General features: G+C 37.8%; 1 long non-coding RNA gene across 1 annotated transcript; it reads left to right on the forward strand.

The window, feature by feature from the left end:
• The first annotated feature begins 20017 nt into the window (after positions 1 to 20017).
• Positions 20018 to 40943, forward strand: LOC122791578. The gene is made up of 3 exons (XR_006363170.1): positions 20018 to 20067; positions 20147 to 20262; positions 40730 to 40943. It is a non-coding gene; the product is annotated as an uncharacterized LOC122791578 (long non-coding RNA).
• Positions 40944 to 72089: the final 31146 nt, after the last annotated feature.

Below are 72089 nucleotides of genomic sequence, written 5' to 3' on the forward strand. Positions count from 1 at the left end.
TTCACAGATAAATGGTTTCTCCTTTTTGCCCAGCCTCTAATCTAAGGTTAACTTTGCATCATGTGTTTTTTTTTTTATTTCAGGTTATCAGGCTGTGGCCCAAAATAATGTTATTGCATAGCTGGGCAGGATAGTTACAGGAGTTACTATCAGCTGCATTGTTAACTTTTTGAAGAAAATGGTTAGGCTATGGCATACTTCTTAGTTATATGAGAAAGCTATTTTTCTTATTTATGATGGTTATTGGGCCCCTAAAATGAGTATTGAGAAGAGGATGGCTCGTGTCATAAGATGTACTGGTTGTGGTTTTAATAACTCTGCAGAAGAACAGAAATTCTGGGATTGCCTGCTGGTATTTCAGTTGTAGGAACCCTCAGTCAGGTGGGTTGAACAGACTATAGGACTATCCTTGTCATGCTCCAAGGCCACTTTCTGGGCAGAGTACAGGGAGCCATGGAGTTCCTGGTGCTTACTACTCTTAGAACTGACAACAGTGTATGTCACTTCAGCCTGGAACTAGGCTTATACCCTTCACTTGTTAAGTATGGCAGCTTAATGTCTGAGAAGATGTGAGTCTGTCCCATGGATGATAACATGTTGATGGATTTTACATTAATTAACCACAGTAAAACAGCCAGATTAGCATTTATAGCTGGTTTGAATCATATATCAGTTTCAAGTTAATTTTTTTTTATGTCGGAGATAATTTATTCTCAAATTCTGCACCAAGGAATGTATATAACAATGTTTATAGTTAAGTTAGTGTGTAAATTCCTGCTATGGTCACAAAGATTAATTTTTGATTATGTCATTATTTTAAATTAATGGTTTATTATTTCATATTTTGACCTTTGTTCTGTTTTTTTGATTTTTTTAAATAAATTTCAATTAAAAAATATGCAGTTAGGTAGCAGAAAAGTCTCTCCCAGTCAGAACCCATATTCAATGATATTCTATATCGGTGTCAATACAGTGTTATACTCCCTCTCTGCATCCATCTACGGTCAACATTTGGTGGTCATCATCCACAGCTCTTTGGTATTTGCAGAATTACTTGTAACACATAACAACAAAAACAATTATGAGCAGTCTAGTATGCATTACCATGTCATTACATTGTCATAGGCTCTGGTCTGCTGTGTATCACCATGTCACTAAACTACCATGGGCTGTGGATGAATAATGTATGCACCTACCAGACAGATGACCCAGTGGACAGTCCTGTGGGAAACATGGATATAAACTGCCTGTGTGCCAGAAATGGGATAATGGAAATGGCCTGCATGGTATAAAGACACTTTGCACAGAATAGCTGATGCACTGCCACTGACCTAGGAGGGGTCCCCTTCGAATGGTCAACATTTCAAAATGTCGACATTCATATGACCATATGATTGACATTTGAAATGTCGACCATGGGGAACCAGCATCATGCTACAGTGTGGAATGGAAAGATTTCCACTTCCGCACTGTATTTTGATCTCGGAGTTGGTATATTCAAGTTCCAGGGGGTGTGGGGGGCTGAGGCCCCAACGGGAGGTGCAGGTGCTGCAAAGCCCCCCTGCTAGCAGTGTTAAGGTAAGGTTTTTATGTGTTTTTGTGTTTTACTTGTATGGTCGAGATTTCAAATACCGATCATGTGGTCTCGGCCATATGAATTTTGACATTTTGATATTTCGGCCATATCTAGAAGACCCCCTAGGAGTTGATGTACTGGAAACTGTTCCAGCTGATATACTGGATGTCATGTGGACTAGGTGAGGCCCTTGATGGCATTGTAGGTGCATTCAGTACTTCCCAGAACTACAGGAAAACAGGCTCTTATCGAATGATGTGGTTCTCTCCTCTGCTGTACAAGGGAACACAGCTGATCCTTCACATACATTTTGAAATAGCACAGACTTCATAAGGCTGTGGCCAATGAAACTCCTAGTAAGTTCCCATCTGCATTCTGAAAGATCCCTATAGCAAGAACGGCTTCATGTCCACAGGGATAGACATTCCCTGCATCCTCTTTGATCCTATGTGAGGATGGCACTAGTTGACTGGCTTAATTATATATCTGTCTACAGGATAGTAGTCAACCATGTCCCTGTCGTGGATGTGATAGTATGTCAGCTGCTGATAGACCCTTCTGAAATGCATGGGGTTGTGACATACAACACCACAGACACTGACAATAAAACTAGCAGCTACTACGTTTTGAGGGGCTAATGTAGCTTCTACTCCTGGTATCATAGTGAAAGTGATAGTCCTGTTCACTAGGAAATGTTGGCGCACAAAGTAGTTGATCACTGCAGCTCACTAAGCTATTTATAAATTTTTGAGTCACAGCTCCTTGTTTGTTGTCCACATTAACATATGCAGTAGATCTCAATAACATGCATCAATAGTTGCATGCCGTTATGCACTCATTTGCATGCAATGCATACCAAGCTGTTTTTTATAATAGCTCAGTCCGTGTGTGTGTTTGTGTGTGTGTGTGTGTGTGTGTGTGTGTGTGTGTGTGTGTGTGTGTGTGTGTGTGTGTGTGTGTGTGTGTGTGTGTGTCTCTGAACTGGACTCTTCTTGTCTGCATCCACCTCACATGTGGGTCTTCCTGTTGGAAAAATGCAAAACATGCTGAAACAATAATGCATTACTTAGCTGCAAGTATAATTTTTACCAGTACTGGAAATGGAGGTTAACATTGTAATATTAGCAAAATAAGCAACAGCTCATGATGAGCTGAAGGAGGTAAATACATAAATAAACAGATGAACAAATAAAGTGCCCTAGTACATGCACCCCCCCCCCCCTCCACCTCTACCAGCCATTGGTCAAGCCCCATAACATAGACTGCTACCTTCTTGGTACATTCTAGTCACATAACTTGTTCTTCTACCCAGTTAGTTAATAACTACTGTTTCATAACAGTGCAGTGCATTTTTACTAATACTAAAGTAGAAAGAAAGAAAGAGCCTAAGAGAAGTAGCTTCCGCTGTTCTATGCACATTCTCTGCACATTAAAGTTTTAACTGACCATTCAAAGAAAAGGGTTATGAGGCTATGATAGCCCTGCTACGTGTATGTTGGGTAGCAAAGTGGTTCAGTCAATAAAATTTCTACCCAAAAGTTCTACAGACTAGAGTTTATTCTTTATTTATGTCCTCTTTTGTGTGACATATGCATATTCTCCTTGTGACTGTGTGTGTGTGTGTGTGTGTGTGTGTGTGTGTGTGTGTGTGTGTGTGTGTGTGTGTGTGTGTGTGTGTGTGTGTGTGTGTGTGTGCCTGTGCATGTTTTCCAGGTGCTCTGGTTTCCTCTCAAGCCCATCTTGTTTTGATTGGCCACATTAAACTGTGTATACTGCATTTAGCCTTACCCTTGTGACCCAGTTCTTAACTGAAAAGAACCTGAAATGATCAATGAACTTCAGAGATGTAACTAGGGTAGAGTAAAGTGGAGGGGAGTGGTTGCTACATATGCAAGGTGTTTGGAGATGTGATCAGCATGTGCCGCTGGTGGAGGAATGAAGTACATGCAATAAGAAATTAATGCAGATACTGCATTTTCAGTCATGGCTGAGGAGTTCTAGAGCTTAGTGCAGGAGTTTAATTGTTGCAAGTCACTCATTATATTTGTATTAAGCAGTTTGATACAGTTTCAAAGCAGAAGAGCTTTTTTTTTGTCCATCAACATTGAATTAAGGGTGCCAGTTTAGGAACTGTTGAGAACATCAGATAACCTAGCTGCAGTACAGGTAAACTTGAAAAGTTAGCAAAACCAAAATCATTAAAAGAGTTCATTTTCATAGAAAATAGTACAGATATGCTCGCCTAGTCCAGTTTAGTGGATGTAGGTGCAGCATACTGGGACTGCAGCATGCAGCACAGGTCCCTTGGTAATCTAAGATTCATTACCATGGTGTACATAATTACTGCTATGTATTATTATGGTATGCAGCTAAAAGTTACATCAGCCAAACAGCTACTCTTCTTCATAGGTTCATAGGTGTGTACTAGGCTAATTGCCCTGGAGCCTTTACAAGCCTAGCCCATAGGATTACCCTGGCATCATGCCACCTGACCTTAGTTCTCAGTGCCTCTGTCAAGTAGAGCCACTGGAGTGATCCCTGGGGTGAATTTTCTATTTCCCATCCACCCATCAAGATTTCTCTTAAAAAGGGCCAGTGAGGTACTCTGCTTGACATATATGGGAAGTTTATTACATAGCATGGGCAGTCTCTGGGTTATGAACCTGTCCCTCTAGCATGTTCTGTTGATTGTGGTAATGAGGTTGAGGTCTCTGGAGCATGTGGTGTGGAGGGATTGGGATTTCTTCAGGTATAACATTTCTCACATTGCTGGGTCAGACATGGCTTTGTAAGTCAAGAATAGATCATCTCTTAATAGACGATATGAGAGAGAGAAAAGCTGGAGTTTTTTGAGTCTGTCCATGTAGGGCATGTGTTTAAGGCCTAGGATCCTCTTCATGAGGTACTTTTGTGGTCTTTCCAGCTGTTGCAGGTGTTTAGTGAGGTGCATGCCAAATGGGGCATTATACTCAATGATTGGTCTAATGAGGGAAGAGTAGAAAGAGATGATGACCTCTTTCTTCCTGGATGCAAAACTATTGGTAATGAGATGTGCCACATAGATGGACTTTCTGACCACAGTGGCAATGTGATGGTCGAAGGAGAGATTGCTGTCAACCTGTGTGCCCAGATCTCTTATAACACCTTCAGTGTTCAGTGGGCTACCATCAATGTGGTAATTAGTGGGAACTGAGTTTTTCCCAAAGGGAATGATGAGGCATTTTTTGGCATTAAGTGTAAGGCCATGGTTTTGACACCAGTCTTTGGTTTCAGTGAGGCCTTTCTGGAGGATATCTACATCACTTGGGGTGTTAATAATGGCTCCCAGCTTACAATCGTTGGTGAACTTGGTCAGCTAGAGTCCCTTCGTGTTGGCCTGGACTTCTGAGAAGTAGATGCCAAACAGGAGAGGACCCAGGACCAATCCCTGTGGGACACCACTCATGACTGATCGGCAATCTGACTTGGAGTTTGCTACTTTCACACTATGGGTTCTATCTGTCAGACAGTTTGCAACTCACCTAGTGATATAAGGGTTGACGCCTAGTTTGGTGAGTCTCCTGAGTGGGGAATGGTATTAAAGGCCTTGGTCAGATCAAGGTAGGCTGTATGAACTGCCTTGCCCTCAACCACAGCTCTGGTGACTGACTCAAAGAAGTCAACAAGGTTGGGCAGGCATTATCTACCCTTCACATAACCAAATTGCATGGAATCCAGAGTTTGGAGATTCCCTATGTCCTTGTTAATTAGGTCCATGATAATGAGCTCCATAGCCTTACATATCAGACTCCTCAGGCTAATGGGGCAATAATTCCCAGTGTCTGAAGTCACTCCCCCTTTATGGAGAGGGATGATTGTAGCAGTGCACCATTCTGTAGGAACAAAGACTGAGGTGAGGCTGTGATAGAACAGGGCACACAGGTGTGGTGCCAGTTCACTTTGTAGTTCATGTAGAACACAGCCAGGTATATTTTCGGGTCCCATGGAAGCTGCATTCTTGGCCTTGGATAATGCTGCCTGTGTTGCAGTAATGTTGGATGCCTGGCATTCTTCCAGTATTGTGATTGGTCCTTGGGGGGGGGGGGTAAAGTTGGCCATGAATCTGTCGGCCAGTATGTTGACAATATCTGTTAGCTCAGTATAGGAGGTATCATTGTGCAGTAACTCAGAGCAAATCTGGGTATTGCTATGGAAATTCTTGCTGTAATTGTAAAAAGCTTTGTGGTTGTTTTTAGTGTCTGCCACAATTCTGCCTTCATAGCTAGCTTTAGAGGCTTTGATGAGCGATCTCAACTTTTTGTTGAGGCTAATAAGGGAGTTTTTCCAGTCTTGGGACTTTAACTTTTTCTGCAACAGTTTCTTCCTTCTGTTGAAGAGTTGTTAATGGGAGGAGACCACCAGATTGGCTTCCTTTTTTTGGAGAAGAGTGTCTTTGTTCTTTTGGGTATGGCTAGTTCCATGCATTTATGTATGTGTTCGTACAGTGCATTGGTGTATGATTCAGTGGTCATGCACCTATTTTCCATTTGCATGGGTGCTGTGAATTTGTTAGCCACCTCTGTTTTTAGGATCCCAAAGTCAACTTTGGAGAAGTTTTTCATGTTGGTTACCTTTGCTGGTGGTGTGGGTGAGATGTGGATTTCCATGTAATTAGTTTGTGGTTGGATCTAACAAGGGAGGAATTGACTATTGGTGTTGAGAAATGGTTGCCCATTTTAGTAATAACCAGGTCAACGATGTTGCTTCCTCTACTGAGGGTAAGAATGAGCCGGTCCAGTGCATTGGAATTAATGAATTTCAGGAAGTGTTGGGCAAGTGTACTGGTGCATGAGTAGTTTTGCCAGTTGATGGAGGGTAGTTAAAGTCACTCAGTATGAGAGTGTTGAGTTGGACCCTAATAGTTTCCAGGGTGCTTAGGAGTGAGAGTCTTGGGACATGGTTGAGAACCTATAGCAGGCTATGACCTGAATTGCCATCTTACCCACTGTTAGTTGTACCTGAAGTATCTCCGATGCTTTATGCTGGGCTACTAGCCAGGAGGTGTGCATATCCTTTATGAGTATGGAGACCCCACCACCTTTGGAGCTTTGGTCCATGTTCTGGGGCCGAAAGTTGTCGAATGAGTAATAGCCTGGAAGCACAGGGGTGCTTTCTGCTGCTTTAAACCAGGTCTCCATTACAGCATAAATGTCAATTTTCTCCATTTTGAGGAGTGCTTCGAGTGAGTGCATCTTGAGATTTAGACTTCTAGCTTTGAGCAGCAGAACCCTCAGATTGCATTTATTTATAGCTGTTATGGTGGTAATTTGATCTTTGGACACTGCCTAAAAAAGGCACTACAGGGGTGGCAAGAGCTTTAGCCAATATCCAGAAACCTAGGGGTGACAGATGCCATCTCTGGCAAAGCACTGAGGTCTGTCAATCATGATATTCTCAAGCTGACAGATACTGGACCTTTAGAATGACACCAGAAGCTTAGCCAATTGTTGAAGACAATCATTTTCTGCTTGTACTGCGGTATCATTCTGAGTGAAGGTAGGATGTTGCTCAGGGCTAAGGTCATACCTGCCTGGGCCACATAATCCGAGAGCTCCTCCATGTCTCTTTTCATGTAGGCCAGGGAGGTGCGTCTCAGGTCATTCACACCCACATGGACAATGACAGAGTCATACTTGTACATGTTGTGGAGTGATCTGAGTGCATGTGTTATGTATCAGATCCTGGCACCCAACACACAGCTGACTGTTACCTTCTTTTTATTCAACCTAGTGAGTGGGACATCAGTGTGCCTCACTATTGAGTCAGCTATGATTAGTGTATTGGGCAACCTGTTTTGCCTTATGGGCTTAGGTTGAGGGGCACACTGTGTAGGTGAGCTATGTGTCTTGTGATTTGTACTGTGTTGTGGTGGTTGAGTGAGTTTCTGTTTTGGAGGTCTCTGCTGTTGGGTAGATTTCTACTGAGAGCCTCCACGAAGGTGGGCGTGTGGTTTGTGTTTTTATGCGTATGGGTGTTCTGGAGGGCTATGTGCTCCATGTGGTGTGGTGCAGGTTTTGACCTTCTCCTCTTGACCAGCTATTCCAAGCTTGGCTGGAGAGGGCATGTCTTTCAGTTTGGATATATAAGTCCATCTCTCACAAGTCTGAGTGTTGGGAGGTAAGAGGAAAGGGTTGTCTGTGTACATGAGGCAGTTGCTACACTGCCTCAGAATGCCCAAGTTCACCAGGTTAATAGGAGAAAGCACAGGGAACTGACCTTTAGACATGCCAGGAGGCATAATGCTGCCCTTGAAGCTGCTCTGTAGACAAAAGAATGGCCCAAAATCCACAACACCTTCTTCCCTGTTTTCCAATGCAAGAAAGGAAAGCATCAGAAATTCATCTACCTATCCTCTTTAGGACTTAAGTTGAGTGCTCCTCAAGTGCAAGGTCTGAAGTCTTGCTTGCTTGGAAGAAATGTGAGGAATAATCCTTGCTGGGAATGCCCTGCTGTAACAGGGCCTTGTGTAAAATGATATTGACTTCATAGGAAGTAATCTATTGAAATGACTTTAAGCAGAAAATAGGACAAGAAAAATAGCATTAGGTAGTTTGTGTAGCACTGTGGCCCAATAAATAAGACAAGTGAAATGGACTTGGACCTCTCTAGGTAAGCTCGGTGCTCCCAACTGGTCTGATCTGTCTCGGACTTCCTCAACCAAACCAGTACAGACTCTTTGGTTAAAACACATAATCCCAATGCATGGGGATCAACCCATTTACTCTAAAAGCCCCAGTGTACAGCCAAGTAAACAATGTGATGCAGAGAATGAATGAATGGAAGTCATCCATTGAGTAATAGATTCCCATGACAACATTACCCAAAAAAGTGAAAGGCTATCCATTTTCCAGAATATTGTGATGTTTCTCTAAGTTTTTACCTGCCCCATACTAATCAAGCAACTAGCCAGTGACTAGAAGTTGCAGAGATAGTTTGATAACTAGCTTAAGGCTGCCGCATGTTTGCGTGAGGTACTGAGTGCCTCCATCAATAAACATCTCTGAATTAGAAACTGGATCAATACTGGAACAGCCCAATGTCTGGAGTGCTGGGGTAAACTCTTGTTAACATTTTTAAAGACTTGGAATGACAATGAATAAGCCTTTTTTGTACCCAAGGCCCAAGACTTGGATAGAAGTGTGTTAGCTAGTCTTTGCCAAACAGCCAAATTTCTGGAGGAATAGATGTCCCAAAAGGAGCTGCATTTGGATCCAACTGCAAACCTGGAACTGGGAAAACTTTCAGCTATGCCATTGTCCCTAACTGACATGTGATGACTAGAAAAGTTCAAATTGATCTGCAAGCTTAACAAGACCAATAATCTTATGACTGAGTTAAGCCATCTGCACTTTTAAGATGTTTTGATTATGAGAGTAAAATATAACCCTCTTTTTATAAAAATGCTCTTTCCAAAGAAACATAGCCATACAAATAGGCAGGACTTCTAAGAAGGTGACATCTTTCTTCCTTTCATTGGACCATGAAAAGGGCCATTTTGCTGAGAACTACCTCCCTTGGATGTATCCACTCATCCCTATCCCTGCCTTTGCTTCAGTGATGAGCAGGAATTCATGGCAGGAAATCCAAGGGCCCTGCCAAAGTGTGATTCCATTGTAGTGGTTCAAAAAAGTCTTCTACAATCTAAGATCTTCTCTGAGCTTAGAAGTAATATGTACCAAATTTTTTTTTATTTGTCACATTTTAACTAATTGGATAAATATCCGAGAAAGGTCCTGCCTGGGGAAATAGCCCTAAAAGCAAAATTAAGGAGCCCGTGCAGGTGCATAACTTTGCTGACTCTAACTTTGTTAATTGTGTGAAACCTGAAAATGGTGGAATTGAGATGCTGCAACTTGTCATCAGAGAGTTTAAAGGCAGTCACTGGGAAATCAATCAGCAAACCCAATAAGCTGATGTCTTGGCTGGGGTCATCAAATTTGCTGAGAGCCATAGACATTCCCAAATCACTGCATAGCTCCATGAACATTTGTGTGCCTTCTTTTTCCCCGTCTTCCTTTTAGCAATTCTCAGGAGGTCATCTAAGTAATGGATGGCTGCTCCTGAGTAAGGGGGACCAGTCTGATGTTGGAAATTTTTAAGGAGGCCCACGGGTGTGTGTGTGTAAAAGAGCTGATGATCCTCCCCACTCTCAGTTAACTTGTGACCTTCAACTTCCATCTCTTTGACTATGGATGCATTTTTCACTGTTTTGGAAACCAAAGAAACAGAAGACCAAATGGTAAAACCTAACAATGAGCTTCCTCCTTGTTGGGTTAATTGAATAGCTACTCCACTAGTTTAATGACCCTAATCAGGGAATGCAATGCCTTTAGTGTGAAACTCTCCCTAAGAAGAGATTCCTATTTGTCCATAAAAAAGATGTCTGCCTCTGGGTAAGGTATCCTACCTCAGATTGGAAGCCTTTTCACTTAGCTCTGTGTTAGAGCTTGATACTGCCTGATCTTCATCCAATTCCTGATCACAGAATGAGTTTTCCCAGATGGGCCAACCTGCAAGAAGGCCACAGACATTCCCCATTATTGAATGCCCAGCAGTAGTTAATGTTAAATTGGTTATCAGTATGGTTAGCATCTCCCAAGTCATTAGGCTTGTCCTGCATCACACTAAGCTAAATGTCAGGGTGCCATTGATTCTATCAAAATGACTTTTCTGTTCCTTTAAACATTCTAGTTTGCTGATCACATCAGGAACACAAAGACTCTACTACTATGTGATGTGCTTCCCTAATTCAGAGGAAATAGATTAATAAGAGGAGGGCCTGATTCAAATATTTTTTTTCAGTTAGGACGGCTATGCAGATAGTAAGTCCTAGTATCTAATTAGGCCAACTTCTAACAACAGTTTTGGGGGAAGCTTTTTTTACCTAGGGCTGCAAGAGCTTCAGCACGGTCCTTAGATCCTGAATTCTCAAACTCTTGAATCCCTTGGAAGTCCTCATTATCAATTAAGTCAAAACATAATATCTCCTGAAAACTTTCTCTTTAATATTCATGGGAACATGTGCCATAATGTGGGAACCAAGAAGTGTAGCCTCTCACCATTACCTACTGCCACAGGAGCCAAAACTGGGCTATAGTATAATCTTATGTCAGCTGCTGAGACCTCTTAAGAAGTCGAAGGTGGAGCATTTTGAACCTGCCTGGCCATCAATGTGGTTGAATTTTCAAGGACTGACAGATAGGACCCTTGAGGAGCAATGTTAACTGTGCAAAGTTTGGATCCAAAGTTCTTCTCTGAAACCATATCAAAAATACTTGCTGTCCCCTCCTCTGGGAAGGAATCTAAAAACTCTTATAAATATTCATCAATAGCTATGCCCTCTTCTGGCAAAGGTAGCCCTGTACTAGTATCTTCCTCAATACCTTCAATTTCTTGATTCACTTCCAAACTACAAGATGGAGTTTCTGAAACAGGCCCGGTTGAATTGGGTGCACCCTTTCAATTATGTTCCCTTGACTTTTAAGTTAGTGTTTCAGTTGCCAGGAGGTCAGACTCAGTGGTTTGCTAAATTCTCTTTTTTGCTGTATAAACTCCTGCCATGATTGTGTACAGCTTCTAATTCTTAAAGAATGCCCTGGGTCTCGAGGGTTAAACATTGCCATCTATCCCTCAGCACTTGCAGAGAGGCAGATTCTACAGATTCAGTGAAACAGTTATGTTAATTACAAGACCAGTAAGAAAATTTATAATAACCCCTCATATCAAGACAGCCCTTTGTCAGTGCCCATGATACAAAAAAAACAAAACAATAAAGAGCATACAAATGGTATTTAGTCATATATTTAGCAAAATACCCCAATATAAATAACAACCACAAAGTAGAAACCTAAAGGGAAGTATTAGGTTATAATTTGTAAGAAATCTAATCTACTGGTAAAGTTTAACTACCGAAATTGAGAGGGAGAGAGGTAAATATGTGGAATTATTTATTTGGGAATTGTACTGCTATAACATTTAGCCTCTTAGTACAAGAAAACTGGAGAAAGCCTACATTAAAGGGGGAACAAAGACCCAAAACTATGGACAAATTTGAATATTGCTCCTATTAACCTGAAACATTACTAGAATAATAAAACTTAAGTTAGCAAGAATTACTGAAGTGTATGTGAGCTGCAATTCAATTGTATTTTATTATTTAGCAAATATAATCTTTAAGATTTGGCAAAAAACATTTTTAGAAGCAACAGAACAAAATATAAAACAAAAATCTGAATTTGCTCCGACAATCCATTTAGTAATGGGGAGGATTTTTGGGCATAATTAAATAAACTTGCAATAGCTCTTTACTGTTGGTTAAAACATCACAAAAGAAAACTGAACCTGAGTACTCCAATGGAGGTCATTGAACCACACACACACACACACACACACACACACATACACACACACACACATATTCCAGTACCTTTGTTGAATGGTGCTTTGATTGACATCTGTTTAGTCAACATAAATTGGTCATCTAAACAGATGATTGACAACTGTTGACAAATGTAGCAGATCAGACTATTCTTGGGACTGGGAAATTGGCCCTTTCACTGAGAAATGTGCAATCTCAGACTTAGAAGCCACCAAAATATGACAAGATTTAATACTTTAACAAAAAAAAAGCAACCTCAGGATTTGAGCCACTGATCGTCCAGATACAAGTCTGTAATCCTACCAGCCAAGCCAAACCAATTACTGAATTTACATGTGTAAAATCTAAGCTAAAATTCTTGTAAACTTTTTTTTTTTTCACTTATCGTTATCAGAACGACCAATACACTTAAAAAATGTCTCTTGAAGAAAACGAACAAGCACTGTAACTTCATTTGTTCCTGCAAGCCAGCCAACAAAATGATATAATCACTTGGTGCAGGGTTATATAAATCCCTTCACAGCTCTATTCTTGCAAGGGACTCACTTGCAATGGACATGTAAACAAGCCACCTTTGTCTGGTGATTTAGCTGATCACATTAGTTTAGACTCTGCAAACAAAATAAAAAGGGCCTCCTTTAGCATTATTTATATAGTGGTGCTGCGGTAGCGTTGTCGCCTCACAGCAAGATGTTGTCATGCTCGATTCTCAGCTAGAGCGTCTTCTGTGTGGAGGCATGCGTGAATGAGCGTGCCTTCACTGAAGGTTGTGCGTCAGGGCTGGTAACTCGGCACGTAAAAATCCACTACCAAACATTAGCGGACCGGAGTTCCGATGTGGCGACCCCTAACCGGGATAAGCCGAAAGACACACACACACACTTACCCCACAGTTTCAAATAAACTTTGGTACTAAGAAGCCTTTTGTGGCTTGTGCACCTTCACCTGTTTTATGATCCTGCTGGGGTCTTGTCTCTGAATTTTGTTTGTGGTTTTACAAGCTTTCCAGTAGGGCACTGGGAGTAAATACTAAGTTTATAAGCCTCACTTAATGTATGTGTTATTTATCTACAAGCTTGGTTTAAAAAGTGCTAAAGATAACATTTTTGAACAGTTTTATAGATCATATTTTATCCATTTGTGAGAAGATGCAATTATAGTGAGCACGAAGTGATCTGTGACAATGACATAGTAGTTGTCAGCACGGCTGCCTGACTGCTTTGCTCTCCATTTCATTTCTGTTGCAGATGCCTATTCTGCGGAGTGTGCATATCATCCTTGTGGCTACTTGCATTTCTGCTGGATGCTTTGCTTTCTTCCCACATCTCAAAGATGTGACATAGGTGAACTGGTTACCCTCTGAGTTTTGTGTGTGTGTGTGTGTGTGTGTGTGTGTGTGTGTGTGTGTGTGTGTGTGTGTGTGTGTGTGTGTGTGTGTGTGTGCGTGTGTGTGTGTCTGTGTGTCTGTGTGTGTGTGCGTGTTGATGGCTGTGTGTGGTTTCTATCTGTGTGCTCATGAACATCCTAAAATGGGCTGGCAACCATTCTGGAAGATTTTTCTCTGCCATGCATTCACTGAGTGCTGGAATTGGCTCTGACTCCCCTCCATGAATTGGATTAAACAGCTAGTCCAGGAATTGTTGAATTCATTTTGTGTGTAAGCAAACATTCTAAATCAACTGCAAAAAATAAATAGAACGAAGTACAATAAGGTTAGTTCATTTAACAGTTTTTTCCCTATTATATCACATTTCATTTTACAAATGAACATGGGAAGACTGCGAGTTTTCAAATTTCTTTTGCATTTTTTATAATAATGTTCATTGTTAGTTACTTAGAGAAAGTAATCTGTTTTCCAAACACCTGCTTGTGGTTTTAGATTACTGGTATTGTATGACTGGAAATTCTTGTGTCTCATTCGCCCTACAATGCTAAAGCAACACCTTTTTTTTCTAAAGTTTATGCAGTTTATGAATGAACCAAATAAACAGTATTTGTGATTCAGTTTATCTGAATATTCAGCAGGTGGGAACGTAAAGGATATTTAAGGACTTATCAGTCATAAAGACAAACAGCTGATACAGTATCAGGATGAATTCCAGATTTACTGCAGTTCTTTTTGTGGCAGGCAAGTATACTAAATAATTTCTCCATTTGTATTTCTGTAAACTTCTACTGTTAGAAATGCAGAATGTGACACTCTCCATATGTACAGTAATATATGCATTTTCCAGCTATCAATGTTTCTGTATATATATTTAGACATATGCAATACTAGAAAAAAGATTATGTAAAAAGGTATACTTTATTATAAATAATGTGAGATTATTGCAATTACTGATTGTAATTGTTAAATTTTTGTTTTAACCCAGGTTGAGCATGTTACTGATCATGTTTTCTACCTTGGTAACCAAAATATAAATAAAACAAAATATTTATTTAGCCATATAGCACAGTGTCAGCATTTACTGGCATAACATTTAATCAATAATAGGCATAAATGTGTGTCATGGTTATTAACTGCTCAATGTAAGAGATTGTAGATAATTGTATCTTATCAGATAATGGCTGTCTAATGGCTATATTTTCTAGATTTGTAAGACAGCTGCAAAATCCCATGGCTTTTGATGGATAAACACTTAATGAATTTCAGACAGTTGTTTGACTTTGTATATGGGAATATAGAGAACTACCAAAAAACTATTTGTTGCTTCTATATTGTGAACATTTTATAGCTTAGAGATACAGTGAAAGCTAATCTGATAGTGAAATGCACAGCTAACATATTCATGTCCATTAGTTTTATATTTTAAAGAAAAGAAGAACAACTAGCAGTCACGTAGACCAGTTTATTAAAAAACACTCTAGCACCTCGGCTTGTACTAAGCCTTCAAGGAGTCAATTTAAAGAACCTGTGACATTTTTCACGCAAATGTAATTAATGATTTAACATACTGCATGCTGGGTTTTGCTGATGAAAGATGCACAGGTTAAAGAGTCCATTCCCAAACTAAATGGTTAGATTCCTCTCCCAGTAATAACTTAATGATTTGGGCATGATGGAAGGGAACTTTTGAGGTGAAGATCCTTTGAATTAGACGCTGCACTACAGTCTCATTTTCTGCTAATGGAGACCACTCATGTGGAGGTTAAGGACTGTATAGTACAAATCATTGAAGGGGTACCTCTGTTATTCAGGCGTCCTGCTCACATTTCCCCATATCACTGCACATACAATGATGGGTTGTCCTGAAAAAACAAATCTGCCTCCTTCAAAAAGGGGCTTAGATTCAGGAGAAGTCATATAGACAGCAAAGTTATAAGAATCTGCAAGTAAATATATTTATGTCTAAACTGTATTTGCTTATAGCATTGTATGTGTGTTTTCCATTATTTATAGCTCAATGCTTTTGAATGAAAACTAACCTTGCTCACAAACTGATTACTGGATCCCATTATTTTCAGTCTAACTGGTATTATAGTGTACAGCAATAACATCATGTCTATTAATGTCATGATATTGAGTCATACCATGGCTCAGGTATAAAGTTATATAAGAATATGAACTCAGAGTTAGTACAGTATCTGGTAGTATGGAGGATATAACGTAACTCAGATTTAGTACAGTATCTGGTGGTATAGGGATGTAACATTACTCAGAGTTAGTACAGTGTCTGGTGGTATCGGGGATATAATGTAACTCAGAGTTAGAACAGTATCTGGTAGTATGTGTGATATAATGTAACTTAGAGTTAGTACAATATCTGGTAGAATGGGGGATGTAACGTAACTCAGAGTTGGTACAGTATCTGGTAGTATGGAGATATAACGTAACTCAGAGTTAGTACAGTATCTGGTAGTATGGGGGATATAACATAACTCAGAGTTGGTACAGTATCTGGTAGTATGGAGATATAACGTAACTCAGAGTTAGTACAGTATCTGGTAGTATGGGGGATATGATGTAACTCAGAGTTGGTACAGTATCTGGTAGTATGGGGATGTAACATTACTCAGAGTTAGTACAGTATCTGGTAGTATGGGGGATATGATGTAACTCAGAGTTGGTACAGTATCTGGTAGTATGGAGATATAACGTAACTCAGAGTTAGAACAGTATCTGGTAGTATGGGGGATATGATGTAACTCAGAGTTGGTACAGTATCTGGTAGTATGGGGATGTAACATTACTCAGAGTTAGTACAGTATCTGGTAGTATGGGGGATATGATGTAACTCAGAGCTGGTACAGTATCTGGTAGTATGGGGATGTAACATTACTCAGAGTTAGTACAGTATCTGGTAGTATGGGGATATAACGTAACTCAGAGTTAGTACAGTATCTGGTAGTATGGGGGATATGATGTAACTCAGAGTTGGTACAGTATCTGGTAGTATGGAGATATAACGTAACTCAGAGTTAGTACAGTATCTGGCAGTATTTTCTCCATTCTGAAGGAGATGAATCTTAGAGAAAGGCTCACAAAGCTCATATAGTGTGTGGGGGGGGTGAAACTAGGTTGCCTATGCTGAGTTAAAAAGTATCTCACAGACAATGGCAGAAAATCCATAGCAGCGATCTACCTTTCCCATCTCTCCTGCATACATATCCTTCTGTCACTGATCTAAGCACTGCTCACAAAATAAAATATGAGACATGCTACAACAAAATAGCCACATTTACTGCTAACACCTACAAAAGACTAGACTTGCATGCCGTTGTTCAGACCACCTGATCTAGTATCACTGTTGGGCATATCAACGTCTTTTACTTGATCATGCCTTAGAATGATTATTCGCCTATGGATTTTCTTGCATTTCTTTTGAGACCATTACCAAAGTGAGGGGTGTTGTTTGCAATTATATAAAAAATACTGCAAACCTATATATGCTTTACACAACAAAAATATGTTTATTCACTTCAGATACCAACTTCCTTTTACCATATTTTATTTTTATTCCTTCCTCTGTTTTACAGTCTTCCTTCTTTCTCTATCTTTAATAATGTGATTTTAATGTTAATTAAGGAGCTTTTTACAGGACCCAAAACTTTCCACTCTTTCAATGCTAGTAGATATGAATAAATTATCACCCTCAAGTTCACAACTTTGCTTTTAAAGAAACTATAATATTTATCAGCAGTGAATGCAGTTTTTGTATACACTTGACAACCTGCATTGCATCAATGCATTATGGCAAGTATAATGACATTATTTTCTCTGACAGAAGATTCATCATGGCCATTTCAGATCCTCAGACAAACTATCTCTGCCAAACCGATGCTAGCAAAGCCTGTTCCTATGTTTTGTCATGTAGAGGTTTACAAGTGAATGGAATCTGCCAAAACTAGCTGAAGAACATGCAGGCTGATTTTACAAATGCAATTTGTGGAACAGAACAAGTGGCCAATCACTCTCCAAATGATCACACATAACAAACAGAACAGCTCATCCTCACAACACATTGTGCTACCAGGCCTGGTTCATCAGACAAAACATTCAGTGTTAGCATCGGGCACTGCCATGCAATGTGGGCTGTGATCGGTTTGTCTGAAGCCTTAATTTATACACCAAGTCCAGTTTTCACTGATTACATGCAAAAACTACTTCAACATACAGTAAACTGCATGTGTATAAATTGAGCAAGATCGTATTTCTTGCACCGAAACCATTGCCTCGGCCCTAAGACTTTCTTAGGTTCAAACGAATAGCAACAATAGATGCATTATGCAGCAAAAGTCAATCAATAAATTACTCACTAAGTGTAAAATAACAGACTAGGTAGGAGCTTTCAGAACTTAGCTGTGTGATTAATACAAGACCTGAATTCAAAAGTCTAACTGTAGACTGTAAGAGTTACAGGACCTGCGTTCACATGCCTTACTGATTCTGAGTAGTATCGTTAACATGTCACAGTGAAAGGAGAGAGGACAAAGCAAGTTTCACATTAACAGGAGCATGCTAATACAGATGTCAATAAATATTTCATTACCAGCTCATTATTCATGCCTTGATTGCAGAATATTGAATTTAAGTGTGCATTATGTTTCTTTGTTTATTTTTTATTGAGATGAGTAACGGTTTGACCAGGTAACTATGAGTCATACAAAATAAATGAAGTAGCTTTAACTCACTGCCACCAACACTGTGATTCAAGCTGTAACATGTAGCAACCTGATTCAGAAAGGAGACATTTCTGAAGTCATGTGGGTGTTCATAAATATGCATCCTCTCGTTCCTGACTGCATGCTCTTACAGTACATATTACAAACCACTGGGTTGGGAGGGTGGCCTAATGGATAAGGTGTTTGCCTTACAAACACAAGGTGCAGGGTTTGAGTCTCACAAGGGATAATTGGCTAGGCTTAAAATGGCTCACAAGGGAAGTTAGCTTAGTACTAACCTATGAACCTATAAGACTAGTGCAGTGCATACATGACCTGGCATGTGTTGCAGTTAAGCTGTTCTACTCGCACATCTTTATCCATTAATAAATGGATCTGTGAGTTATCTCTGTGAGTCCATACTGCGCATCCAGAGTCCTATATGACAGAATGCATCAATACCTCTTAAAACTTGGGGAGTTCCTATAAGTGGCATTAGGCATAGTTTTAAGGGCTCTGGCTAAAACCTCATCACTCAGAACTGTATATCACTACGTTTAAAAATCACAGTCTCTAACCTGAAGATGTGCTAAATTTTATTATACTTCATAATAAAACTTTGACTAATAAATGGAAAATACTCACATATTCACCGTTAAAAGTCAAATAAAATGGAGGTTGTAACTGAGCACAGGGGGTCTTTTAGCAGTGAACCTCAGTTGCTAAAGCAACACTTTGTATTCAATTGTATCCTCCCATACACCTCCCCTAAGGTTCTCTTCCACTATATCATAACACCAAACAAAACTCTGGTGAAATTAACACAACTATCAGCATATTTGTCTAAGGAATTAGTAAACTTTTTCTTCCCAATCTCATATTTGCGCTCATATATCTACTTTCTGAGTGACCTCAGCCTTCCCTAAATAAAATCCATCACATCCTACACATCTGGTGAAATGAACTAGCCCTATAGTTCCACAGTTACCGGGCTTAAAAAATACCTTAGAACCTGGTCCATTGTTCAAACTAACAAATCTATCCTATTTATAAAGGACTACTTAATGTGGGACATATGATTTTTTAGTTTTTTTTAAACTAACTTATGCTCTGTTGATCTATACATGCAGAATGCTTTATCTTTAAATAATAGTATGACTTAATGATGCATGTTATAAAAGGAAGTCATGTTAGTTGCCAACAGTTTCTGAAGTCTCCTGAGAGAGACAAAAGCACTTAAACCGAACATACTTTGTGTACTTATTTTTGTTCCTGTGGTTTTAGCAATAAATACTTTTTGCACTAGTCTCCAAGTGCCAAGCATTATTTGTACTGATTTTGAGAGGTTTTCAGTCTGTTATACAGTGTACAACTCAGATTTCTATGGTTTACTATCATCTCCTTATAACCATCTCAAATCTGGATTTATTGTATACTGGTGCAGTATATAGCTTCAGAACATGCATTTGAATTTATGACCAATTTTGTTTTTAACTAATTGCTTATTTTACTATTTTATATTCAATTAGCAATTAATAAAAGGATCACTACTTTCTGTGTTATCAGACAAGCCAACCAGTGATAGAAATATGCCATACCAATTTTTATAAATCGTGTTCTTGACAAGTAACCATGCAAGTGTGCAAAGACATTTTTAAAAACAAAATGACAGCAGTGAAAACCAGCACTTCAAACAAAAATCACTCTATTCTGTCATATGTGAGACTTAATAAAAGTCACGTAAAAGGAGATTTACTCAGTAGTGTTCCTTCATTGCTTAATTATAATGCAAAATGTTATCTTTTGTCATTTACAATTTTATTATAAACTCACTTCTACAGCTTACTTGTAATTCTGACTTCTAAAAGTCTTTGTAAGTGAATTAATTACTTGGGTTACCTACTCCTTTGTACTGTTCATAGGGCTTTTTGCAGTGATTGCTCAGACTAGTGGTGTTTCATACCCACGGCTGGTAAGTGTTGCTTACTATTATATTAATACATTTCTGTGTAGCGTATGAGTTATTAAGAATCCATTTCATGTTTCTTTAGGCTGCATGTGATGACTACAATGCTAATCCAAACTGTGAAGGATTGAAACTCCATCATGTTTGTGGAACTGACGGAAACACCTACTCACATGAATGTCATCTATGCCAAGAAAACAAGTAAAAGAACTTATTCTTATTTTCTGATGTTTCGCACAATAGTGTAAAATTACATTAACTAGACATATATTATATATCCCCCTACTCTTGACACCTGGGTCGTGACTGAAAAGCATGTAAGTACCACATCACTTACCTGATTGACAAATGATAAATAAGTAAATAAATAAAAATGCATTTTATTATATAAGTGTTAGAAAAATCTCCAGTAGTATCTGCTCAGCAGAAAGCAGGTAAGTGGTTATAAAGATTAACATTAATGTTTTTGCAGAAAGCAGGTAAGTGGTTATGAAGATTAACATTATTGTTTCTGCTTAAACATTAATAAATATGGGAGGTAATGTAGGAAAACATAGCAGCATGCAAAAAAAAAAAAAATATATATATATATATATATATATATATATATACATATATCTTTTTCTTTTGGCTGTTCCCATTAGGAGTCGTCACAGAGGATCATCTGTTTCCATTTCTTCCTCTCCTCTGCATCTTGCTCTGTCACACCAACCACCTGCATGTCCTCTCTCACCACATCCATAAAACTTATCTTAGGCCTTCCTCTTTTCCTCTTATCTGGCAGCTTCATCTTTAGCATCCTTTTCCCAATAATATATCAACCTTCCTTCTGTCCATCATATCAGCTAGCTCTCTTCCTATACCAGTCATACTGCCAACATTCAAAGTTCCTACCCTCACTACCACATTCCTAATCTTTCTCCTCGCTTCCTGCCTTCAGGCATGCCTTCCCCCTCTTCTTCTCTTTCTCCTGCTTTGTCCAACAGTAGCCCAATTTCTGCCAGCACCCTGTTGGCTAACAGTACTGGTGGCAGTCGTTGTTAATTATATATATATATATATATATATATATATATATATACACATATATACACATATATATATAGTTAGTGAAGGAGATTTGCTGATGAAAAGACCAAAGATAATGTGTTACATGACTTGTATTAAATGTAGGGTATCGCCTATTATTATGCTGACAGTATAGATATAAGTATATTTATATAATATATATATATATATATATATATATATATATATATATATATATATATATATATATATATATATATATATATATATATATATATATATCTGTAAATATGTATATAGGTTTACTATCAAAATTTCAAAGACAAAATTTTTTGCCATCAAAACAATGAACTAAAATCCCGTAAATGAAAACATAATCCAGCATAAATGTTGACCATTAATCGACATACCAGACTTCCAGTTTCGAAAGTCCATATGCCCCCCCCCACTGCAAATTATATATACCAACTCCAAGATTGCACTTCAGTGAGGAAAGTGGTAAGTTCCCCTATCCTCACTGTACCACGATCTCCAGTCACAATGCTGAACTAATAATAACGAATCAAACTTTATGTTCATTATTATAAAGTTGTATTATTCCAGTTCAGCATTGTGCAACTTTGAAAACTGCCTTTCACCGACACGACATTCACACTTGAGCTTAGAAATAATGTGAGCTGCAAGAATACCTGAGGTAATCAGTCCTTTGTCTCAAATCTTGAGCACCCATCACCCTTTTCACAGGTATACAGTCTGTCTTCTGTTCTTATCATAGCATGGATGTAGTCTGTTATCACCAGTCCTGTAATATAAGATCCACATAAAACACTAAATGCAGGATAGACATTAATGTGATGATGGTAAAGTGTGCATTCACATCACTTAAGTTTGCTGTTTTGTGTATAATGTGCATCTGCCGTGGTATCAGCTGAGTGTGTTATCAGCAGTTCAGCCATTCCCATATCACATAAAATATGTGGAGGGAGTGATATGCCTTAGAAAATTCCATCCCACAGACATACCTATTTGCTGTGTATTTTCAGTATAAATATAAATCATGTATTAGCAGCAGCCTTAGCAGCACCCTAATTATGTTATATCAAATACAGTGTATAGTATCATAACAAACCAGATGACTGGAACCTATACTATGTGTGGTACAAGACTGATGGACTTTTCATAGACTATGCAAGCATGAGATGGCAGGGGAAACTAAGTCATGAGTTACTTAAAAATCTGCTGAAATATCTGACAGGTGAAATATACAATTTTGTACTAAGAAATGCAATGCAATTCTATCTGGGTGTTAGGAAACTAAGGATAGTATGCAAACAGGAAAGAACCATGTCAAAGGGTAGACCACATGACATACCCCAGGAAATTTAGGAATCATGGAACCATAGGAAGTTTAAGGTTACTGAATCCTGAAAGTATTACAACTCAGTAGTTTCCACCTTAGACAGCACTTCCTCTCTCAAGATGGGCTGTCAGGTCTAGGGTGAATGTATGAATACCTATCCAATTATCCAGGTCCTGTCTGAAGGGAAATAGTGTATTACACTACTTCATCTGAAGAGGGAGTCTAAATTGTTTGTGTCTTTCAGCTTTTCCCGGTTAGGGGTCGCCACAGTGGAACTCTGGTCCGCTAATGATTGGCAGTAGATTTTTACTTGCCGAGTTCCCGGCCCTGATGCACAGCCTTCAACAAAGGTACGCCCATTCATGCATGTCTCAACACAGAAGATGCTTCAGCTGAGAATCGAACAGGACAACGTCTTACTGTGAGGTGACAACGCTACTGCAGCACCACCACCACCACAGTCTCTGAAGAGGGAGTCTAAATAATGTAATAATAACTGAAGTGATTCAGAAAGTACAAAATGAAAACATAGCACATGAGCAGGGTGGCCTCCCCAGGGAAGATGTTTCTAGTTTCTAGAGAGAAGAAGGAAATTGCAGATATCTACATATCTGTATTATCATTTAGTCATAAATAGCTTTCACTCCTGATTAAAAAAAAATCACTTTTATTCATTTTTAATGAAAATTAACTTTCATCGTAGCAATCTTATTCAGTGTATGCAAATGCACCTGATATTTTCACATTCACCTCATAAACTGCAAAGCCAAAGTATGTGCTAAAGTTCCTGTAAGTAAGGTAAGTTTTATGACACTTTTTTTACCATATCTCTGGAATAAAATTTGAATTATTGGTAGCTACAAGTCTGAGAATCACAAATAAGGAAAACAACAATGGTACAGTGTTTGTATAAGTAGGCATGGAAAGTAATAAAGACTTAACTTTATAGTTCTTGAAAAATGAGGCAGTGGGGGCTAAGCAGAATCCACAGAAACTAGATGATTGCTATATTAGAAAAAAAAAATCTCTGGCAACTAAAAGACACATATCTGTCTGTTAAATTCTGTGTATATGTTTAACTGGGGCTGAATACGACTAGCCGTATTCACCCACACTCTGTATGTTGCTTGATGTGGAATCTGCGGCTTACAGGAACATTTTACAAACCTCTTAGCTACTGAGTGTGCATAAATGATTTAATCTCTGTTGTCAATACTTGTATTACCCCACCCTCATAGTATAGTATTATATTGCCATTGCTGAATGTATATTTATTTTAACCTCTTTACTTTTGCTCTGTAAAGTTTTCTCCAGTGTTGTGTTAAAGCCAAACAAGTGCATTTCCTTTTAGTATTCAGTGAGCTGCCTTCATCTAACTCCCTCTCCTTCCACAACCTGAGACTCCACTATCTCAGGCAATATACTTATCACCCTACTTAATTCCACACCTTCACTTCAGCTTCACTTAACCTCTCCCTCTCTCCGCTTTTGCTTTATCTAGGTTCTAGCTCCTCACATACAACCTGGGCACCTACCTTCTACATAAAACTATGATCCCCTTATACCCTGGGATCCACAACCTATATGGGGCCCTTCATCCTTGACCAGCTTCTGGACTAAAGGATTTACCAGCCCACCTACCTCAGAAACTAACGTACATTTGTATTATTATTGTATAACTGTATTTCACTGTAAACCCCAAATGGCTCGCTGCCCACCACCAGACCCCACCAACACCCAACACTGAAACATTCTGTTCTCACTCCTCCCTAGTAAGTCTGTATACTAGCTAACTTGATCACTATACCTAGCCTTAAGTTCTTAGACCCTCCCCTCACTACTGGCCGACCTGCTCTGTGTGTAAATCTAACCTTGCCTTCCTACTGCCTTTCTGGTATTGTGCTTACTACTGGTATCTGCCTTATCTCCCTGCTGCCTTCCTCAACTCCTCATTATCTACTCTGCTTAACCATACCATTTCATACCTACTCTTCTTAGCAAACATCCCCTATTTTCCATGTTATCTTTCCCTCTCCTCTGGGTCTTTCCTGCTCTCTTTTCCTCTTACATTTGCTAACCTTGGTCCCCCCTTTTATTTTTTCTTCCTATCTTTTCTCTCTGTTTTAGCTTACCTGTAGGGCCTCATGTCTTGTCTGCTCTGCTATTATTGATTGTTTCTGTTGCAAAATGTTTGGTCCAGTGTAGCCCCGCTCCATTCGCCCTCGCTACACCCGGCCTCACTCCACTCCTCTAACTTACCCCCATTCCCACCCACCCCACATCAATTACTTTTATAACAGCCCTAACCTCTCCTCCAATACCTCCTGCAACTAATTGCTCTCTGTCCACACTCCATCACCAATCAGACTTTTCCATCTTCCGTCTCTCATTAATTCCTGTCCAATCAGGTTTATCCATTTACCCTCTACCACAAACACTGCATATTCACATATCCTTCAGCTAAGCCTAACAGCCCTACTAATCCACACATCATCAGTCTATTCCCTTACACCCTCCTGACACACATAACTCACATAATTCATTGCCTACCTCCCTTCACATTCTCTAACATATCTCAATATACCTATAGCACACTACCTCTCTTTTGCCTAACCCTCAGTCTTCTTTGCTACCATACAGCAGTACACCCCCAGACCCCCCTCAATTTGCAAAGTCCTCCACATCCAATACTTCCCTAGAAACAAAAACAAATTCCTACTCAAAAATTGTATCCACTCTATACAATCCCAGCATAATATTAACCACCAAATTCAAAATACTACCTGTCTCATCTAAAACAATATACCCATCTATTACTAAATTAATGTGCTCTAATAAATTAACCCTCCTAAACCACAACAAAAAATTTAACTGCTATTTAGCCCAGTGCAGCAACATCCATCCCAATCCAGGTCCATCCACAAACCCCCCTCTCCCAAAGCCTCTACCACTAAAAACCTTCTCTTAATCACACTTAACCCATGCAGCATTTGCAACAAAACCACAGAACTCCACACATGGCTAACCCAGCACTCCCCTGACATACTAGCACTCACTGAAATATGGCTCAAGCCACACATAAAAGATACTGAACTACTCCCTCCAGGTTATAACACAATAAGAGCAGATCGTGCACATAAAGGAGTAGCTTTAATTTATCCCAATAACCTCACTCTACTTCCATATACTAAACCCATCCCTCCTTCTCTACAGTCGAAATTGTGCTAGCTTCCTTAACAATCAATAATACAAAAAACCTATGTATTGTAGTCCTATACATTCCTCCAGGGAACAGCATCCTCATATTAGAAAACATCCTATCCTGGATGTCCCAAAACATTTCCAATGAAGCCATCATCATGGGGGATACCAACATAAATTGGCAAGACCTAGATTCCAACAACTCCAGCAATTGCATTAACCTTTATGGTTTTACTCAGCTCATCTCTTCCCCAATTAGATATTCAAAAATAACACTCAAGGAACCATACTTGACTGGATCTTAGTATCAGATCCCCACAAATACACCAACTCCAGAACCCTACCATATAACTTGAGTGACCACCTACCTGCATACACCAACAGGACCATAACCCACATCTTTAGAAACCACAACTATAAAACTTCACGCAATCTGTCTAGATTTGACCAACACCAATTTAACTCTATACTAAAATCTATAAATCGGTCAATACTGAAAAGTGTACTGTTAAGCGAAGCTGTCAACCACTTCAACAAAATATTCCTAGACAGCCTCAATAGCTTAGCTCCTCTTCGCTGCAAGAGAGTAAGAATTAATCATGCCCCCTGGCTAACCAAAAACACCAAAAATCTTCTTGTAACAAGAGACAAAGCCTGGCAGAAATGGCAAAAAAATAAATAAATAACTCTAACTTCCTAAACTATAGACAAATATGCAACCAAGAAAAGAAAACAATAAGCAAAGATAAGAAACTATATTTCTCCCAACACTTAACCTCCCACAAAAACAGCCCCCAAACATTTCTGGCATACTATATCTCAGCTCCTTACCCCAGGAAACAAAAAAAATCCTTCCCCTGCTACTGATAAAACCCCATCCCAAATTGCAGAAGCCTTCAATACATACTTCATAGAGAGCATATACAATCTGCTCAATCCCTCACCCAGCTCTCAATCTCTCACTCTCCTCACAACCCCAGCCCTCCCCACTCTCCTCACAACCCCAGCCCACCCCATACTAACAAATAACACTCTCCTTCATCTTCCCATGACCCACAAGTCATACCAGAAACTCAACAAAGTACTCCACCCTTTACTCTTCAACCTGTCCCACTCAAGTTATCCATAGGTTACTTCTCAAACTAAAACTGTGCTCTCCATCTGCCAACAACCTCCCACCAGAATACTTAAAATAGCCACTGATGCCACAGCTTATCCTATCAGTATTCTTATTAACCAATCCATCTCAGAATATTACATCCCTGCCATCTGGAAAAAAATCAATAATAACCCCCCCTGCACAAAGTAGGTAAATGCTTTGATATCTCAAATTACTGTCCCATTGCTATACTCTCTCCCCTATACAAACTCTTAGAAAAATGCATACATAAGCAACTGCTTAATCACACCCTTCAAAATAATCTACTCACCCCCACCCGGCATGGTTTCAGACCCTCCCATAGTACAACCACTGCATTACTTTCCTTCACAGATACAATTAACAAAGCCAGAGATGCCAGACTACTAACATCCATTATATTTCTCGACCTATCCAAGGCCTTCGATACCATTTCCCACCCAAAACTCATGCAACAACTCTTTACTCTTGGTCTTTTTTCTTCTGCCCTTTTATGATTCAGCAACTACTTAACAGGCAGACAACAATGTTTAAAATGGCAGGGAACTCTTTCTAACTTGCCACCTAACCACACTGGAGTCCCTCAGGGGTTCATTCTCGGACCACTACTCTTTAACCTCTTTGTTAACAATCTACACAGTGCCTCACACCAAAGCTCCTTGATACAATATGCCAATGATTCTACTTTTACCTCCACCTCCAATGACATAAAACACCTCCAGCAACTAATGCAAACCTCCTTCACTTCCATAGTGACCTGGCTAAACAACTCCCAGCTCCTGCTGAACCCAAGTAAAACAAATCTCCTCCTTTTCACACCCAAAAACATCTCTACCAAATTTACAATCTTTTCTCTTAACAAAACCCAACTAGAAGTGGTCTCCCAAGCCAGATTATTAGGATTAACCATGGAAAATAAGCTTTCATTTGAACTACATATTCAAAATGCAATAAAAAAACCCCACAAATTCAAAATGCTATCCCGCCACAAAACGTTCCAGCCCCCATTCTGACAAACATCCAGGCAACCCTAAAAAACAAATTGGAATGCAGCTATAATAATATTGCCCAATTTGCTATAAATGCAACCCACAACACTCACCACTGCACAGTTCTCCAAATCTCTAACTGGCTCCAACTACCACACCTCTTACACCACCAACAACTTAATATGGCACACAAAATAATATATCAACTCCACACTTGCCCATCACTGAACTCTCTCCTCCAAACCTATCTACCCACCAGGACTCACCGATATGAAGACAAGCAACTATTAACCCTACACAGGCAAAAGAAAAAACAGGGCAATGTCTATATTCTTACACAGTAATTAAACTTTGGAATGACTTACCGTCAGGGAATAGGGCAATAGCTAACCACAAACATTTCAAACTCACACTAAAGAAACACTTCTTAGAAACAGACATCTCCACCTGCTTCAAATAAACCTAGAAACACTCTTTCTCAGTCCACCTCACCTCCAACCCTTCCTTCCACTCCCTAAATCCTTTTTTCTTTCCTCCTTTCTCCTCTATACTCCCCTCCTCTAGTCTTTAAACTACCCCTTTTTTCCTGACTAAATCCAAATCCCACTAATTTACTCCTTCCCTATTTGACCTTTGCATTCTTTTATCTTTACTCCAGATAGGTCTACCAGCACACTACCTAAATAACACTGAAAACATCTACCTCAACTAGACTAACTCACTTTAAAACCATACCACTAGCCTTCCAACTTTACAAATTAGACAAACTAACCATCTTTGGTGCCAATGATCTCTGACATTAAAACCTAAATGCTTTTATGCCATACAAGCTATCTTGTTCGCCTGCATGTATATTAACCTTGTTATCTACACTAGTCAAATGTTTTCTTTATAATTATCAAATGAAAATGTAAATGAAATGTTTTACTTTGTATCTCAAGTAAAAAATATTTACTTTGCATTTCTCTAATGTAAATGTAAATCAAATGACCATTGTACCTATGCTTTGTCAAATGTTTTACCTTATATGTTGTTAACAGTACTAGTTTGTGGAGCTTTTCTCCCCAGGCCTCCACTGAAAATGGGTTCCTGACCCAGTCCGACTTTCCCAGTCAACAAATGCCAAATAAATAAATAAATATCAGTAAAGAAATTATGACAATGAATTCTTTCTCAGAAATGTTAGTGAAGGACTGGATACGCCTTTGTAATAGGGGAGTTGGGACAATGACAGTAAATAAATTTAAGTATAAATAAGCTACACAGATACTGTGACCCTTTTCTGATGTCAGAATCCATGTTTTTATATTCACTGATTTTCATTCATAGGAAGTACTACCTCAGAGGGGTTTATATCACATCATCGAATCATCGAATCATCAAAATTCCGAATCACGTAACATCGAACACATAACATCGAAATGGAAAACATTGAAATGGAAAAAGAACAGCAACATGTGGAGTGTCCATCAAAACAAATTGCTCCATGCACGGGTAAGACCCCCTGCACCATCCACACACCCTGCCACTTAAATGTACCACTTTGGAGATCACACTTCAGTGCACTACAGTGCGGAAACATACGATTTCTGTTTCCTACAATGTAGCATGATCTTGGAGTTGGTATAATTAAGTAGCGGGGAGTGTTGGGGGTGCAGGGGGCTTGCCCCCCCTGCCTACACCCTTAATGTTTGATGTCCCCATTGGAAAGTGCCATTTGCAGCCTTTCGATGTTTTCCAGTTTCGATGTGTGTTCGATGTTACGTGATTCGGAATTTTGATGATTAGATGATATGATATAAACCCCCTCAGAGTATTGTGGGACTGCTTGTTTCAGTTAACATTCACTCCATTTAGATAAACCAAAATTTGTAGCCTTTAATTGTTTTCTTCCCTCGTAAGGGATCCCTACCACAAAAAATGACACAGTTTGCTGTTAAATTGCAAAACAAGGTCAGCAAATGAGAAAGATGAAGGAGTGCAGTGGATGCCTGAGATTAGACGTTGAGTAGCGAAATGAAAAACAAAATGCTTACACTGAAATTTGGCATGGAATACTTATGCCAAATGAAACACCAAAATCCACAGAAATAAAACAAACACACCAAACAAAATCTGGTGCCTGGACCCAAAACAACTGTTCTCAAAGTATCCAATAAAAGCCGCCAAACTTTTAAAATTCGAACACTTTAATGGCATAAAAACAATAAAACATGAGCGCTTTCATTTAAAACAGTGTTAATCTTCATCAGACATTGTATTGAACACATTTCCACTTTAAATACTAGCTACTTGCATTTGATTGGTTATGCCACATGATACTAGTTCAGTCTCATCTCTAATCATGTTGGCTTTGAAATGAAATGAGAATAAATAGAGAAAAGGTAGAGAGGCTAAATTATTATCCTCCCTCAATCGTACAAAGCTATTGTTTCAAATGACGATTTGGGGTGTGTTTGAGAATATCAGTGCTGCAATTTCTGCATTGCTGCTGATATATGATATGATTCAGAAAGAGGGCCCCAAATGGTGTTGCTCATTTTTGCAGAAATATGGTTTGGCCATTTTTGGTAGACTGGTGCTAAGCAGAAACTTTTAGGCTGAGCTGCATGGTATACGTACTTAGTTTCCATTTATTTTTTTTACTTTCTGTTGACTGCTTTATCTTACACTAAGCTGCAGCCGACTCTTGAAGCTAATTGCAAGATTTTCTAAATTACATTCCTGGTCTTTAAGGAACACAGAAGCATAGGTACAATATCAGCCCAGAGACCACTTGGACCATAAGATGCCTAGCCACATATTCCTTTATGCAGGCACAACTAAAAGTTTTTGCCACCCTTTTCAGGCAATTAATAGAAATCACCACCCAAATTAAGCAAGGCCCTATGTGTTAACCAAGGAAGAAATGTGTCTACCGATCCAATAATCAAGGCTAGACTTAAAGGTAGCAAGACAGTATTTTGTTTGACCTGTAGTGATAACTTATTCTATAGGCTGGGAATTGAAGAAGCTGTCTCTTCAGCATGTATTGTTTATTTGTCGGTGTATATTTAGGATTCTAGTGTTGATGCATGCAATGTCACTAGTTTTGCAAAGAAATAGGAGGTCAAATGGGACTGTGTCTTTCACGATTCAAAAAGTGAAACACTAGTCACCTCAGAACTGTCAGAAGGCTACTGAGTGTAAGGGAAGTCATGCTAATCTGTTGGAATAGTTGAAATAGTTAAGAGCTGTCATGCTAGTCTATCTTGATAGACCTAAACAAGTCATACTGTTTTTAAAAAGTGCATTATTGTCATTTTTCTGGATATTGCATATAAATGCTTATAAATATTTTTTGTTTAGTGCTCTTTCAGTTTTACCTATGTAAGAAATTACATTTTGTGCAAATAGTGATATATATATATATATATATATATATATATATATATATATATATACAGAGAGAGAGAGAGAATTATAACAATTTTATTATTACTTCTAATAAATAAATATATATATATATATATATATATATATATATATATATATATATATATATATATAATTATAACAATTTTGTTATTACTTCTACTTATACTGCATGTTTTTAGCATACAAATCAAAATTTAATGGTGTTTATATTTGATGAGTTTTGCAAGAATATATATTACTTTCAAAAAGGTGAATTAACAATTGGTTACTTAAATATTCAAGGGTGGATTTGTTAATTATACGTGTAATCGTACTTGTTTTTACTATTTAAGTGGTTTTAGTATGTGTTCTTGTTCTGATGAAGTCTCTCTATTTAAAGCGACAAAAGCGCTAAATAAATTTATTTTCTAGTTTTGGAATTGATTCCATTGGATTTTTTACACTAAGTATCCCTATTTTGGAAGATTGCAGTGCTTAACTTAAGTCTTTTTGTTTTTTCCAAAATTTTAAACTTATTTGTACAGATAAGTTATTATTGTGTGTGCCCATGGTTAATGGACAAGAAAGTATATTGCTGAAAAGGTTTTATGCAACAAAACACCTGTACTGCTTGTGACATCTCTTCCAGGGAATCTAGTGTACAAGTCTTGTGAAAGCTCAATACAAAAATTTAAATATCAGAGTCAAGTTAGGCCAATAAGGTTCTTCAAAAGGTAATAGATCAATTTTACATCCATTTACAGTCTCTGGCTTCCTGCAAAGGATGGGGGTAAGTGTGGGTCAGGGAAGATGCTGGACAAGATAAGAAAAACTTTTAATTTTTGCAGGTAATTACCATGGCTAGAACCTTGCTGGCCTCAAAATGGAAATCCCAGCTGATGTGTCAATCATGGACATCTGGTAAATTCTGAAAAAAACAACACAGCATTTTTTGACATAGTGTACATCTGGGAAAAGACAAATACTAAGAAATATTAATGACTATAAAAACTTTGCAGTGCACACCATGTTATAATCACATGGCTAAAATGTTTTCTCTACAACAGCCAATAAGTATGCATATATGACATGTGACTTATATTCACAGACCTCCTAATGTTTACATTTCACAAGTCACTGATGTATTTGTCTTAGTTATTGAAATATTGTGTGCCAATAATTTCATCAATATGTATACTTTAGGAATACGTGGTAATGATGTTTATTTATGAATGAGCAGAATAACATCATGGTTGTACACCACTGGGAGATGCAAGTAAGCAATTTATCACTAGCACTCATTCATATGCATGCTACTCTGCCTTCCTGTACTATGGCAGTGGAATTTGTGGTTTCTAGAATAATCACAGTCCTTGCCAATGGCTTATTAAATGGTGAGCTGTAGACAAGGGCAGTATCACTCATACAAATACATCTACTCACATCCTTTTTCTGCATGATATGCAGCGAAGTAAACATGAAAAGGAGTGTCTCACTATCACGTAACAAATGGGCTCCAACCATCATCCTTAGAAAAGTTACAAGTGTTGAATATATCTTTAAAGGATTTTGTGCATATATATATATATATATATATATATATATATATATATAAAATCTATATCTATCTATATATATATATATATATATATATATATATATATATATATATATATATATATATATATATATATATATATATATATATATATATATATATATATATATATATATATATATATATATATATACACACACACACACACACACACACACACACACACACACACACACACACACATACACACACACATACACACCTTTCATATGTGTAATGACTTTGCATTCTGAATATAGAAGCAATGGTCTGATTTAGTCTGTCACAACTATTTAATATGAAGTCATATTGTTTCTGGTACACTTATTTTCTGTAAAAACATTTACAAGCATAAAAGGCTGAGTATGATTTCAGGTTTGCACTGGTGAAGGTAAGGAATGTCAAGAAATGTATTTGAGCAATTTATTTTATTTAGTCTGACAACCAAGACATCAAGACTTTTTTCTGTGACAGAATGACATAGCAGTTCAGACACTCCTAATGGTAAATCTGATAATTAGACTCTTTTTATAGACATGGTCATGCATTTCAGGATGCAGATCTGCTGCAAGTAATATCAACATCTATTACAGTTTGCCTAGTAGCCACTGATACTGACATGCTACTGACCATGTTGTCAGAGGAGAAACGTCTTGATGTGCCATGCCGGAAAAACCTCTGCTAAGCTATAGCAAGGACAAATGATGTCATATATGACCAAGTTACTGTTCTGGCTATTAGAAAAGAACAATCCCTGAAACCGGAAGGTAAATAAACAATATTATTTGGTGGGCACCAGGAAAAACCTTTGCTGTTCTACAGCAAGGACTAGTTATGTTGCACATGATCAGGCTACTGCTCTGGCCAATGGTATGCAAGGCTCTCTAAAGCCCAAAGGTAATTGCAATAGTATTTGGTGGTACCAGAAAATCCCCTATGAATTATTGTAACGTAAAGACAAAGTAGAGTGTCTCAAACCATACAAGGTATAACAGAGTTTATTGCAGTGATGGAATGTTGAACACTCATCACCATCAATTTGTTTCATATTTGCTTAGTGAATGAAATATTTATTACAACTACAAGTAGGTTACAGATATATTTGACTGATGTTCTGACTTGGAAGGTTAGCAACCAAGACTAAAAGTATCATTGTAGCAAGTGTTGATACTGTGCTATCCTTGCAAGTCATACAAATAAAATGCTGATATCATTTTCATGCCTTTATTATAATCTTATTTACATAGGTCATTATGAATGCTAAAAACCCATTTGTAGGATTAGTTGCTTCACAGAAACCTTTGCATTGATGAAAGGGATCTGTGTTATGCAGTGTTACTTATCTTAACAATGGGATAATGTGGCTAATAATCATAGTATTGAATGTGCGTTCCTTAGACTTATCAAAAAAGATAAAGCAAAAAGGATACACCATTCTGGTACTTGTGTCATTTCTTTAACTAGTATACCAACAGCATCTCCTAAATGGTAGATCTGGTTTCTGTGGATGGGTACCAATAGAAAATGCATAGATGAAGTTACAATTTCACCGTTATGTTAAGAAAACACTGTTAGAAAATCAGCAACTATAGTCAAGAAAATCATCATATATAGAAAAGACAAGTCTTGTTTATACTTGGTTAACAACTACATTTTGAACTGAAGCCTATATTAAAATAACTTCCTAAGCACCACTGTGGCACAATTCTGAGACTGTAATATTCGATTAATCCCTGCATTGAAAAATGTGAGCACAAAGTGATATTCGGACTGTTAGACCACTTGCCTGCACTATTTTCACTATTCACAGAACATCTGCAAAATGCCTTCTAGTGAATATTGACATTTCTCATAGTCCTACAATGCCTGGATTGTCTCCTTCCACTGAGATGACAAGAACAATCTCATAATAATTGAATTAAGCCTACACACTGCCTTAATACCACAGATGGAGACACAGTCCATAACTAGGCATTCAACATCTGCCTCACTGTACACACTGCCTTGATACCACAGATGGAAACACAGTCCATAACTAGGCATTCAACATCTGCTGCACTGTACACATTGTCTTAATACTGCAGATGAAAGCACAGTCCCAAACTAGGCATTCAACAGCTTCCTCACTATACACACTGCCTTGATGCCGCAGATGGAAAGACAGTCCCTAACTAGGTATTCAACATCTGCCTCACTGTACACACTGCCTTAATACCGCAGATGGAGATATAGTCCCTAACTAGGCATTCAACATCTGCTTCACTGAACACACTGCCTTGATACTGCAGATGGAAACACAGTCCCTACCTAGGCATTCAACATCTGCCACACTGTACACACTGCCTTAATACCGCAGATGGAGATACAGTCCGTAACTAGACATTCAACATCTGCATCACTGTATACACTGCCTAGATACCGCAGATGGAGACACAGCCCCTAACTAAGCATTCAATATCTGCTGCACTGTACACATTGTCTTAATACCGCAGATGAAAGCACAGTCCCTAACTAGGTATTCAACATCTGCCTCACTGTACACACTCTCTTGATATTGCAGATGGAAACACGGTCCTTAACTAGGCATTCAACATCTGCCACACTGTACACACTGCCTAGATACCGCAGATGGAAACAGAGTCCCAATCTAGGCATTCAAAATCTGCCACACTGTACACACTGCCTTAATACCGCAGATGGAGATATAGTCCCTAACTAGACATTCAACATCTGCCTCACTGTATACACTGCCTAGATACCGCACATGGAAACAGAGTCCCAATCTAGGTATTCAAAATCTGCCACACTGTACACACTGCCTTAATACCACAGATGGAAACACAGTCCCTAACTAGGCATTCAACATCTGCCTCACTGTACACACTGCCTTGATACTACAGATGGAAAGACAGTCACTAACTAGGCATTCAACATCTGCCTCACTATACACAATGCCTTAATACCTCAAATGGAGACACAGTCCCTAACATGGCTTTCAACATCGGCTTCACTGTACACAATGCCTTAATACCACAGATGGAGACACAGTCCCTAACCTGGCATTCAACATCGGCCTCACTGGGAAGTTTATTATTGATGTTTGCCTGAAGGACAACCTCTCTCTCTGTTCCTAGTGATTTTAAATAGTAGTGAAACAATGACATTATCTACTGCCATGATCCTTGTCCACATAATAATAGCTAATAGCATAAATGATTAGTTGCAGTTCTTGAAATGGCACACACATTGTCTTTTCCCTTGGCTTAATGGGTTAATACTTGCACAATCACTGAAACATGGGTTAGCAATTGATGTAAAATATTAAGAAAATATCAGAAACCCAGTGCCTAATGCATTCATGTGATGTGAATTTTCCTGCACTGAAAACATATCATTAACCCAGTGCCTAATACATTTACATGATGTAGATTTTCTCACCAACAGGACATTATGGGTCAGCTTATTTTCATACTTACTGCCACATAGTCTTAAATATGCCCCTGGCATTAAATCAGAATGCTGCATTACAGATAATAAAACTAGATGCACCCTGTGTGCATCCATAGTAGTGGATAACACATTGTGCAGCTGTAAAACTAAGTATGGTTTTAACAAGTATCCTTCAGAAGTCCTTATATAAATTAATGATAAGATCTTGCATTACCATAACATGTTTTTACATCCTGTTCTAGTTTCCAGATGTAGGTTTAAATCTTAACATTCGTTTTCCTTCTGAAAGGAGGTTGACAACTTCCTTGAAATGGTCATAGTAACCTGCTAGTAGTACTATTGTTTCTTACATCCTACCACCCAATGCTACAACCTGTGAGAGATGCACTTATATAGCCAAACTGGAAGCAAAGCTCTCTTCACCTAAGAATGGACTAGACAGTCAAGAGGAGAAGGTAAACACTTGTACAACACCACACTCAGCACATAGTCCCTCAAAACCTACACCACCAAAACACACAGATAGAAACACAAAACACACACCTACATTCATGGTGGCCCTCAGTAAAAACCTGCCCAAGCAACAGGGACCTCCAAAGCAGCAACACAAGCAATCTCCACCCCCCAACACAACCCAAATGACACATAGCCCACAAACTCAGTGTGCCACTCAACCACAGCCCATAAAGCATAACAACGTACCCAACACTCTAGTCATATGTGACTCTATAGTCAGGCACACTGATGTTCCACTCACCAGGCTAAACAAGGAGAAAGTTACTGTCAGCTGCCTGTCAGGTGCCAGGATCTGCCACATAACACATGCACTCAGGTCACTCCACAGCAAGTACAAATATGACTCTGTCATTGTCCATGTTGGTGTGAATGACCTGAGATGTACCTCCTTGGACTACATGAAAAGGGACATGGAGGAGCTGTCCGATTGTGTAGCCCAGGCAGGTATGACCCTAGCTCTGAGTATCATCCTGCCATCACCCAAAATGATACCACAATACAAGGACAAAATGATTGACTTCAACAAATGGCTAAGCTTCTGGTGTCATTCTAAGGGGATCCAGTATCTGTCTGCCTGGGATGACATGATCGACAAACCACAATGCTTTGCCAATGGTGGCCTGTACCTGTCACCCCTGGGATTCTGGATACTGGCTAAGGCTCTAGCCACCTCTGTAGTGCCTTTTTTAGGCAAGGTTCAAATGACAAATTCACCACCGTAACAGGTACAGGCAAGAAGAATCTGTGGGTATTGCTACTCAATGCTAGAAGTCGAAACCTCAAAATGCACTCACTCGAGGCACTCCTTAAAATGGAGAACATCTACATCTGTGCAGTGACAGAGACCTGGTTCAAGGCTCCAGAGAGTACCCCTGCATTACCAGGCTATAATTCATACCACACCTTTCGGCCACCTAACCTGGACTGAAAAACTAAAGGCAGAGGTGTGTCCATATTCATTAAGGATATCCACACCTCCAGGCTAGTTGCTCAGCATAATGCATCCGAGATTATCCAAGTGCAACTATCTCTGGGCAAGACCACAATCCAAATTGTAGCTTGCTACAGATCCCCCACCATGACCCAGGATTCCCACTCCTCATTTCTTAATACACTGGAAAATATTAGGGTACAACCTAACACCCTAATAATGGGTGATTTCAACTAACCTACCATTAACTGGGAAAACTACTCATGTACCAACTCTTGTGCTCAACGTTTTCTGGAATTCATAAATTCCAATGCCATGGATCAACTTATCCACACCCCCACCAGGGGCAGCAATATCCTAGACCTGGTTATTACCAACATGTGCAACTGGTGCTCCACACCAGAGGTCAATTCCTCGTTGGTCAGATCCGACCACAAGCTAATCACCCTAGACATCCACATCCCTCCCCCACCCCCCACCCCCATTAGGGAAACCACAGTAAAAAGTTCTCCAAAGCCAACTTCACGCTTCTTAAGACAGAAGTGGCAAACTTCACGACACCCATGCTGACAGACAATAGAGGTATGACTGCTGAATCCTACACAAATGCACTTTATAAGCACTTACACAAGTGCATGGATCATGCAATCCCTAACAGAACCAAGATGCTATCCTCCAAAAAAGGAAGCCAATCTGGTGGTCCCCTGCCATAAACAAACTCTACAACAGAAGAAAGAAATTGTTGCAAAAAAGAGTAAAATCTCATGATTGGAGAAACTCCCTGGTCAGCCTCAGTAAGAAGCTGAGATCCCTCATAAAATCCTCCAAAGCTAATTATGAAAACAAAATCGCCACTGACTTTAAAGACAACCACAAAGCATTCTATAGCTATGTCAAGAATCTAAATGGGAACACTCAGATCTGCTCTGAGGTACAGCACAATGGCACTAAATATACAGAACCAACTGATATTGCCAACATCCTGGCAGATAGGTTCAGTGCTAACTTTACCCCCCCTGTCATCCCCTAAAGGGCCCATCTCTATACCAGAAGAATGCAAAGTTTCTGTAATCACGGCTGCACAGGTAAAAAACACACTATCCAAAGCTAAGAACACAGCATCCATGGGACCTGACAACATCCCAGGCTGTGTTCTACATGAATTACAGAGCGAACCGGCTCCCCACCTAAGTACCATGTTCAATCATAGCCTCACCTCAGGCTATGTGCCCACTGAATGGTGCACAGCAACAGTTATCCCACTCCACAAAGGGGGAGCCACCACAGACCCCAGAAACTACCGCCCCATTAGCCTAACGAGCATATTCTGCAAGACTATACAACGTATCATTATGGAACTTATAAACAATGACATTGGTAATCTCCAAACTCAGGACCCCACCCAGTTCAGGTTTATAAAAGGCAGATCATGTCTCCTAAACCTGATAGACCTCTTTGAAGCAGTCACCAAAGCCGTAGATGAGGGTAAGGTGGTTCACACAGCTTATCTAGATCTTGCCAAGGCTTTTGATACCATCCCCCACTCTGGAATTATAGATAAACTCACTAAACTAGGTATAAATCCCTATGTCACAAGACGGGTTGCCAAATGGCTCACTGACAGAACCCACACTGTGAAAGTAGCAGACTCCAAATCCAATTTCAGGCCAGTGACAAGTGGAGTACCACAGGGTTCAGTCCTGGGTACTCTCCTGTTTGGTATCTACTTCTCTGAAGTACAGGCCAACACAGAAGGTCTTTGGCTAATGAAGTTCGCAGATGATTGCAAACTAGGAGCCATAATCAAAACACCAAAAGATGTGGACATCCTACAAAAGGGCCTCGCTGAGACAGATGCCTGGTGTCAAAGCCATGGCCTCAAGCTCAATGCCAAAAAGTGTATTGTCATCCCTTTTGGTAAAAACTCTGTACCCATGGACTACCACATAGGCGGTAGTCTACTTAACACTGAAAGTGTGATAAGAGACCTTGGGACACAGGTGGACAGTAGTCTCTCCTTTGATAATAACATTGCCACAGTAGTCAGGAAATCTTTCTACGTGGCACACCTCATCCCAAAAGATTTCTCATCCAGGAAAAAAGAGGTCACTGTTCCCCTCTACTCATTACTCATTAGACCCATTATAGAATATAATGGCCCTTTTGGTATGTACCTCACAAGACATCTACAACAACTGGAAAGGCCACAGAAATACCTCATAAAGTGGATTAACGGCCTCAAACAGATGCCCTATGCAGACCGTCTAAAAAAACTGCAGCTTTACTCCGTCGCATATTGCCTACTCAGAAGTGATCTCTGCCTAACACACAAAGCTATGTCAAACCCAGAGCTTTTAGACATGCTCCACTTAAAGAAATCCCAATCCCTATGAGCTACACGCTGTAGGGACCTAAACCTTGTCACCACAATAAACAGAACATGCTGGAGGGATAGATTCCTGTCCCAGAGACTTCCCATACTCTGGAACAAACTATCTATCTATATCAAACAAAGCTCCTCATTAGCAATCTTCAATAAAAATCTTGATGATTGGATGGGAGATAGGATATTCACCCCAGGGATCACTTCTGAGTCTCTGCTCGACAGTGGCACAGGAAAATAATTTTTCAAATGGTGGCCCTAGTCCAATAGCCTAGTACCTACCTATGAACCTATGAACATGACATTTATCTTTAAGCTTGGTAAAGTAAATGGTCATGGTTCCATTATTATTTGGAGTGCGCCAGTATCAGAAAACGTTTTCATAACTGATATGTTTGTTTCAAATATAAAGCAATGACACTAAGCTATTTGTCCACATTTACTTAATCTGCTCCAGATGAACAGTAAACCTGTTGAAACAGATTCAGTATGAACAAATGTAGTTTTGATGACTGTAACTTTGTATAGTGAATCATTTTTTATACTGAAGCTATGGTTCAGAACATAACTTTTTGGTTACCTGAAATTATCCTTTAGTTGGAATTTAAAAAATGCTATTTGAAAGTATGTAGGTATAACAGAAATACAATGACTCTTTTGTTTTATGTTTTATTACAGATTCAAACCAACTCCAACAAGCATTGCAAAAGATGAAAAATGCTGAAACAGAAACATACCTTGCATTTCCTATATCTTGCTGAAAATGTGCTTTCCAGCTATCATTGTTGTGTGTTGCAGGCACACAAAAATCTCAAAATTTGCAGTAGAAATTAAATATAATAAATGTCTAAAATTAGTTTAAAGCACTTATATCTGCAATGAATAAAGATACTAGACCACTTTAAACTATTTTATCTTCTTTTTGTGGATGTCAGTGAAAGAAAGAGAGAATATGCATTGTAAACTCTAAATTGCTTATTTATACTATACTTCATATTTCTGAAATTGCATGTCTACTCAGTTAAATTACTCTGATTTAAAAACACCATCTCATGATGGGAAAAAGAAAGCAAAATGTCTCCAAAGAGTAGCATAGATTACCTAATTGGAAATATCATACGGATAAATAAATGTGTGAACAAAAGTTCCTTACACATCCCATTTTCCAAGGTATCATAGGAAATGTGTAAACCATCCATGAGGGATAAAAATGTTTCAGTACCATGGCTAAAATACAGTCAAGTTACTATGCCAGAGTCACAGCCAGTGTTCAGAATGTTTGAAATAGGTACTTTCATTTTATAAGGTAGCCATGTAGGTTTAAACACATAAAAGGGTTTTTCTGCTTAATATATGCCTAAAAAGTACAGGATTTATAACAAAAATCATGACACAGCAACTTTTTTTTACTTATTGTTTGACATTAAATCTTAAGAAAATATAGTTTGCATTTAACTCCCAATACCTTATAAATGCAGATATTCGTATTACCCTGGGGTAAGGGTATAAACAGAATCAGTTTACAAAGTTGTAACTTTGATATAGAATAGCTAAACATCAAAGCATAAATCTTTGAGGGTTGAATAATATTTCATATATTCAGTGCAGCACACCTTTAAGCACATTTTTTTTTAATTAATGAAATTGTACAATGTGGAATTTGAAAGTAACATCATACTGGAGTGGTTAAAAAGCCAAGTTATATGTATATATATATATATATATATATATATATATATATATATATATATATATGTGTGTGTGTGTGTGTGTGTGTGTGTGTGTGTGTATGAGAGGAGTTCTGGTATTGTACGAGGAAGTCAGGAGTGTCAGAGAAGTATGTAAGAGTGGTACAAGATATGTACGAGGGTAGTGTGATAGCGGTGAGGTCTGCGGTGAGAGTGACGGATGTGTTTAAGGTGGAAGTGGGATTACATCAAGGATCAGCTCTGAGCCCTTTCGTATTTGTAATGGTGATGGACAGGTTGACAGACGAGATCAGACAGGAGTTCCCGTGGAATATGATATTTGCAGATTACATTGTGATCTGTAGTGAAAGTAGGGAACAGGTGGAGGAGACCATGGAGAGGTGGAGATATGTTCTAGAGAAAAGAGGAATGAAGGTCAGCAGGACTAAGGCAGAATATATGTGTGTGAATGAGAGGGAGGATAGGGGAATGGTGAGGATGCAGGGAGTAGAGGTGGCGAAGGTGGATGAGTTTAAATACTTGGGATCAATAGTTCAGAGTAATAGTCAGTGTGGAAGAGAGGTAAAGAAGAGAGTAGAGGCAGGGTGGAGTGGGTGGAGAAAAGTGTCAGGAGTGATTTGTGACAGATGAGTACCAGTAAGGGTGAAAGGGAAGGTCTACAAGAGGGTAGTGAGACCAGCTATGTTATATGGGTTGGAGACAGTGGCATTGACAAAATGGCAGAAGTCAGAGCTCGAAATGGCAGAGCTGAAGATGTTAAGATTTGCACTAGGTGTGACAAGGATGGACAGGATTAGGAATAAGTATATTAGAGGGTCAGCCCAGGTTGGAATGTTTGGAGACAAAGCCAGAGAGGCAAGATTACGTTGGGTTGGACATGTGCTGAGGAGGGATGCAAAGTATATTGGGAAAAGGATGCTAAGGATGAAGCTGCCAGGTAACAGGAAAAGAGGAAGGCCTAAGATAAGGTTTATGGATGTAATGAGAGAGGACATGCAGGTGGTTGGTGTGACAGAGCAAGATGCAGAGGACAGGAAGAAATGAAAACAGTTGATCTGCTGTGGTGACCCCTAATGGGAGCAGCCGAAAGAAGAAGAAGAAGGTATATATATATATATATATATATATATATATATATTTGTAGATATAGATATATAGATAGATATATGGAAACATTCCATGTAATTGAACATTTATAAGCATGTTTAACACTGGTAGAATTGATTGAAACTGATTTGATCACTTCTGCTAGTGCTAAGTCCATGCAAGACTGTGCACATTGGAGGTGATGGAATTTGCCCTTTCACTACTGCAGAGTGATCTTAGTGTTGGTATATATAATTAGAAGATGGTGTGTGGGGTGGGTGCAAAAATGTTTTTTCAGCATTTTGGCTTTACTGATTTTTACCCATTCAAGATGTGTGCACTTTGATGTTTATATATAGATAGATATAGATAGATACACACATAGATATATAGATAGATATACATACTTTTATGGATATGTGTGAGTGTATATAAGGATATAGCCAGTGCTCAGAATGTTTGAAATAGATACTTTCATTTTATAAGGTAGCCATGTAGGTTTAAACACATAAAAGGGTTTTTCTGCTTAATATATGCCTAAAAAGTACAGGATTTATAACAAAAATCATTTTCTTCATTTTAGTGGAAAAAATGAGACCTACTATGCAAAAGCGTATATATATATATATATATATATATATATATATATATATATAAATATATGGGTCTACTTCATTTGATTGAAATTTCATCTGACCGAAACTCATTTGATCAAAACTTCATTTGATCGAAAACCAGTATTCAAGGCAAATAACATTGATTTGTCCCCCTCCCCACATTGGGGTGTGTGTGGGGTGAAGCCCCCCACCTACTTTCGATTAAAATCTGTACTTTCTGTGTTTTCTTCTTTTAAAGGAAAGTAGGTGGGGGGGGGGGGAATGTGGGGGACTGTGCCCCTCACACCCCGCTAGCTAAATGTACCAACTCCAGGGTCGCAAGACATTCGGGAGGGGGACACATCCCCGTTATTTGCCTTTAATACTGGTTTTCGATCAAATGGGTTTTGGTCTAATGAAATTTCAATCAAATGAAGTTGACCCATATATATATATATATATATATATATATATATATATATATATATATATATATATATATATATACATATACACACATATATGCTATATATATATATATATATATATATATATATATATATATATATATATATATATATATATACTTCTACCCACAGAAGTAACTAGCTATATATATATATATATATATATATATATATATATATATATATAAAACTGCTAAGTCAGTGGGGCAACAAGTAACACACTTGCCTTTGGTATAAAAGGCTGTGGGTTTCAGTTTCACACTAGATAGTTCAATTGCTGACAATGCGGTGTAGCAAAAGGGGGGGGGGTTGCTCTACTGATGTGCTGTCCTTTGTATGCAATGTTAATCCAACACCCATTCTGCTTGTGTTGGTGGTAGCTCTGGTGGATGTAAAAGATCATATGACACATAACAAAAAGAGTATGGGATCCTTTGTTTATATAACAGCATATATACATAGTTACAATTCTATCTGTGCATATGTGTACATATTATCATACTTATACATTCTTATTTAAATCAGATATCCACTTTTTTCCATAAGCATCATCTACTTTTTCTTAATATTATTGACAATATCCATTTCCCATTCTATCATTCCCCATTACACATACTTCATTAAACAATTTTTTATCAATCCTTATTTCTGATTCTCTGTTTCTATTCTTATAATATCCCGAAGCAATCATATCTATATCTATATTGTTAATGTCTTTAAATTCTCCAAAGACATTTTTTGTTCTTTCTTCAATATGAATTTTAATATTCCACTGCATAATTCCTTATTATTCATACAATCATTTAACCACTCATTCAGCACTTGTAACAAATATTCTTTTTGCCATTCTCCTAAATTTTTATATATTTCAAATCTAATTCCATCAGGCCTGAAGCTGAATATATGTTTACCTGTTTAAATTTTTTTATCCAATTCAAAGTAATTTCCTTTTCAACTTCCTTATTGACTTGTTCTGATTTTTTTTTGCTTCCTATATTTTATTACTTTCTCTTGTTTTTTTTAAACATTTATTTTATATAATTCACTAAAATTTCCATAATCTGAAATTCACTTCTTTTTATTTCTCCATTTTGTCTTTTATTTCTCTCATTACACTACTATTCACTTTCAATACAGGTATCAATACTTTACTTCACCCTGGCACAACTAAGACACCCACCCCTGCCACTACCACTGAAAACACTCCTAAACAGATAGCTGACTCCTTTAACAACTTCTTTACTGGAGCTATCCAGTCACTTGCTAACTCCCTTCCTCCCGTGGCTTCTCTTTCACCACTCTCCTCCTTTCCAGCTCCTCCCACTTTCCATCTACAACCTGTCTCTACATCCCTCATCTGTACCCTCCTTCTAAAACTCAAACCCTCAACCCCCTCTGCTGACTTATTACCTGCTCAATATCTACAAACTGCAGCCAAAGCAATCGCCTACCCTGTCTCTATTCTTATAAACAGAACCATCAAAGAAGGCACTATCCCCTCCATCTGGAAGATCTCCCATATTATTCCCCTTCATAAGGGTGGAACCTCGTCAGAACTTTCAAACTTCTGTCCAATTGCCCTACTTTCTCCCTTAGCTAAAATCATGGAAAAATGTATTCACCAACAAATGGTCGACCATCTCCTTCTTAATGGACTACTAGCTCCCTCCCAGCATGGATTTCGTCCCTCCCATAGCACTACTACTGCCCTTCTTTCCTTTACTGATCACATAAATAGAAACCGCAACAATAATATCCTCTCTTCTGCTGTCTTTATAGATCTCTCCAAAGCATTTGACATGGTTAATCATCAAATACTCTTGAATCCTCTGAAATCACTCTCACTTGACACTCTGGCACTACAATGGTTTAAGTCTTACCTAGACAATCGAAAACAGGCAGTCCTCTGGGAAAACACTCTATCCTCCCCTCTTCCTGTCTCCCTTGGAGTCCCCCAAGGATCTATCTTAGGTCCCCTTTTATTTTCCATATTTATCAATTATCTTGCTTCTAGCATCCCCCAAGCCGTAACCATTCAGTATGCAGATGACTCCACCTTAGTCTCCTCAGCCTCTAACCCATCTGAACTTCAATCTCTCACCCAAAATGTATTTCAGCTTGTGGAAGAGTGGTTTTTACAGCGATGTCTCCTCCTTAACCCTAAAAAAACTAAACTTTTATTGTTCACACCCACACAAAAATCTCCACCACTGCACTTCTCCATCATATCTAAAAACGGCACAGTCATATCTCCTGACACAACAACCAAACTTTTAGGTGTTACTATCGATCATCGCCTAAACTATGACACTCATATTAATACCACTATTAAATCTACTAACAAAAAGCTTGGCTCCCTCTACAAAATCAAGCCTTTCCTTACTCCTTCAGCCAGAATTACCATTGCTCACACCCATCTTATCTCTACTCTCCTGTATGCATCACCTTTATTCACAAACCTATCTAAAACTAACCTGAACAAATTAACTACCGCCTACAATAATATAGCCAGATTTGCTACCAGCTCCCCTTTTAGATCTCACCATTGCCTAAATTTAAAACAACTTGGCTGGCTTGAACTTGATAATCAGCTTTTATCTCAGCAACTTATAATCACCCAAAAAATCCTTTACTTCCCTGAAAAAACTCCTATCCTTACCAAACTTATTAGTCCCTATAAAAATCTTTCTAACCTTCGCTCTTCACACAAACTTTTAGTATCCATACACAAATCTAATAACAAAGCAGGTGACTCACTTTTCTCCTAGACAGTGGGGAAAAGTTGGAACCTTCTTCCTAAGGACCTCACTATGATCTCCTCTTCCTCACTCTTCAAAAAGAAGCTTAAACTTCATCTTACTAACCACTGGCTCTGCCCATGCAGCACCCCAGACTAAAATGTCTCCTCCTTTTTATCACTATTTCTCGCGTCCTAAGCATATCCTCCTTACTCTTCTCATTCCTTAGGTCACTTAAAATCTTACGATGAACTACCTTCTCCAGGCTCCTCATATTAGATATTACTTCTCTTTTCTACCTTTCTTTTTCTAAACCTCTCTGCATTTCTCTCACCACTTTCCTTGTGTCTTTTCTTCCACTATTTCTCCCCTCCCTACTCCTTGTACTTTCCTAAAAAAAAAAAAAAAAAAGTTTGTGTTTTTTTCTTTTTATTTTTGCTGTATTGTTGTCACTTGTAAACTATTATCTATGTCTTTTTGTCTATACATGCCCCAAAACTTTGATTTGTTTTAAATTGACTGTTCTTTGTGGAACTTTTCTCCCCGGGCCTCTAGTGAAAATGGACATATATCCAGCTAGACTAGCCAGGTCAACAAATGTTAAATAAATAAAAATAATAATAAATAAATATGCTGATACTTCTTCCCTTTTTCCTTGTAATAAAAACATTTGTTTATATAATAATTCTTTATTTTTTCATAATTTATTTTATATACTTTCCTTTTATCATAATATTTCTCTCATTATTTTCTAAATTTTAAAAGTATTTTGCATGTTTTTGCATATCATTGATTTCCCATATTTCTTATCTTACTCTTACATTGTAAAAAAGCTTCTGTTATATTTTCTTTTAAAAGTAATGAACCATTCTGACTACTTAATGTACAATCACCTCATAGTGACATATTCTTTCCATAACTGTATTATTAATTCCTTTTCTTTCATCCATTCCTTTTCATGTAATCTTTGTATACCATTTCATATCCTAATATATTCTTTGTTTTCCTTTACTTTTATCCATATTGCCAAATGATCTGTAAATCCTATTATAACTAATTATCCTTCTGCTATACTCATACTTTTGGCTGATATAAAAGAATCAGTCTGACATTTTAATATGCCGCTGCTATATGTCCATACTTTTTATTTCACATTACCAGTTTTACCATATTTTATAACTTCTTTCATTTTTCTTGCATATTTACCATTCTTTTAACACATTAAATAACAATTGAAGTCTCCAGTTGTTATTATATCCATATTTACTTCTACATAACCTAACATCTGTAGAAATAAGTTCTACTTTTCTTTATAAATAATGTATGCATATATAGCTATAAGTCTATAAACATTTTCTTGCCATCATAAATCTGTAATAAGTCTTTCTATTTTAACATTATATCTAAGATCTTCACTACTGTTCTGCACAATACCACTATTCATGAACAATGTTCATTTCCCAAATTTGATAGTATCTTTCCATTCCATATTTTTCTGTCTATAATCTTTCTTCATTTGTTAGATATCTTATGACTTCCAGAACAATTTTATCCATATCATAGTTACTATACCATTCAAAAATCCCTATCCCTAGCCTACCTTGTTATATTAAATCATCCTCTTCTTATATTACCTTTTAAAACATATTGCTTTGCATCCATTTCATTTATTTTTTCTTTGACATTTATGCCTTTGAATTTCCCTTTCTATATTTTACTCTTTTACCAGTAGAGTTATTTTTTTCTTTTACTACTTTTCAAGTTATATCTTCTTCATCACCAACTTTTTAAATGTATTCCTATTTCCTCCTTTTCTCCTTTTCCTTTATTGGCATCCTTTTCTTTCTTTAATTATTCTTATTTCAAGTTCTTTTTTCATTTTGTTTTTTATTCTTCCCCTTATTTTCACTATGTGTTTCATTACATTTTTTTACTGTCCACCCATGCATGTCCAGTTTTTTTACATTTATATCATTCTAGTTCACATTTCTTCACATTGTTTTGTTACATTTATATCATTCTAGTTCACATTTCTTCACATTGTGTCCAGTTTTCCCACATACCTAACATTTCTTTTTAGCACAATTAGTTAGTAAATGTCCTTCCCTCCCACAAAAGAAACATGTTTTTCATTGTCCCCAAAATTGTTGCCACTCCCTTATTTGCTTCAGCATTTATAATACTCGTAATCTGTACAATTTTCTTCTATTTCCATTTTATCACATTACAATCCCATTGCCTAGTCCATAAAATTTTGAAATGTCCATCTCTACTTTACAAATGGGTCTGTATCACAACATCAAAGATGCATTACTTCGAATGTAACTTCATTAAACCCATAAAAACGAAAACTGAAAACAGCAAATCTACATATGTGCAAAGAAATCACTTGTCCAAAACAAAGAAATATATATCCCTACAAACATCCCCCAACTAAATATACCAACTTTGAGATCGCACTATAGTTTTCAAAACAGCAAATTACCGGAGGCGGGCAAGCAATTTCTTTTGCAGGGAAAAAAGTCGCTCATATGCCCCTTCGCTGTTTTCAGTTTTCATTATTGTAAGTTCAGCAAAGACGCATTCAAAATTATGCATCTTCAATGATCTAATAGGATCCCTTTATAAATATTTTTAAATGTCCTTTCAGTCTTTCACTGCACTTCTGTCCAAAACTGTAAATGTATTTTCTTCTTTGCATCTCAAAAAAATATTTTACTACATAATCATTCCATGGATTGTCATTCTGTCTTTTATAATATTAACATAAAAACCTTTCTTTACCTTGTGCAATCTCAAAAAAATGTCACAGAAAATGTCTCTTTAATTTTTATAATGAAAGGACAAAAGCCAAGTAAAAAACAATAAAAACAAATGAAGGAGACCACGGTGACACACCAAAACATAAAGTTTTAATAACACATTAAGCGCTTTCATCCTGGTATAGTGCACTTCATCAGAATACTGTTACAGGTCAAAAAGTAAGTATTTATACATTAAAAAGTCAGGTGTTCCAATCCATCCCTCAAATCACAATCCAACTTACAAACTGTACCTTAATTACCTACCAAGGTATAATATAACCCTTTCCACATACATAAAATACATTTTTTACTACTCTACTAAAAACATTCTTTAATATAAATGACTAAAACCACAACAATGAAGACATGAATATATTAAAAATCTTGTAAAATGAATGCAACCTAACGAGTAAAAAACTTGAGGATTTTCATTAGTTAATAAACCTATCCACATTCATTATATCAACAAGACAACCTTAAAATGTTTATTACATGAAGAAGTTAGCTTTTAATTTCAAAATAAAACTCAAAAAGACATTTTCATTCAAACCGGGGGGGGGGGGGTTCTGTAGCATTACTTCACAAAATCCATTGAAACTCTAAATATTCTAAAAGTCAAATCCAGAAAAAGAAGTGAATTCTGTTAAAGAATGCTCAGCAGAACAAAAAACAATGTAAATATTGGAAGAGCGTTGCACCACAAGTATTAGTATTTCATCTGAGTATTCAAAACTTGCTAAACAACCAAAATGGTGAAAAGACAGCTTCAATAACAGGCTTTTACTATGTTGAATCTACAATATATGAAATATAGAGCTTTGCTGTTGTAATCCACATGTTTTAAAGCTGTGGAATTACAACACCACTTGACTTTTACAACAGCAAAGCTCTATATTTCATATATTGTGGATTCAACATGGTTAAAGCCTGTCATTGAAGCTGTTGTTTTGAAGCTGTCTTTTCGCCATTTTGGTTGTTTAGCAAGTTTTGAATACTCAGATGAAATACTAATACTTGTGGTGCAACGCTCTTCCAATATTTACATTATTCTAAAAAGTCATCATTAGCCCCCCCCCCCCCCCCCAGGACCAAGGTTACAGTGGTCAATAATGCAAAACTTAAAGCAGTGGTCTTTGTTTTTCAAAATATGCTTATAAAAGGCATTCTTACAATCCAGTTTCTTTATTTTGTACATGTGTTGATATATCCTATCTTTCAAAGTCATTTTAGTTTTTCCTATATAAAATCCATCACATAACTGACATTTAGCAATGTAGACCACTGCTTTAGAAAAACAATAGAGTTATGTGGGATAATAATTTCTTTATACCCTTTGATTCTAACATGGTTACACACTAGAATATTCCCACACAGAGAACAATATCCACACTTAGACATTTTCCCTTTCTAACATCTGTTTGAAACTGCTGTCCCTCTTATAAACTGTTTTTTGGTTTGTCACGCATTACTTGTATGTGATCAAATTCTATTCTAAAAAGGTCCCAGTTGCTTCTTAGAATTTTACAAATGGGATAAAAGTCCTGGTTATAGGGTATAATACACGTCTTATTCCACAACTCATTACTTTCCTTCCTATGGTTTAAATTCCCTTCACATATCCCATTGTTGATACCTAAAAGTGGTTTGTATGTCCCTTGACTCATTTTCTGTTTCACCTCATCAAATATCTTGTTCACAAAACTATGGGGATAACCTGTTTTGGACAGCATCTCATTCAGTACCCTACACTGATCTAGGAACATCTCCTCATCTGGAACTATTCTTGCTAATCAGACACATTGTCCCTTAACTAATGCTTTCTTTTGATGAAGGGAGTAACAATTTCCAAAATGCCATAATGTATTGGAGTATGTAGGTTTATGAAACAGGGTGGAGATAAATCTCTTTTTCACCCTGTCTTTGTAAATCATCACATCTAAATAGTTAATCCTCTCCAAATCAAATTCCATTGTGAATATTAAATAGTTGGTTGTATTACTAATATATTTAAAAATTCTATCAATTGGGTCACCCCGTCTTTTCAAAAAATAACTATGTCATCCAAATATCTCCCATACAATGCCCAATTGTTCTTAAATCTAGAAGATAAGACATACAATTTTCCCACTGGGCCAACACAATATTGGCAAATACAGGGGCACATCCGACCCACATTGCTATGCCCTTCACTTGCTTAAATAACTGGTTTTCAAAGTTCAGAAAATTGTTTTCTAAAACTAGTTCAATCAATTATCTCATAGTGTTGGTCTTGTTAGTGGAAAAAGCAGCATTCTGACATAGAAATTAAAAAAACAAATCCATCTCTTCTTCAGGCGGGTTCACAGAAAACACGTCACAAACATCAATCGTAATTAATATTAGATTGTCTGAGTAAACCTTGTGTCTAATTGTAGATAAAAAGTCTCACGAATCCCTGTAAACATAATCATAACATACCAAAGAATTCTTTAAGTGATGGTTTAAAAACTTTGCTATAGGGAAGGTAATAAACCCAGAAGCATATACCATTTGGTAAAAGACTAAATTAATGTTCCTATAAGCAATATTCAATTCATTTCTGGAAACCTCTTAATAGGTATCTGTAAAAGTATAGTGTACAACCTATCCCAATAGTCAACTCCATCCATCACAACTAAACCCCCTACTTTGTCGGCTTCATTACCTTAATTAGTTTATTAGACACAATTTCATTCAACAAAATGTTTTCTTCCCTGGTCAAGTTATCATCCACTTTTTCTCAAACCTATTGTTTAAAACATTTATAATTTGGCAGTCACACAATTTTTCATACAAACTAACAGGGTGGGAGACTGGAATAAAAGTACTTGATCTTTTTAAATCACTACCCCTAAAATTTTCATTTTTCTTAAACAGAAAACTCAAATTAAGTTATCTTGTAAATAACTTAAGTTATGCTAAAGTCTGGACAACAGTCCCTCTTTTACTGGGTACAAAATTAAATCCTCTCTCCAACAAGTTAGCCCATTCTCTTGTGACATCCATACTACTGTAGTTGTAAATGGTAAAAAAAAACACCTTTTTTGTTAACTACTAGGACAGGTCCATCATCAATAACCATCTGTTCAGTCATGTTCTCCCCCTCCCTCTTCCCCTGTATGAAAAAGTGTAATCTTGTGTCCTGTAATTGTTAGTTTGTTCCTTCTTCCATTGTTGTATTAGTCTCTGGGATCTCCTTCCTGGAGGTTAATCTAAAGGGTGACCCTCTTGATCAATCTCTTGGGTATATACATCCTGCCTCTCCTCGTTATTCAAACCAATATTGTTATGATTTCTATTATCAACTGGTCCCTTTGGTACAGGAAAAGCTAATCCATTAGCATACTCTCTGTGGTCCCTAGCTAACTTCTTTAACTTTTTTTCTTTTAACATACTAATACTTTATTCAACACTGTTAAAAACATATTTAAATTTGTTAACCTTCGTAGGAAATAATAAATCATTTTTAATACTCTCGTTAAGTTTTGCAATTTGTTCATTAAGTTCTATCATTTTAAAATCATTATGTTTAATTAACAATGTTAACAGTTCACGTCTGTGTTTATTATACATTAGCAATAATTCAAAGTGCAGTCCTGAATCTCTAACAAGTCCATTTGGGTATTTCCACACATGAAGACCTTATGGAATTTCTTCTCTTCTCAGACATTCCTTTAAGTATCTATTTTCCAGTTATAGTTTTTTAAAATTAAAAACTAAATCTTGGAAAAGTTTAAGCTACTGGTTCAATGTTCCGAATGTCGCCTGGTCGTCACCATGTTGTTTTTGTGCAATACTCCATCCTTATTCCTCCATCAGCCAATCAGAAATGTGGAAATCCATTGCCATAGTTGCTGTTGATCCGTTGGCAAAACTTGAATGTGAGGAAGTCTCTTGTAAAAAATTTAATTCAGTTTTAGCTCTTTGAGCCGGAGTAATAGTGGAAATGTCCGAACCTTGAGTATCATACCCCAAAACAGAAATGGCATCAGCATTGTTATTATTACCATTTCCAAATGCACATCCATTAATTCCTACTGTAACATACTAGCTCAGTTGCTTAAGTGGCAGAGTCAAGTTGCTGACTGAAGCAGTTAGCTCCTGAAGCATTCAGTTTTCGCTGTTATAAGGGTGCGAATCAATACCCAGGTCTCCTTCCATATCCAAACCATGAAAGGACAAAAAAAAAAAAGTCAAAAAAAATAAAACCAAATGAAGGAGACCACAGTGACACACCAAAACATAAAGTTTTAATAACACATTAAGCGCTTTTGTCCCAGTATAGTGGACTTCATCAAAATACTCTTACAGATCAAAAAGCAAATATTTATACATAAAAAAGTCAGGTGTTCCAATCCATCCCTCCAATCACAATCCAACTTACAAACTACACCTTAATTACCTACCAAGGTATAATTTAACCCATTCCAAACACATAAAATACATTTTTACTACTCTACTAAAAACATTCTTTAATGTAAATTACTAAAACCACAAAACTGAAGACATGAATATATTAAAAATATTGTAAAATGAATGCAACCTAACAAGTAAAAAACTTGTTTTTAAAATAAAGGCTCTTATCTGCAGTACTGCAAAACTAAACAAGGATGTACATTTTGAGCCTCAAGAGCAGGAGCACACTCAAGCAAATCTGCAGTCTGTAGCTACCACCCCACCCATACGGTATAAGAAGGAATCAGTACTGCAAAACTAAACAAGGATATATATTTTGAGCCTCAAGAGCAGGATCACACTCAAGCAAATCTGCAGTCTGTAGCTACCACCCCACCCATAAGGTATAAGAAGGAATCAGTACTGCAAAACTAAGCAAGGATATACATTATGAGCAAACAGTATAAGAAGGAATCAGTACTGCAAAACTAAGCAAGGATATACATTATGAGCCTCAAGAGCAGTAGCACACTCAAGCAAATCTGCAGTCTGCGGCTACCACCCCACCCATACAGTATAAGAAGGAATCAGTACTGCAAAACTAAACAAGGATATACATTATGAGCCTCAAGAGCAGGAGCACACTCAAGAAAATCTGCAGTCTGCGGCACACCAAATATCTGAGAACATATGCATGAGACACATCAAGTGATATGATACAAAAGAATTTGGCTAAGGGGTGAAGAAAATAAAAGGGGCACTGGAGATGGCAGGACTTAAAACATGCACACAACTAAGTAGAATGAATGTGATTAGAATGATAATAACAAAGCCATAATGCCTAACGGGTTGCGTATTATTGTGGAAATAACACATGCACAGTGATGTTCTAAGGCACAACTTCACCTTTCTAAGCACTGCTAATATCCAGACTCACGCTAGGCATTAAGCATTGCCAATGCTTGCTAAGGGCTTTACTAGCTTTCAAAGTTGGTAAAACACTTTGTACTTATAGTGAGCAGACAAATCTCCATCCACTATAAAGAATTATGTTCGGGTCTCTGATCATAACCTTTAAATAGTGCTCTCAATGTGAATGTCAGGATTCCATGCTGAGAACACTGTTAGGATTGAAGGCCTGATCATAATTCTCTATGTAGTGGATAGGCATGTTTTCTGTAGTCTACAGCTGGTTTAAGTACTTACAGACTGCAGCACAATCTGTCAATAAGTCAGACAATAAATAAAAAAAATAAGTAAATGTATTTATATTAAAATAAAAAGTAATAAAAGAGAAATGGAAGAGGATAAGATTCCAAGTAAACTGTATAATGCTTGGAATATAGGGAAATAACACATATATAACACTGTAATAAATAATTCGCTACCAAGAGATGCTCACTTTCGGAAGAAAACTAACTACATGTGATCACTTCAATCATAACCTTCAGTAAGGTTTGTTATTCTTGTACATTGACTAGATCAGTGCTGGAATGAAAAATGTTCATTAAACTGACTGGGCTTTTTAGCAAGGCAGAAACTCTACCTGTATTGAGATAGTTTACTTCAGGAAGTACCTGGTGGGTAGTCAGATTGCCTGCAGTGTTGAGTAATATATGCAAGTCGAGCTGTACTGTAGGCTTCAATAGTCAGAGGGTGAGCAAGGAACCATGCACATGCATGGTTTGGTTCTATGTGAACCATCCCTGCAACTCCAGTAGAAATGTCTCACAACTTCTGTTTTCAAAAATAAATTTAATTCTCTTGTGGGCTGGTGGACCTGCAAATCTGTTCCTCATCTTGGATGAAGAGAATGTAGGTACGATGATCATACCACCCTACAGGTGACACTTCTGCACCTGACAGCCTCATGACCATACTGCTTCACCCACCTCAGACCTCGCCCCCTGCTGGCAATACCAGGTTTGGCATACTGGAAGAGCAGCTGCATCAGAGAGCATCGACGTCACACGGCTGCTCCCACTAAATTTGGGCTATGCTGAGACTTTGTAATATGATTCAATAAAGAATGTTATCGATTATCTGATAACTGATCCTGGTATGGCAAAATTTCCTTCAATTCAATACTATGTTGTCCGATCTTATGACATCATAAGGTGTTGTCAGATGACACAGAAGCAGGAAGTAATTGGACAGCTCTGCATCATATAGCACATAGTTTTTTAACTTACTAAATGTAGCTCCACTGATATAACTAAAGTAAAAGGTTAAATATTTTAGAATCAGAATGCACACTTTTCATGATGATATCATAATGCAGAAGAAATAAGTGGTAAGAAAGCCTTTGCATGTGATCCTTAAGCCTTATGGAATTACTAAGTCACACTTGAGTTACATACATATGCATTTTTGAAAAATTTGTAATAATACTATCTGCAAGAAAGTTTTAATAATGGCTACAACTTTGTCCATAAACAGGGCATTCTAATATTCCATATATAAATATATGATCTCAGATATGCTTGTTGCAGAAACTGCAGATCAGTGACTTTCAGTCAGGGTTCCATCAAACCATAACATTCTGAAAACTTTTGACAGGGGTTCTGTAACAAATTTGTGTAAATATTAAAAATAAGAATAGCTTCTGACAGAAGAAGAAGAATTGTGGTTTTGCTATCCTCAGATTTAGCAGCTGTGCAGAAATCGTCAGTTATAGGTTCCACATCATTAACAATAGGACTGGTGTCATTATTTCGTAACAATGGTACATTCTCTTGGTAAATTTAAATAATTTAGACACTGCTTGTGGCATTCAAAATCATGCTTAGCATGACCACAGATTGCCTTATGCAGATACAACTCATAACAAAATGCGACCCGAGAATCATTATTAATTAAGATGCTGAAAATTTGCAGCAGTTAATTTGTAAATCCATGTGTGCTAGGAACAGGATCTGTAGTGAAAGAGAAGTACTCTCAGTTGGGACTAGGATCTAGATGAGTAAAACTGATGAGAATTGGGGAAGCAGATGCTTCACCATATGCACATGTGCTAGGACATAAGAAGATGGGAAAAGTAGCATGGTATTTTTAAGGGAGCCACTGCAAAAATTTAGCATGTTATTTTTATGATAAAAAGGTGCAAACAGATGTATAAGACAGCAGGAAAATGGCAGCAAAGAGAGGATAATACACAAGGGAAGCATGGATTATAAAGATAGTTTTGGGAGAAGGAGGGATGGTATTTTTTTAAGAAGGGAAGCATGGGGAAAAATGTAAAGGAAGATGTGGCATGGTAAGAGGCTGAGGTTTAGTAACAGGAGCACACACACAAACATAAAACATAGACAAGACTGACAGAGAGGTGCTAGCACACTAAAGGTGAGGGATAAGAGTACATTCAGTGACAAACAAACAAAGCAAGGACACTGGTCATGGAGAAGACTGGACAATGAACAGGGAAGGGCATTGACACACACAATGGAGGGGGACCTTGTTGCTAGGGGTTAGAGTGGATATGGCTTTCCATATCACACTGCATGTGTCATACCCAGAGGAGGTCAGATAGGATCCTGACCACCCTTCCCACTAGACCCTGATTGAGGTGTGGGTGTCAGGGGCAGGCAGTGACTGACTATACCAGCCTCAAGATGAGCCTTTCTAGGAGGACCATGTATGCTTCCACTTCCCTCCCCATCTCCATCATCGCCCAGCACGAGACAAAATCATTACCCCTACCAGTGCCACAAGAGCAGGACAATGCCACCCTTCCCCCACTCGGTGAAGCACTTTCAGGGCAGGATAGTTGGCCACATGGCTGCCCTGTGCTGCAGCCACTGTGGAGGAGTCCCAGGATACTAGTTGGGAAGATGAAGGGGAAGGCTGGGTCTGGTGTGGGGATTGCAGATCTTGCCCATGCCATCGGTATTGCCATGTTAGTCGCTGTACAAAATGGGAAAAGGAATGGAGAAAAATAAAATGTCAAACAGAAAATAATCTTAAAAGAATGGATAGTGACAAAAGGAGGGAGGAGAGTGAGAAAAAAAATGCATAACATAAATATAATTAATATATGAAGCACGGTTAACAAATTATATCATACAAATATCTAAGTACAGTTGTATAAAACTAAAGACTGGCTAACTGAATGAGCTTGTAATGTTAAATGCCTGTATGCTGTGATGTGGTATCTGAACAGGGTGATGTATCGGTTATGAAATGTGTAACTGAATATGAAAGTTGTGGAAAGAATATTAATCAGCCCATACAGTGCTGGGGCAATATTGTGAGCTTGTGCTCACCTGCCAGTCTGTACGTACCTTATTTTCTAACACTATCAGGTATACAGGAATCAAAATCCAAAGGACATAAACAACATGAATATGTGCATAATAGAATCAAAACTGTGCTATCAGTATTCTATACATTGAAGCACAGTCAATCATACCTGTCCAGGGTGACATATTTTTGCTGCTGTCAGATAGCTAATGCAGTAACATGAACCTTACAACAATTATAATTACAGAAATACATTAAATAATACATACCACTGTGCCAAGAAAGTCTTTCCATTCTCCCCTGATATAGACAAAAATCTACCATTCAGTAATGTGCGTAAAAACTTTGCTCTACAATGTACTTTCTGTGATCCTTATGCAGCAAATATAGGAATAGTTTAGACTCCTTGCTGCAACACCAGGGTGTCCTCTTATAGAAGCCATGGCCATTCATGAGGTCTTTTTCCAGATAACTATGACAGGCATCTCCTGGTCATGTCCATTGATTTTTTTGCCACAAGTTACACAACAAATGGAATCACAGTAGTGCAACCTATCTCTGGGTGTCCATAATGTCATACAGAAAATGCCAGGATGACACAGTAGTATACAGCTATGCAGTGTATCAGTAAATGTGTGTAATATGCCTGCCATCCTTAACTATGAGCATAGATTTGCTCTGTAGTAACTCCAGCAGCTACAAAGGTCATATATGTTGCAAGATAGCTTTGCTGAGGACATCAAACCACCCTCACATGCTCTGTGTGCTTTGCAGGTGCTCACGTGAGTGTACAAGTATCAGATAGTCTCTAGCACAAATATGCCCACAAGCATGATGCATAATAAGTGACATCCATGAGTTATTGCTCAATTAGCATAAGTACTGCTCTCAGAGGTTCAGATTTACATAATATAAAGTCTGTCTGTAGCCAAGAGCATCATTGTCATTCCCATTCCTAGATAACCTGCCCCATGTATACCCAACTAACATAATCTCCACACACACACACACACACACACACACACACACACACACACACACACACACACACACACACACACACACACACACACACACACACACACACACATAACCCTAAGCTACCTCCTTAGTAACATATCCCACCATGTATGCACCCAAGAAACTCAGCAACAAAACTGGGTTTGGTTGCATGGCTAGGCTTGTAAAGACCCTGATGATTGCCAGTCTAGTATAAACATTTGAGTTTATTTTTATATGAAATGAAAACATTTTAACCATCTGTAGTTGTTCTTTCAGATCATTATTTGATGAACTATACAATTTTAAATCATGCACAAAAAGTACATGTGATGTTTTTGAGCAAGGTTGCTTTCAACAAGTTAAGATGTAACCATAACCTTGTCTAATGAATAAACTGCTTAGTGAACTAAGGGCAACACAAAACAGCAGTGGCAACAAAGAATCACCCTAGAATACCCCCGTTAGAATTGTTATCCCTGGGATATTAATTTGTCCTTTAACACAGCTACAAAGGGGGTTGCCACTGTTTGATAGTCACTGCAATGTTGTGTCTTTCGGCTTATCCCGGTTAGGGGTCGCCACAGCGGAACTCCGGTCCGCTAATGTTTGGTACTGGATTTTTACATGCCGAGTTACCAGCTCTGATGCACAACCTTCAATGAAGGCACGCCCACTCACGCATGCCTCCACACAGAAGACGCTCTAGTTGAGAATCGAACGCGACAACGTCTTGCTGTGAGGCGACAACGCTACCGCAGCACCACTACCACAGGTTGATAGTCACTGCAATATGTAGGCTATATGTTATACATTTGTAGGCATTCCATAATCCATGAATATGAGCTACTGTTGAATGCTTTTTTCTAATCTATCCATGCTAAACATAAATTCTTCACCTTTTTTACAGTTCTCTGTTACGGTTTTGTTTAACAACAGGTGGTCCCTTGTTTCATATGACTTTTTATTATACTTTTGCAATAAGTTCCTTCTCTCTTATTTAATTTCGTCATATGTTTTGGACTTCTAATGCTGTGATAGGAATGGACATCACTCTTGACTCAGGGTACAACTAAAGTTCATGAAGTTAGTATTGCTTTAGTCTTTGTTGTTAGCCAAGAGTATTCTTCTCACTATTTGCAATGTACCTACAATTTTCTTCTTTGTAGTTCATATGGAATTAACCTGTATAGGTATCACGTTTAAGAATGATTCTGTCCCCCATAGTCAATGGGTCTATATCATATTCTCGACCGCTTAGCTTGTCGAAAGTCTAAATGTCGACAGCTAAATGGAGAGCTTAAAATTGCAGATGGCCAATTGCAGGAGTTCTTTCATCGGGAAAGAATTCACTTGGCCGTTATTGGGAATTTGCCCTTTCCCCAATGTAGAGCGATCTCAGAGTTGGTATATTTTACATCGGGGGGGCAAAGCCCCCCACTTTGTTACGGTTTCAAAGTTTATTTTATTTGTGATGGCCAAGCAAATTCTTTCCCAATGAAAGAATTTGCATAACTGGGCATTCGTAATTTTAAGCTGTCGCCGTTTAGGCATTCGACAAACTAAGAGGTCGACAATATAATATAGACCCTAGTCAACAAAAGATCACCCATGAGAAATCTGACAGACTTTATTGAGACTGTGCCTGATGAGATGTGACCAATGATATAAATGCTGTTAGTGACCAGGGCAGAGACTACAATCAGATCAGATGTTGGGGCCACTAAAAAACAAAAAAAAGGAGCATGCTGCCCACTTTGCACAATAGCCTAGGTAGTGGGAGGCAGTCCATCAGCCAAACTTCCGATAGTATAGATGGAGTGTTCCTTGCCTCTCTGCATCAGGGATCCAAGTCATCCGTAGGCCACAGTGCAATCCTAGACATTGGAAGAAAACATCAACAGCCTCCCAAGAATCTCCACTGGAGATGCCACAGGCTTGTACATGTTACATATTAGGACATTGCATATTGGGTAAATGTGTACTGTACTATAGACGAGTATGTGTTCTACCCATTTTTTATACAGGAGCATCAGGGCTTCAAACTACTAAACCACCAGCACTAGGTATAATCTATCATATTATATTCTATCATTATACATAATAACTAATATTTACTGATGATATTAAAGTAATGGTGATGGGTTTTACTTACTGTGGGTATTTCCATTTGATAATGTCACAGGTGAAATTTTATCTGACTCCTCCATTGTAGATATACCACTGCCTGATGCTGAAGAGAACTAAGACTCTGACAAGGATGACAATCAAAATAAGGCAGGGCCACTGAGTTCAGTGTGTGAATTGGATATAGGAAAAATTAAATCAAGATCTAATCCTGTCAGTGGACATATCTTATTTGCCTGTGGGCCCTATCCCAGAGACATAGGAAGACACTGAAGGACAGGGAGTCACAGACAGTTCTAGCCAGGAAAAGATGTCTCCACTCCCCTCAGCGCAATTCCACTGTCTACTGGCAGCTCCAGTTAGCACAGGAAAGATATGGTTGGCATCCCAGTGACTGTACATAAGGGAACTATTCTTCCCAAGCTACCTGTCTCTCTATGCTAAAGACCACTGGTGGTCTAATTTTTGGCTTTAACAAAGACCATGTTCAGGCAACTTCAGCAACTTTGTTAAGCTCCTTTGGTGAAATGTTGTGATAAATATATGCTACCTTTTAACAATCCTTCTAGGGTCATGGCTTCAAGTATTATGCATTTGGCTTCAGGAAGTCTTGACACATTAACTCACTGAAAACTCAAAATACTGAATTTCATTTGATTGAAACCATAATGCGTAATTTTCGAAATACTGAAAACTCATTTCACTGAGTCTCATTATACTGAAAGCTTACAATGCTGAATTTCAGAATACTGAATTTTAAGCCATAGACATGCACACTTACAACACCAATGACTAACTCTTTTCAGAACTCAAAAACTACTTACTTAACCTCTTAAAAGTAACTCGACGATATAAAACCAAACTAGGTGAGGGCTATGCCCCCTACACCCCACTATATATACTAACTTCAGGACTGCACTTTTTCTTTCAGCTTTTCCCACTTAGGGGTCACCACAGCTGAACAACAGCCCACAGAACGGGCCAGCCCATTGCCCAACCTTCCACTGAAGGCACACACATGCACACACTCACACCTATGGCCATTTTAGAGTTTCCAACTCACCTACAGCATGTCTCTGGGATGCGGGAGGAAACAGGAGCACCCGGAGGAAAACCACGTGACCACAGGGAGGACATGCCAGGCTCCACACAGAACACACCCCAGCTGAAAATTGAACTGGAGAACCTCTTGCTATGAGGTAGCAATGTTAACAGCTGCACCACCATGGCCACCATTAACTCCAGGATTGTACAACAGTGGGGAAAAGGGCACATACCTTTTACCTTCCTTACACTACTATACACACTGCCACTACTGCCGGGAGTGCATGAATCATCCGACATATTACTTTAAATACTTCCCATAAAAATGTAGAGAGACATACCCACATTTAGAAACACTACATTACTTACTACTATCGGTATTCTAACAGGTGGCACTTTCAGTTATAGTAATGTTTTTTTTTATCACAAGCACATCACAGGTGAAGGGAAACACACATCAAGTCTATGGAAAATTCAGTATTTTGAAATTCAGCATTGTAAGCTTTCAGTATAATGAGATTCAGTCAAATAAGTTTTCAGTATTTTGAAAATTAGGTATTGTGGTCTCAGTCAAATGAAATTCAGTATTTTGAGTTTTCTGTCATGTGAAGTAGACCTATATATATATATATATATATATATATATATATATATATATATATATATATATATATATATATATATATATATATATATATATATATATCTACACACATATATATATATATATATCTACACATATATATATATATATATCTACACATATATATATATACACACACACTATATATATATATATATATATATATATATATATATATATATGTATATATATATATATATATATATATAAATATCTATATTTTATATATATATATATATATATATATATATATATATATATATATACGTGCCAAATGGTAAAAGGTCACACAGACAAATAATTCAGTAAAAACTGCAAGAAAGACCTAGCAAAGCTGTTAACTTCCCCTGTGTAATAATGTAAACCATCTGTAGTAGAGACCCATGGGATATATACAAATAACCCATTAAGGACATGTCAGCATTCAGCTGCATGGATTTTGAATGCCCAAGACTTTTTAAGTGTGGTACTCAGTCATTGCACTTATCTGAAAGGCTAAGCACTGTCTCAGCGCAATTCATGGAGGCCATTTGACCCTACATGTGGTAACCTTCAATAAACATATGCAAATGACAAAATAATTAGAATAAAATGAGAAATGCTGTAAAACTTTTGTTAAGTAGCAGTCTCCCTACCTAGTTATGACTGATAATAATTTTTGAAATGTCTCTGCTCTGTCCAGAGACGCAGTGAAAAACATGAAATTCCACCTTTTCTTTCTATTTTACATTTGGTGAAGATGCTTGTTGTTGTTGTCAGTCTAGCTATTTCTTCGAGTAAGGTGATTAACCTGGGCAACCCAAGACTACTTGCACACAGTGGTACTTTCTGGCCAAGAAATCAAAGACACAGACAAAAAATAACTCATTATAATTTTACATAATTAAGAAATTCTTGATATATTCAGAGTGGACAGAGATATTTTAAAGGCTTTAGTCAGTATGTATGGCCCATAGATGGGAAATGGGAAAATATGTGGCCTTCCTAAACCTGCGGATACTAAAATATGTAAAGTCCCAGCTATACTTTCCATAGACAGACTGGGAACATGGTAGGTATATCTCAGGCTTTTACCTCAGGAATATTTCAGCAGTTCCTCAGTATACTTTTGGCAGATGTGGATCAGTATATTTACCTGCCAATCTTACAGCAGGACCGAGCAAGAGCCATCCGTGCTTTCTATGGGATGACACATTTTTCTGAAGTGCCCTGTATGATAAATTGCACCCATGTTGTCATTAGGACCATGTCAGAACCATGGGCTGAGTGGTACCCCAATAGGAAGGGCATCAATTGCCAGGTAGTGTGTGAAGCATGATTGGGCATCACTAATGTGTCACCCCAGCACCCTGGCAATGCCCATGATTTCAAGCTCATTCTAGCTCCTCTTCCTGCATGTTAGGATGCCTATTGGTCATCTTGTTGGTAAATATACATTTTACAGTAATTATATAATTGGTTATACTACGGTTAACATATTGCTTAGAAGTAAGCCACCCTTTTCTTGTTGTGTTCCCCCCTTTTTCTTGTGTTCCAGGTGAAGCTAGCTACCCACTAGAGCCTTGATTAATGACCCCTGTAAGGATTCCTGTGGGAGCTGGCAAGTTAAGGAACAATACCTCTCTGTACCATACAATGATTGTCAGTGAGTGAGTGTGTGGCCTGTTGAAAGCCTGGATGAGTCTGAGGTTGCTTTCAATATGACCCAGCTACTGCATGCAGGTTGTTTACTATGTGTTGATTTCTGCACAACATGATCCATTGCCAGTGTGGCTGTGAACTGTACTATGATGGCACTGCCATTCCCAATATAGGTCATTCCATGACTGATGATGATGTTGGTGGCCAGCAGGCAGCATTAGTAAGTGACTTCATGCAGCAAGCTCATGCATGGTTTTCAGGTGCGCAGGTGAAAACTAGATGTCTAATCCACAACTCTAGACCATGACATTCAGGTTAGTGTTATCATTATTGTATAATCGATGCATGCATTCCTTTGTTTGGCTATGCTAAGTGGTGCAAAGCCTATTCTCACTGTACACTGCACATAAGGCTGGCTCCAGGACTAGATGACCTAGACAACCACCTAGGGTCTGGGGCTGGCTAATGAGCCTGAAAAACTTAAAAAATAAATAAATAAATATAAAATCTGCATGTAAATTCTAACCACTAACTCCTTTAAATTACTTCTATCTAAAAATTCTGATGACTACCTTTCTTTCAAGTCAACAACAGACTCTGCCTAGCCAGGCAATATAAGACGTAACTTACTTGCTAATTCATTCTCCCATTGAGGATGGTGGGTGGAGATATTTTTGATTTCTTTTTAAGTTTTTCCACTAAATACAATTTTTAAATTGTTCTTTTATTGACTTTTTTAAAATTGTTTGACCAGTTTTGCCTTCTGACCATAGTCTGCTTACTTTAAATTTTTAGTCTGTTCTTCCCCTCCCATCCAATCTGCTTGATTTCTTCAGACTCACTTGGCAATGGCATGGCACAGCCTCAATTAGGCAGCAAAAGGTTTACCATGATTTGAACTAATAATAACTGATCATAGTAATACCTTCCACTGTAGCCATGAGGACTTGTTTCTTCTAGTGAAGAAAACTTAAAAAAATATATATGCCTGTACCAGGAGCTAAGAAAATTAACTGCAGCTCTGCTTCTTTATGCTGCTTTTTCCTGACTCCTCTGACCTGCCCCTTCCCCCTGGACTGCATCGAGGAGGACAACACTGATTATGGACTAGCTGGCTAAGTCCTGCTGCTCACATTCACAAGTCAATAAAGTAAGTGAGCCCTCCTGAAGCCTGCTGGCTGCAACTTTATATTATTATTATTATTATTTGTAATTTTCTGTGTCAGGCTCAAGTCAGTAAAGCAAGGAAGGCACTCCCCCATACGTTTTTATTGACAAATTGTCTTTGCTGGACTTTGTGCTTCTTAAATAAGTAAATAAAATACAAAAATGAAAAATGATGCCATGTCATGGTATTTCATGGCTTCTTCTTTGTAAATAAAATGTAAAGATGAAACAAGATGCCATGGTGTGGTGTCTCATGGCTTCTTTTTTGGAAATAAAAGGCAAAAATGAAACAATATGCCATTGTGTGGTGTCTCATGGTTTCTTCTTTGTAAATAAAATGTAAAAATGAAACAGGATGCTATGGCATGGTGTCTCATTGCTTCTTCTTATATTTTGTTTTGTAGCCCTAATGGTTGTTTTCTTTCTCAAAAAGATGGATGCATAGCTGTCAACAAATCAAGGACAAATCAAAAAATAATCAGGGGCACTTCTAAAATATTAGTACTATTAACTTGAGACACTGAGAATAAGAAAATGTGAATTAATATATATGTTTGATGTAAAAGAAGTCTATAACTTCAATTATTGTCATCATTTATAAAGTGTAATTTGCCACCTTTTCTCTACAATCAATGATTTAGAAGTGATTATGAGGTACAGAGCTAAAATTTGAGTCAACATCAGATACGTCCCTGAAAAACAGTGACACTTGAGAGGTATGGATGGATGAACTGGTAGAGAGTATATGCTATCTTCAGAGAAGAAAAACTTTTTACATTTTGTATAGATTATTTCAGAAATTTACCAAGTGTTGCTTAAAGAGAAAGAGTGTGTTGATACTAAAAAGGAATGGTGAGGATTCTGTAAACTTGTTCCAAGCTCTTGCTGTTGCCAAAATGCTGCAGTTATTTATATGAGTCCATTCATTCTCTGATGACAAAAGCCACATTTCACAGAGTCCCTCACACTGATGGTATATAAAAGAAATGCGTCTGCTCTTTTGCTCTACTACATAAGAACATTTTATTTATTTATTTAGTTATGTTTGTTTCTTTATTTATTTATTTCTGTTTGTATATCTATGTGCTGTTGATAGAGTTAATGTAACTTATAGATAATGCTGGAAAAGGCTGTCACCAGGTATTCAATTCATACAAAATTTTTTATAGAAATGTGATTCTTTTATGTGTGAATTGAATACTGGTGGCTGCCTTTTCCAGCCTCATATATATATATACATATATATATATATATATATATATATATATATATATATTTAGTTCAGCTAATAATGTTTAAGCCACCTAGTTTGGTTATTTAATATAACTTATCTCCACTAGGCTAGCAGTAGCAGCCTCTTTTCAAGGGAGATCCCAGGTTGGTTCCCAGTAAATCACTGAGAATTATAGCTAGTCAATAATGCCATGCAAAATAGAATTTTATACTTCTTAGCCTTCAGAAACAATGGCTGGCAAGCCAATCGCAGAAAGCCATTATTTGTCTGAGGCAGGTCAGCTCGGACTCAGGTTTCAGTGGGGGGAGGGGGCAGGTATAGAACAGGTAGGGTCAGGATAGGTAGGAGGGCTGAGGTGAGCTGGGCTGTCCAGGGGAAGGACTGAAAAGGGTGGTAACAAAGCAAATCAGTCTTTGATCTCTACCTTGGCAGCTTGTCTCATCAGCTTATCTGTGGATTACTGGTTTGTGTTTAACTACATAGGTGATCAAAGAACAAGGTAGGGGCCTTTTGTTTGTTTTTGATTTAATCACAGGTTTTAGTGGAATTTATCTGCATAATCTGTATTATGTTTAGTTAATAGTGTAGGAAGCTTAGGGTATTATGCTTAAAGGCATGCAAACAGTTTTTCAGTAGATAAGTGGGGGTAAAGTTGAATTGATTTGGTGTTATAATTGGATTTTGTTTTGCAGGCTTGTATTTTGATGCTATAAGCGAAGGTAGGAATTAAGGTTGTACTGTTAAGGTATCAAATGAAAATTAGAACACCAGAAGGGTTTTGTAAGTAGTTAACCAAGGATTTGCACTGACTGAATTAAAGCATAGTTAAAAAAGAGAAATAACTAGGACACATGCCCCTTGGAAGGCCTGGGGTTATACATGAGACACAGGATGTGTTGTACAAGTTTAATAAAAAAAAAAAAAATTATACACAGGTGGGTGTTATGGTTGAGGCTTAGTTGCAAGCAGCTGAGACCTATAGTTAGTCACATGGCAGGGCCTGTGAGCTGAGGCCTGCAGTTAGCCACATGGTAGGGCCTAGGAACTGAGGCATGCAGTTAGCCACATGGCAAGGCCTGGGAACTGAGGCCTGCAGGTAGCCACTTGGGGCCTGGCCTGTGAGCTGAGGCCTACAGGTAGTGACATGGCAGGGCCTAGGAGCTGAGGCTGGAAAGTAGCCACAAGGCAGAGCCTTTGGAGAGGATCAGAAATAGTTGAGGGCACACACGGGCAGTTTGCCTTAAACTATTTTATTTACATGGGACAACGATTTTGTATCAGAGAAAAGGCTAGTTATGTTATTGTTGATGTTTAAAGACATTTTGGTTTAAGAGCATGTAGATAGATTGTTTAAGTTACTATTTGATGTAATGACTTTAATTTGTGTAATCTTGTAATTCAAATCAGTCATATTTTTGAAATGCCTGGAGATTAGGTTACAAACAGGCTAGAGGGTAAAATATGTACTTGAAGGTATCAGACTAAATTTAAATGACAGAATAGATTTAAATTAATACTTCAAGTAGGGTTTACTATGGGATTAAGGCTCACTTAAGGCATGAAACAAAGGCACACATGGCTAAGTGTGGCCTGGGGTTTAGGGATGAGATACAAAAGGTTTTAGCAAAAGCTGAAATTGTTTTTCTTAGCAATCTAGCAAACAATAGTCATAGCCTGCAATTAATTAGATGGCTGGGTTCAGTGAAGAATCACATGGCAAGGCTAGTGAGTTGTGGCCTGCTTGTATGCTTAATACAACACAAATCATGTTTGATCTGCTAACTTGTGCTTAATGCAAGTAAATCATGTCTGGTTAACTTCTTAGCAAATAAAACTCAATTAATAATAAAAATAATAATACTACATAATTCAACTGAGTGGGTCATTAAAGTTAATCTAGGTCTTATGGAATTTATAGTCATTTGCAGGTTGTAAATGAATACATTGGGTAATTGCGGATAGAAAGGTTTGGCAAAAAGTGGAAACTCTTTTGTTCAGGACTGCAAAGCCAATGCTTGTGTTTGATAACCTGTGGATTTATTTGTTGTTTATTTTACCTGCTAACTAACACATTGCTAAACCTTGGTGGAGTAAAGAGCACTTGGTTGGCTGGAATTTTGTGGCTAAGTAGCAGAATATTGTAACCATTTCAGTGTTAGTGGTGTTACTTTCTTTAAGGAAGTAGAAAAAGAAGAAGGGCAGAAAGGTGGGGGGAGGTAATGGGTCAGTGCACAGAATTTCTTCAGGAAAGGCTGAAATATTTCATATGAGGTCAAAGCTTTGATTTGTTGATAATATTTAGTTGGGTTTTTAGTTATCACTCCAAAATGGCTTGGTGGAACAGAAAACATTTTTAAAGTATTTTCCTGTTTGAGAAAGCAGGATTATTTCTAAATGGGCAAAAGTTTCATTGTAGCTGCTAATTCAAGCTAAGACCTTAACCCACGCTGTAAAGTTTGCAAGAGAAGAAAAACTAGCTTGTATTTGCTGCAAGCAGAAGGTTTTCTCATCCCCCACTTCCTGCAGTGTAATTAGGTTTTATAGGGGTAGGTCTAGCGGAGACAAAACAGATAGATCTATGCACTTACAAAGGGAAAGGGGGGGTTATGACATTGCACTTACTGTTCTTGGGAGGAATGCTTTAAAGCCTTAGTAAAACCTCAGTAATTTTGGGGCACTGTAAAGGCCCTAGTTGCAAAACATCCTTACAGTCACTTTGTTGGCTCACATATTTTTGTAAGTTGATAGATGTGTGCACTGTCTTGCCTTTAGATATCCACATCAGTTGGGTGGCAAGAATTCAGCAATACAAACAAGAAAGCCTAGTCCGGTAGAAAGATGTAAATGATAATTTTGAGTACTCCAGAATTACTTAGAAATCCGGAGGCATGTGACGATGTTAATAATAATAAAAATAAATAAATAAATAAAAATAAAGTTAATACAAATAATATTAATAACACAACAATGATGATGATGATGATGATAATAATAATAATAATAATACTCTATGGTGATGGCCAGAAGGTCCTTTGTCATTAGGTAGAGGTTGCAGCATTCCTTTCAACTTCTTGGTTCAAGAATTCTGGGCAAAACCTAATAAACTTGTAAGCATTAATGAAATTCACTTAGAAAGTTGTTAGAGGACCATAGATGCTGTGACGGTGTGCATGTTCTGAGTATTTAAAAAAAAAAAAAAAGTCATGCTAGAATTCACTTCGGGTGTTGACTGTGGTAGTTTACATGATGTTATTATGCAGTGTCGTCATGCAGGCTGTATGGTTTAGCTTGCTGTGTAGTAAATTGCTACTCGGTAACAGCGTGTTAGGATAGATTGTCAGCATTTTTTAATCATTTTGCATTATTCTGCAGATATCTATTTGGAGATATTCAGGAAGATGGGTCAGGGCTATATACACTCTGATGACCTTCCCTCACCTTTTTATTAGTAACCAGATGAATAAATGTTGGCACCAAACAAAATGGTTAAAACAAATAATTGACATTTCAGTGTGTATGGTAGCAGGTATGTACGCAAGCAAACCCAAATGCTGCATCTGATATCTAAATAAAAGGAGCATTTATATAAAAGTGCACATGGGTGCATGGGTACACACATATATGTATGTGTGCATGTGTATGTATATAATATATATATATATATATATATATATATATATATATGTATATATATATATATATATATATATATATATATATATATATATATATATATATATATATATATATATATATATATATATATGTATATATATATATATATATATGTGTGTGTGCGTGTGTGTCTGTATATTTATGCATGTGTATATATATCTATATATATATATATATGTGTATGTGTGTGTGTATAAGTACGGCGGTGTATATATGGGTATATGTATGCATATGTGTACATGTATTATATATTTGCAATATATGTATGTATAGAAATAGGTATGAATATGGCGTGGGTGTGTATAGTATATATATATATATATATATGTGTGTGTGTGTGTGTGTGTGTGTGTAATATGTGTACATATATGTATGGATATTTCTGTATATGTATTTATATATGTATACATATATTATATAGCTTTGTGTTTATATGTATATATGTGTGTATATACATATATGTGTATATGTATGTATACTTAATTTCGGTAAGTTAACTCACCTAGCCATTACTGGAATCAATTACAATGTAAATTTAGGCATCAGTGCATGGCATCCAAAAGACAAACTGCACGGCCAAGGCATGTTTCATCTCTCAGCCCCCCATAATAAACCTTTGCATGCCACATCCCTTTAAGGGGTACACAGGACCAAGAATTAGTAGGGCTGATGAACTTTGCATGCAACGTGATCCTTGTGGGGCATTCATTTATGAGGCGTTTGGCTGCTAAAGGGTCTGGGTGCACAAAGCCACACCACCGGATTAGGGCCTCACAGGGCATGAAGGAGGATTTAAGTGTGGCTGAGTTTCTTATCAAATTACAATGGGACAGCAATTTGGCAGGAGAGAGACAACCAACTACCGCTTCAGTGTTTATAGATGCAACAAGGGGAATTGGCCTTTGGGGGTTATTTTCAAGATCAGTAGTTCAGTGCAGTATGGCCGACTCAAGTGAAAAGTAGGTTAAACATTTCAATTGCAGAGATGGAATTTTTCCCAGTAGTGGTTGCATTGGAAATATGGGATGTGCAAATGAAAGAAAGAGTGGGTTGGCTTCAATCGGACAACAATAGCATAGTCAATAATCAGCTGGGGGGGGGTAAGAAGTGCTTAACATTAAATGTCACAGTGAAGGCAGAACACATTCCAGGCATTGATAACTCATTAGCAGACTCCCTTTCTCATTTGCAGTGGACCTGGTTCTGGTCGTTGGCCCCAAATACTAATCCTTCTCCTGTTTGACTGCCAGATCATTTATGGGCTTTATGGGCAGACGAGAATGGTGGATAATGTGAAATGCCCTCAGTGGAAAGACAAGGGTAAGATACAATAAATGCATACAGCTATTCTTGCAGACCAGATTATCCAGAGGCTGGGAAAAAGTATGACCAATTCTACCTTACCAGATCAGGGCTTACATTTTTTAATGAAAGAAAAAGGTTGGACTTTTTGAAG

Source organism: Protopterus annectens, chromosome 17.part0 (assembly GCF_019279795.1).
Source record: "Protopterus annectens isolate FY-2018-M chromosome 17.part0, PAN1.0, whole genome shotgun sequence".
In the NCBI taxonomy this organism is placed as follows: Eukaryota; Metazoa; Chordata; order Ceratodontiformes; family Protopteridae; genus Protopterus; species Protopterus annectens.